The 72,089-nt window shown below is 35.2% G+C and overlaps 1 protein-coding gene across 1 annotated transcript; it reads left to right on the forward strand.

Annotated features, from left to right (window-relative positions):
* The first annotated feature begins 10,813 nt into the window (after positions 1–10,813).
* Positions 10,814–59,886, forward strand: LOC112058622 (extracellular serine/threonine protein kinase four-jointed). Its single transcript, XM_024099538.2, has 2 exons — positions 10,814–11,078; positions 57,352–59,886. The coding sequence occupies exons 1-2, from the start codon at positions 11,069–11,071 to the stop codon at positions 59,127–59,129; spliced, it is 1,788 nt and encodes a 595-aa protein (XP_023955306.2). The 5' UTR covers positions 10,814–11,068; the 3' UTR covers positions 59,130–59,886.
* Positions 59,887–72,089: the final 12,203 nt, after the last annotated feature.

Below are 72,089 nucleotides of genomic sequence, written 5' to 3' on the forward strand. Positions count from 1 at the left end.
TCACAAATATTAACATTTTTATGCTGCTTGGACAAGAAATTAAGAAGAAAAAACATACATACAGCCGAACGTAGAACCTCCTCCTTTTTGGAAGCTTTTTTTTTTTTTCCCTACAAGTTAGCCCTTGACTACAATCACACCTGATAGTAAGTGATGATGCAATCTAAGATAGCAGCGGGGTAACTTGTTAGGAGGAGGATGAAAATCCACACCCCTATCGGTTTCTACACGACATCGTACCGGAACGCTAAATCGCTTTGCGATACGTCTTTGTCGGTAGGGTGGTAACTAGCCGCGGCCGAAGCCTCCCTCCAGCCAAAAATTAATTAATATAGAAAATTACTTAATAAAGTAGTGCTTTTCCAGGTGTCTCTCTAAACAGCCTAACACCTTAAACGATTGCTAACTTGACTCTACTATAAGTGAACATACAATTTTACTACTATTGCTGCAATATCGGCCAGCAATAGTAAGTGTTTTACAGTTAGAGGAAATTTCTATTTACGGTTTATGAGATAATTTTGAATAAACCTCCTAACACTTTGTTATGGTGAAAGTCCATCCCTCCATAACTTCTTATTGTCTTGAAATGACTATATTAGGGTATAGAATACATACCAATAAGGTAAATCGTTTTTGTATTTTCCAAGGACTCATATTTGTGTAGCCTGCCATAAATGAGTTGTAATATTTAAGCTATTTGTTGGAACTTTAGGACAAGGTTTAGTTGTAAACAATGGACAAGAGATAAACAAAACAAAGAATTTAGAGTAATTGTTATGCAATTTTATTTGTGCTATAAAAATGCCGTTTATTTTTACGATACATAACTGTTGTTACTTCGGTATTCAAATGGTTTTGCGATTTTTGATTATTATCTGTGGCGCTAACATACGACCAACGAGATAGTCTCGTGACGAGAAATAAACAAAATTCAACCAATGGCGGCGCAACCGGAAAAATCGCTAGCTATCTCTTTCATTGCATTAATACGGAAGAGATGGGATTGGCTCCGACGCTTTTAGTCGAAATTCTGTCTATATTTCTCTTCACTGGTCGCACCTCAGGCTTTATTTAATTGCTTTTATAAAAAAACTGTCACATTATTGCAGGTCAGTTGGAATTAAAACCCTTTTATTAACAATAGGTGATTGTGGTGTGGTGGTGGTATTCAATATTTTCTTAAATAAATTGTTCATCAAGACAGGATCGTTTAGCAAAAAATAAAGAATCCAAAAAATACCGAGCCAAACATATTAATATAATGAATCAAGTAATAGTATTGAAATATGTAAAAATATTATTATAAAGTGGCAATGCTTACAATTTATATTTACAACCATAGCAACCATAGTCTTATTTTTATGAGAACTTACTCTAAAACAATGAATAGACAACAAGATAACAGTTGTTTATTGTAAGCGCCCCTTGACTGACTCACTCTACAAATATTTACGGCAGATAAGGGACACAATAATTTAAAAAAAAAGGTGCTTACTGTACAGTTTCAAGAAAGGACTTTTAAAATGTCTCCATTTTTATCTTGCAATTTAGGTATACAAAAGAATAACACTCGTTGAAGAGTACCGCCAGTAGGTATTCGCTAAACTTGGTCGTTTTAAAAATAAAAGCTACGTATAAACCATTAAATATGTTTGATATATAATTGTTTATTTAAATTATTTATTTGTGTCACATAATGTAGTTGTAAGAGCCGCGATAGCCTAGTGGACATGACCTCTGCCTCCCATTTCGGAGGGTGTGGGTTCGAATCCGGTCCGGGGCATGCACCTCCAACTTTTCAGTTGTGTGCATTTTAAGAAATTAAATATCACGTGTCTCAATCGGTGAAGGAAAACAGTGTGAGGAAACCTGCATACCAGAGAATTTCTTAATTCTCTGCGTGTGTGAAGTCTGCCAATCCGCATTGGGCCAGCGTGGTGGACTATTGGTCTAACCCCTCTCATTCTCAGAGGAGACTCGAGCTCAGCAGTGAGCCCTATATGGGTTGATGATCGGCTGATAATGATGATGATACGCAGTTAAGCATCACTAGCGCCACGGTAGGGATCCGTCTCAACACCGAGACATCGTTGGTTCGATCCCCGCCCGTTGCACTATTTGTCGTCCGTGGTTACGAGTGTATTCGAATGGTTCTCGGAAGAATCGAACCTAAGTTTGATCACAAATCCCGCGGGAACTATAGATTTTCCGCGATAAAGAGTAGCCTATTATGTTACTGAATAACCTCCTCTATCTTCCTCAGAAAGCCTCATTAAAATCGATCCAGCCGGTTCAAAAATTAGTCTGGAAAAAAAGACAGACAACATTTTTAAAAAAGTTTGTATGTGTTTTTAGTATCGTGTAAATAACTATAAGCACTTGAGAAAACACAGTTTTTCTCAAATCAACAGACATACACTCCAATTTTATTTAAATGTATTGATGTGTCCCCTGAGTAGCGGGAAATCTGTAAATGCAAACCTATGACGCCGCTTTTCAAAATTTATAAGCCGCTCCCGTTAAAATACTGAGAAATCTTTCTAAAAAGTCGGTATAGAAAAAACTCTAATACTACCCTAAAAGATCGAATCACACCCCTAAGCTGGGTTACTAAATAGATAACCACCTATTATGACAAACGAACAGACAAAAAATTGTGTTGGTGGACACAAAGGTTGCACAGAGGTTAGATTAAACGAGCGAAAGCGATGAGCGGAGCGAACGTATATGAAATGATAATATCACATACTAATAACGTTATTATAGAAATATTGTATATTATTATTAATATAATATTATAAATTAATATTAGTTAGTAACTGCTGAAATAATTATGGGTGTAAAAACCGTAATTGTTAGTAACTACCAAAATACTGGACTTATTGTTCCAGTAGTTATCTTATATGCCTTAGTATCATGCGGTCCTTGATCGGTCTGTATAGTGCATATTCAGCTTCTTTTCATCCAAGAAATTATTGGCAGAAATTCTCAGCCCGGAGTTGGGAAGTCAGTGACGTTATAACCCTGTACTTATAAGACGCATGTGATGCACGTCATGCACGCAAACCATTTCATTATCATTAATATACATGATAGTGATCGTTACGTTACGTTATGTTACGTTACGATCGTGATCAATTTAAGCCGATCGACCTTCATTGGCGCGGGGTGGTGTGTATAAGTAATAAATCTCCTTTTCTGTGGGGCCCACAACAGTGCTAGAGGCCCTCTCCATGTTTTTTTACCAATGCTTGTAAATGATTTTAGTTTTGATTCACATTAAAGCAGTCACGTGACCCGCTACTTCGCGTGATGAGGCCTCGCCCGATCTGTTAGACAGACACACAATAAATCAGCGCGATAGCGAGCACAGATCCGCCGGACAAAGCGCAGGCCCCAGCGGTCGGCTTTGCGGGTTAAGGGGAGGGCTCCTTGAATATTTTCAAAATAACAAAATTAAATAAATGTTGAAATATGTGCCAGCGATGATAGTCAGTTATTGAAATTAACCATTTTCGATCATTTGAAATTAATAATCTATACTAATTTTATAAAGCTTAAGAAAGAAAGAAGAAAGAAAGTAAAATAGTAAAATATATTATAAATAAAGAATAAGCATCCGTTGGGTACAAAAGAAGATGGGCACCAAATGAGGACGAATGAAAAGAGACTAACAGTAGGAATAAGGCGAGGGTGAATGGAAAAAGGGTAAAAAGAGAAAGTAAACATTTTTGGAAATAATCCATGGCTTTGGCATTCTAAATAAAGGCCATGTTAAGAGTAGCCATTTTGAAGCAACAAATCTTGTAATTAAACCGATTGTATATGATTTATGACTGATAATAATATTTTTTTAATACATAGTTAACAGAATAAGCTATTGGATTGATGGATTTTAAATGGACATTCATTATCATCTAAAGAGCAATACTTAGCGGGAAAAGTATTAAAGTACTGTCATACGCTTGTTAACTGCAGGCATAGGTGTTATGACTTACGAGTATATGCCTTTATATATTCTCTTCTCTCTCTATCTTTAGATATTCACTTCTACCGATTTTCAGATCGAGTCACTGCTGTAATTCGCAATGAAATGAAATGAAATGCAATGCTGCTTGGCGGAAAATATAACAATAATACTTCTCGAAATGTATGCAAAGAGAAAAAAATTACTAAGAAGACACATAATTTTTATTGTGTGAAGTCTTCCCCTTAATCAACAATGTTAAGACATTCCCCGTCCGGAATGCGTCGTTCGACTAGTTAATGATGAGTGTGTGTTTGTTTTTTTGTTCGCCCTAAACTCCCAGATAGATATAATTGTTCACTTACACGCCGCGCCGCCGGGCTGGGTAAACACTCATTTTGTTATATTAATAAACGCTCCTGATTCCGTTCAGAAGTTCTTCTTTTTTAATATTATGAAATATCCACGTGGTGGTAAATGAAAAATCAACGCACATAAACCTTATTTGCACAAAATTGCATCGAAAACCATAGCTTTATAAAAATAGTAAACTAGACGATACCCGCAAATTCGCCCGCATGGAAAAGAGAAATATCCGACGAAGCATTATCTAGTCTAAGCGAGTCGCAGGGATTTGCTAGATGCAGGTGGCTCAGTATCGTGATGTTTGGAAGTCGCTACAAAAGGCCTATGTCCTGCAGTGGACGTCCATCGGCTGATATGATGATGATGATGATTGTCTATTTATATCTAAAACGGATTAGGCAGTGTTTTTGATGAAAGCTCTTCTTTTCTTCCAAGAAATTCTCAGCCCGGAGTTGAGAAGTTTGTGTGTTGTGTGGTGTTAGACCCCCGTGCCTCGAAAAGCACGTCCATCCTTGTTATTATCATTAGCATATTATAGTGATCGATACAGAGTTAAGTTATTAAGTTATTATCATATAGGGCGAGGCGGCTTGATTTTTCCAACGCTTCTAACAATTATTGACGGCCTCCGTAGCGCAGTGGTATGCGCGGTGGATTTAATGACGGAGGTCCTGGGTTCGATGCCCGGCTGGGCCGATTGTGGTTTTCTTAATTGGTCCAGGTCTAGCGGGTGGAAGGCTTCGGCCTTGGCTAGTTACCACCCTACCGACAAAGACGTACCGCCAAGTGATTTAGCGTTCCGGTACGATGTCGTGTACAAACCGAAAGGAGCGCGGATTTTCTTCCTCCTTCTAACAAGTTAGCCCGCTTCCATCTTAGATTACATCATCACTTACCATCAGGTGAGATTGTAGTCAAGGGCTAACTTGTAAAGAATAAAAAAAATAAATAAAAAAGAAATTATTAAGTTCATGTTTCAATTAACTTTACACAAGAAATTGACAAATTACATACATGAATCTATTGTTGAAAATTCGTTTGGTAGTTTTGCAGTTTATTGCAGAAAGACGGACAGACGTGGTGGATGACTTTGTTTTATAATATATCCAATATTGTCCAATTTCAGATGATAATGATGATGACAGTTGAGCTAAGTTTCTGCAGTGAAGCGATATTCATTTAGACTACGTAGGTATCTCAATGGGTATTTACGTACATTCTGAGTTTAGGATTTATAACAAGCGAATTGAAGTACAGTCGTGTCGTCCACTGCCATCCAACAATAACACTCAGCGACGGTACAGGCGCGCGCACAACTCTGAACTGTTGTAACAAATTGGTTAATACGTAGTTATTAACTAAAACAAATTGTTACAAGGTCGTCATACGTATTTGTTTTGCTCTATAATTTATTTATTGATCCTTTTTTAAAATTATTAATACAAAATATAATACAAAACACTACTGAAAATTTATAAAAAACGTCAACCCTCCCGTTGCAGGACATTTGAGTGCCCAAGCAACCGATGGTCAGGGCTCCAGAGTGAGGAACCTCCTCACAATACGCGCCGTCTCAAGAATCACTGCCTTCTGTATTTGACCCTTGATCCAACAGTTTAGCGAAAGCTTCTTAAGGTGTTGGTCGAAGCTTTTCGCTATAAGACCATTGACTGCAACAACTATCGGAACAATAATAGTTGATTCAACATTCCACACTATGGTAATTGTTTTTCTTTCTCTTTGTTAACGACTTTCAAAAAGGAGGAGGTTCTACGTTCGGCTGTATGTATGTTTTTTTTTTGTATGTTTTTTTTTTTTTTTTTTTTTATGTATGTCCAGCGATAATTCCGTCAATTATGGACCGATTTTGAAAATTCTTTTTTTGTTTTGAAGGGTTTACTTCCAAGGTGGTCCCATTTTTTTTATGTCAGGATCTGATGATGGCATCCTGGAGAAATTGAGGGAAACTTTCGAAAGTTGTAGAGACGGCTAGTGCGTTTGTTAGTGTTTCCATAAGGTATTTTAAACCACTACAACTTTATGAAGGTTTGGAGTTGGTCTGATGATGGAGCCGGAACACAGACGATGGAACTCGTCAACGATTTACAGCAGTCACCTTTTGTTTGGGCTTGATAAATTTGTATTGATGAGAACTTTCCACCTAGATGGATTGTGACTGTATTAAGGGTCTGGTGATGAAGACGAGGGACAGTGAAGAGAACTCCTCGACGGTTCACAGTAGCTACCTTGTGTTTGGACTTGATAAATTTGTGTTTATGAGAACTTTCCAACTAGATGGATTGTGACTGCATTAAGGGTCTGGTGATGAAGACGAGGGACAGTGAAGAGAACTCCTTGACGGTTCACAGTAGCTACCTTGTGTTTGGACTTTATAAATTTGTGTTTATGAGAACTTTCCACCTAGATGGATTGTGACTGTATTAATGGTCTTATGATGAAGACGAGGGACAGTGAAGAGAACTCCTCGACGGCTCACAGTAGCTACCTTGTGTTTGGACTTGATAATTTTGTATTGATAATAACTTTCCACTTAGATAGGTTGTGACTGTACACACGCAGTAGGTATGCTTACACTAAAAATAAAAAAATAAAAATTTTAATAAAAAAAATTTAACCGACTTCCAAGTCAAAAAATAACTTTAACTAAAAAGCAAAAAATAACATCCTACCTATGTGCTACCTTCTGATCAGTTTGAAGGCGGTGCCAAGCCAGTGTCGTGTTTTAATTAAAGCTGTTTCTGAAAGAACCACAGAAATTTTGTAGTTAAAACGTGTTTAATTAAAACATCACTGGCTTGGCACCGCCTTCAAACTGATCAGAAGGTAGCACATAGGTAGGATGTTATTTTTTGCTTTTTAGTTAAAGTTATTTTTTGACTTGGAAGTCGCTTAAATTTTTTTTATTAAAATTTTTATTTCTTCTATTCTTTGTTATTTTTCTCTTTTATCCAATCTTACATACACTAATGCATTATAAATAGCAATGATTTAGTGTATATTATGCTATTTATAATAATATTAACTATTTTTTATTAGTTTCATAAAAGTTATTAAATTAGGTGGTACGAATTTTCTATTCTAAAATATTTCTATTCTATTGTAAAACACAAAAACACTTTTGAATTGAATATCTTTTATGTAGTCGTAGAGCTTCGCCAGATTTTAAAGTATTAGTATGTTTTAAATAAAGTAGTTTGATAACGGTTAAATTAATTCACCAATTATATGTGGAAGGTTGTTATTACACCAAGGCATGAATTATCGTGTATATATATATATATATATGTTTTATTATTTTTATAGATTTTTGTAATAGGAAATCGACTTAACTCTCGTAAAGTCGGTAGATGAAAAGATAAAACTCCATCCGGGACTCTAAAGTATAAGCCTGTTTATTGCAAATTGCAAACCAAACTCAACTCGTCGGGCATATTCTTACAAATGAGTTTAACTGTTAATGTATTTGTGAACTATGAAATTAATTGAAGTGAAGTAAAAATAAATGTATAGGAGAAAGATGTGCTAAAATACATGTAAATTCGTTAGCCAAAATTGATCTGGCTCAGTGGGGTCATCAACCAGGAGCGCGGAGGGGGATTTTTTTATATTTTTTTTCGATTTCACCCAAAACTGAGGCGTAATCACCCCGGACGACGGGTTGCCAAATTAACATTGTTGTTATGATGGATTTTACACCTGGCAAGTAGGGGTGCGTCCATACTGTCGAACGCATTCTGTAGACACAAATTCACTATTTAATAAGATAAGACATTGGAACCCTATGACTAGAAAATCATGTAAAAATGTCTTTGTTGTCTTCTATATAACTATTAAAATATACTTCTATTAGAGATTAGAACGAAACGTATTTTTAAATAATACATAAACTAATTATACGACGCGCACAACGACCGCGTGAAATTCTTTCCCTTGAATCTAATGATTAAATCAGCATAAAAGTCCGTAGCATAGTTTATAACTTAGAAACATAGACACAACAGATAAGAAGATAAATCAGAACATTACATAGATAAACGCAAATTGCCTTGTTTTACTAATTGCAAAAGAAAAAAAAATTCAAATCCCAATTGAAAATCTTTCTCTGTATCTGTGACAAGAATACCTTTATTCTGTTTAAAATCTGACAATTATTTTCCAGACCTTTAATTAGATTTAGATAAAGTCTCTAATATTGGATTTGTAATGACTAAGATTACTTGAATCAGATTTGTGGTTGCTTTTTTATACTGAAATCTATCGTGTAAGTGACTGATCAAAGAGGTCTACCTGATGGTAAGTAGAATGCTATCGCCTATAGCAGAAGTATACTTCGTAGGACATGCTAGATACGAGTAGTAAAATAAGCTGCGCATAGCTGATGCATTAATGTTAAGTATTATGTGAAGTCGATTGAAAAATCTCTCGCATGTGAACGAGCCTTACGTCATCAATCACTATCGCGAATTCCCGATTCATTGGTATAATTAGATTTGGAAAATAAATAAAAAAAAACCAGCGTATTGTATGAGGTATTGGCTTTTCGGATATTAAGGGTTTTATTTGGAAGGTATTTTAATGAAAGTCTTCGTACTGTACCGTTCTTGATTGGATTTTATAATAAATCGATGGTGGTATAAAAGGCGATGTAATTAGCAATTATTATGCATTTGTGTATTGTGGGAAATGTGCGTTTTATTTTGCATTACGTCACTTTGAAAGGAATCGAATCAATCAAAATTTATGTATAATTTGTAAGGTCAAAAAAAGTTCAACTAATTATGAGACCAAAAAGCTCAGTGAAGCTTAAGCAATGAGCAAGCACCTACATCAAATGTCATGTCATATGACATTTTTTAAAAATAATTCGCGTAAATTACTTAGCTTACTTACCTAAACGGTATAAATAAAAAATTGCTTTGATTAAGAGCAACAAAAACTTGAAATTGTAACATCAAAGCTATATGCTAAAGACAAAAATATAAATTTAACCTCTTTTAAAATATAGGGAAGAGACAATTTTAAAAGTAAAATTATTTGTATTCTGTATTAAAATGCACATCAATGGTCCACCACAGACATCAAAGACGTTTTTGTCTCCATTTAAATGTAGACAATATTTTATTTATTTATTTATTTATTTTATATTTAATATTGTACCGTAAAGCAATAATTATAAAAAATAGTTTGATGATATTATTTTGACGACAGTTGCAACTATTTAAAGCCTATTCACTATTTTGGTCTTTATAATCAACCTATTAAAATAACCATCAAATCAATTGAGAAATGTCATCTATGTACTGTATGATATCCACCAGTTGCACCGGATGAAATTTGTTACATAGAATCTCAATTTCTTAATGCCACTAGCATACGTCAAAGATAGTGAATTAGTCTGCTGAGGTAGTATTGAAATAAATAACAGCTAAAATTTTCACGTAAAAACAACAGCAAAAGAAAGAACATCATATTAAAAATAAATATTAAACTGTAACAGTTTCAATTTTTAAATACTTTTCTACTCGCCTATCCCGCATAGAATAACACTTAAGAAGCGAACGTAAAATTTATTTCTTAAACAAATATGCCGTGAAAAAATACAGACGAGTACAGTGGGCCACACAAGATTTCAAATAAGATCAATCCAATATAGATTTTTTAACAGTGCACCCATCGCATATAGATACGGTATCCGCGTAATCTTTATTACTGTAATACATATGACGCAATAATCTTGGTAGCTGTTTAAATGTTTATCTGACACATCAAAACTTATTGTGAACAAATAAACATGAAAAAGTTCCCACGCCATTACACTTTAGATTATTCTCCCTCATAAAGCGGGTATGTACTACTATCTACAGGTTGGAGTATAGACATAATATGTTAATAGAATATAGGACTTACGAAGGAATAGTCAGAATATATTATTTTAAATCTATTCTAAATTCCAATGGACATTGAATCCAAGACCAAGAATAAAACCAAATAAAATATAGGTTAATATTATAGTACACATCAAACAATAACACTTAGGTAATCGAAGAAAAAGGTAACTGTTTTACATATTTTGGAAATCATAAACCAAACAGCCATAAATGTTGTATCAATAATCCAGAACCAATACTATTAATGAAACCGAAGTATGAGAATTAGACACGAATTCAAAACCGCCATTAAAACCGTATCAGTATCAATTTATTAGATCCAAAGCAAATACTATAATTTTATAACTAACTGCCCTATCAATGAATCACTGTTCAGGGGCATAACTCACGCTTACTATAAAGATCTATAGATCCTATAGATCCAACGCTCGATCGTTCAAAGAAATCATCGGAAAAAAGTCAAACGAGACAGTACCATAATGCATGCCATTATAGCCATCCTGCTCGTTTGTAGGAAAACACGAAGGATCGAGAGGGACAACAGCACCTCTTATTCAGTCGTGCATGTTTTTACCTAACTCAGTCTTGCACTGAACGTCGTCAAAGGCGGGCGCGTTTTTGTGCTTTTTCAGGTTTCTTGCATACTTTTCTTTACTACAAAAAAGATCCTCAAAAAATCTATGTGATTTCATGAATAATTTGACTAATATTTTCTTGTGAGTTTTCTTGAAAACGACTTTAAATATTCGAAGACTTCGAGGAATTTTGTGTTTAGTGATACAATATTGAAGTGTTTTCGTGTTCTGGGATTTGGTGGCGATCTATGGGATACGGTTGGTATTTCATTTTATAGTCTATTTTATGTTCCTTTTCTAATATTTTATTGTGCCATTAAAATATAATTAGTTTACCGCTATAGTTCTATCATAGTATTGCCCTGTTGGTGCTATACAAAAACTCATGTATGTTCAAAATATACTGAAACTATTAAAAAATCCACTCATTTACAAAAACTACAATGCTCTACACTATAAGACATAAAAATGTTTATACGTCGAAAATACGCTACACACGGTAAAAGCTCTTCATATTTAGAACTACAATAGCTTTCATAACGACGTTAGAATAACATAACTGAATAACATACATGGGTACCTACACAAAATATGTTAATAAAAGTGTCTGTCTACTTTTTGAAATTCTCAAATTTAGAAGGTATCCGAAAAATTGTCATTATACAAGAAATCTCTTTGTTTCTGTGATTCCATTTTTGAAATGTGGCCAGAGCTTCCTGCCAGCGATGGCACTAAATCTGGCCAATTACGATCTTCCTTGCATGCCTAGCTTGCGTCCTAGGCATTGGAGAGTAGCTGCGTTTGTTATCATAAATAACACCTGCTATCAAAAGCAAATAAATCTTCTTTCTGTTAGATATTACAGTATTTAACTTTTTCAAACATAACTCTAGCCTTTTCAGTTATACATATAGAATTAAGTAATTTTCATTATATTTTCATGTGTTTTTCATTAATATATAGAGTGATTCATGAGGAAGATTCTATTATTTGTTAAGGTTTTCTGTAAATTGACTAAAATATGATAATTCTAGAAGTGTCGGAATTTTTTAAAGTTACGCAGGCGATGTCGCACGCATCTACTAGTTTATAGATAAGACGATAAGGAACTTTATTATTAGTCGATGTAACCATATTGAACAAAATAACGATGTTTGGATATTACAAATAGACCTTTGCTTGAAATGGGATGTAATTTACCTAGTAAAAGATTTGATGACTTTCTTATAGCTACTCGTATTAATACCGATTGCCCATGATACCATAACTACTCAATTGAACATCTGTAGTTCTACTCTAGGTAAAGAACTTAAAATAAAGAGGTCTTGGGATTAATTGGGATTTTATCTTACCTTACACGATAAATTGAAGAAAAATTGGGGTAATATTAGTAAATTAAACCGTTTCCTTAACTAGTAATTCAATGAAGGTATTGTAACAACAAAATTAACCTTGTTAGCTTCATTATGATATTAAATATCAACCCACTTAAAAGGCATAGTCCGCTTGGTATAGAATACTTCCTGCCTTTTATTTAACCCATGACTAATTCTTTCCACAAATTATGCGCCTTTTCTAGTAAATAACTATCGTCTGCCGGACCCTACCAATGGTCTTGAAACTCTTTATAATATTTTTCGGTCTTAAATATATCAGGTTAGGAATACCCCCAGGCAAAGTGAAAAGTTTCCAAATAGCTAGAATAAGTTTAAAAGTTAAAAAGGCAGTGCTATTGAATCTAACACATTTATTATTCATTTTGTCTTTCAGTAAACTTTACAGTTTACAAGTCCCATCCAATATGGTTGCTGTCAGGTACAGCGATTCATCGAAGGCAGCCAATACATTTCCCTAAATGAATTCTGTATTCATACCGTACCTTAGGTAATGCATTGACATAATGTTTTGAACGGCTCAATGTCTCATACGCCATTTATACTCGTAATATATGTACATTAAATGTACTATTTACAGGTAACTGGCATAAATAAAGATTTCAACGAATTAAGAACCTTCTCCTTTTTTAAAGTTAAAAAAGGACTGCTCCTAGCACATGTAAATGTTAATAATAAATATATAAATTTAACTTTTAATTTTGAAACGCAAGAATCGTAAACTAAAAAGACGGGAGGAGCGAAAAGACAATGTCTAAAAGCAGCAGGAAAGATGACCTCCTTTTTTCACAATGGGCGAGGATATAAGGTTAGGACCTTTAAGATTTCAGCTAACCTTCCTTTGAGTATGTTCCCCTCCTAAAGCACAGAAGTTGTTTCTTAAAGAGTACTTGGGGCGACTAATGTGGGACTATAATAAATTGGAAAGACTATGTTAAGAGTATGAAAATAGTCCATCGGGTCTCGATCCATACAATAATCGGGTCCATACATGAATCCTCGATGTTGAATCTGATCCCTTTACCATAGATATACAATGGAGTGGAGGCTTAGAAAGAAGAAAAAATTAGGCATAGACGAGAATTAAAATCTTTCTTTCTTGTGGCACAGTATTCAAATAACTTCAGTTGCCAACACACCGGATCGAATTGGAATCGGTCACTGTACAAGTGAATAAATACACGAGTTAAAAATAAAAGGTTTAGCGAATGCTCAAAAGCTTTGCGTCTTCGCGATAGCGTTTATCATACGGGTACGTCTCGGCTCTCGGCGCTCTGATTGTGGCGGTACTAAATTAGTTAGCTCCCTTGATGTTTTGGATGCGCTATACTTTAGTATTGCATCACCAAATATTTGTGATTATACGCACACCAATATAAAGGCGAATGTTTGTTACTCCGTCACATTGCAACTATTGAACTGATTTGTTTGAAATTTGGAATAGTGATCCCGGATAATCCCTCGCTTCCCTAGGTTTCATGAAGACATTAATAATAATTGATAACTAACTTTACGCTTTTACATATACATTTCACACACATGGCTTATGTTATGATTTGGATGATTACGATTTTGTTTACTGGAAATTCGAATTTTCGTGCATAAAATTACAAAGTATTTTCTGAATTAAATAGTCTATTTATGTTGCTGATTGCTTACTGTAGGCCTGTAAAAAAACATTAAATTGATATAATCATAAAGATAGAGTAACGCGAATATACGTGTACAAACTTTTGTGATTTAACTGATCAGTATTTTTTGCTAGATTACACAAAACCAACCAAACATTTACATTTATAATCTACAAAAGGATCAGGGCCTGTAGCCATGTAGCCCGTCGATTATCTTTCTACAAATGCTAACGCAGCGAAAACGAAACGAATATATGGGAATGATATATCCGATCGATAACAGACAGGTCACGTGACCTGTCGATAACGAAATATGTTTTTTCCATCCATTTTTTAATTGGTCTTGTAAATAACAAATGCGATTATTTTCACTTTTTACTTGAGCCGGTTGAATTTTTTTAAAAGTAAATTTGACTAGACAAGTAATTATAATAAATATCTGATACTATTGGTTAGTCTATTATGTTGATTTACAGAGCTAAAAGCGACTCACGTGTCAAATGTTAACTACATACAAGCGAAATGAACAAGTTAATCAACCTTCCTATCGACAAAAACCGGGTAAAACAACTCGTCTTACCTTGTAAAGTTCTAAATGAATGTCCGAGATATCTCCGCAAACGGCTTTATCAATTTCGATGAAGTTTTCCCGTAGTTTATTATTACAGATAACGCTTCGATTGTATCTTGTGTAATAAAATGGACAAATCACTATGAGTTTTCTACTGAAAATAGTAATACAATATTAGTTATGTTCTACGTTTTCGAATATAATAAAGATCATATGTTTATTGCGTAAGATAGTTTATCTTACTAAATGTCTTGTTTATTTCATTTGTCATTATTGTATTACTTCTGTATTTCTAATTTCTTTTTTCAAATGTCAACCAACTATGCAATATAATTTTCAAAAACCAGTTTTCAGATGATGTAATACAATTCAATTTCAGTGCAGCTCATTGGTATTAGGACAATGATTCATACTGATCAGGCTTGGCAACTTTTTAGTTAACAGAGTTAAACAACTTTCTTTTAAAAGAAAGCTTTTATTGCAAACATTATTTACTAGAATGATAATGTGATTAAGTTTGAATAATCTTGCTAATTATGTATGAATTTAATCAAATGCTGTGTTATCTGCTTCCCATGCCTTTTTAGTGTTGGACCTCTTAACCGAGGCTATTGGGGCTCTATCTATAGGTTGACAGGTATAGATCAGCGCTTTCCATTTCCTGTGAAGCTTTGCTGTGCACAATTTTCCACTTTTTAAGAGATACACTTGCTTTTTTCGGCAACTTTGAAATACCTAATATTTTGCGTGAAACACTTCATAATTATCAACCCATATTCGGCTTACTACAGAGCACGAGTCTCTTTTCAGAATGTGAAGGGTTAGGCTAATAGTCCACCACGCTGGCCCAATGCGGATTGGCAGACTTCACACACGTAGAGAATTAAGAAAATTTTCTCGTGACGTTTTTCCTTCACCGTTTGAGACAAGTGATATTAAATTTCCTAAAATGCACATAACTGAAAAGTTGGAGGTGCATGCCCTGCACCGGATTCGAACCTACCCTTTGGAGTCGGAGGCAGAGGTCATGTCCACTGGGCTATCACAGCTCTTGAAACACTTACTTAAGAAAAATTATAATCGAGGTTTCCAATTTTAATTAGCTATATAATTTATTATATAATAATTTATTAGTTTTTTTTCGTTATTGTTGATAAACCAATATTAATTTGTTTATAAAAAGTTATAAAGTGTATTTAAATATAAAAGTTTCATAAATCAATGAAGAATTAGATAAATAAATACCTATGTCGTACATAACTCACGACAGTAAGTCGCTACATCCTGCTCAAATTAGAACAATTGGCAACCCATAACCTATGTTGATCTTTAGAAAGCTTTATCAAATAACGATTATCTAAAGCATCGGTTTTGCAACAACGAGGTCACAGTCGATTGGTATTTTTTGCTTTTAACCATACTGAAAGCTATTGAGTAAAATAATACAGTTATTAGTATTTTTAACATGTACTAGTTTTTTAATTTAGCTGGTTAATACGAAATTTATATTCAAATTCGTTTCAAAAGGCTTATTTTGAAACATTTATTTGTTGGTAGAGATTTTTCAGTTGTGTGAATTTTAAGAAATTAAATGTTACGTGTCTCAAACGGTGAACGAAAAACATCTTAAGGAATACCAGATAATTTTCTCAATTCTCTGCTTGTGTGAAGTCTGCAAATCCGCATAGGGCCTGGTTGGTTGGTTGGTTGGTGGGCTATTGGCCTAACCCTATTCTGAGAGGAGACTAAAGCTCAGCAGTGAGCCGAATCATCTAATTTAATGCCGATTCGGAAAGTACCTACTGGAAGACTATTTAAGAAGTGATTGCTGCAATTTAAAATCTTACAATGAATACATGTACATAAGATTTGTATGTAGCAAATAGTTATTGATCGTCTTCAGTCAGAAACTAACAGAAATATAATTCAGTTAAGTAATACGAATTTTACTACTACTTGTTAGGACTCTTTTTATTTACGTCTGTCTGTTCTGTTCTCTGTTTAATCTTTGAAATTTAAAATTCGAATGAAAAACGACCTTTCAGACGTTGGCAAAACAATTTATTACGATTTAATTTGTATTTTGAAAATTTTGGTGGTGGTGAGAGACCAATTATTAATTACAATATGTACATACATACTTAAAAATGTGTAATGTGATAAACTTACACTAATTAAAAACGGAAAATTAAATTAAAAATAACTTTAAGAATATTAGAACCCGATTACGATAGGGTTCAAATGTATAAATCATGAAGTCTTACATAAAACACACACTAGTTCATATAGTATTGCTCTGAAATGATTTATGACATATTTACATAAGATAAAAGATAGATTACACATTATCTACTTGTACAATATACTCGTATTGAGATAATGTCATCTCGTACAGAATTTACATACACGTCAACTTTGACATATGTCGAAGCCGTCACACGAATACCGAAGCTGCATGACATATTCTTTAAGGCCATTATTTATCAGTGCGAAAAATGCCCGCCATTGTTTTGACAAATGGCCGTATATTTCAGTTGGTACGCCACATAAATTGACATTGTTTAACTTCGAAATTAATGATACGCATTTGTTTGAGCATAATTAGAGATACTCGTATTTAAAGGCAAAAAGTATCTACTTATTGGTAGATAAATACTTCATAGACGTTTTATTAATTTTAATAATTATATTTTTAAAATGTAACAACGTACCTATTTATAACAGATAATATAGCTTTGTTTTAAAATTCAATTCAATAAGTAGGTACCAAAAATAATTTAACTACCTTAGTCTGGGCACCATTACTCGAATATTACGTCCTCGAACGTGCTTCCCACGGGGCAGTCGCGGGGGTGATATTATACTGAAAAAAGCTGTATTTATTATGAATTTGTTAGATTTCACTATTCGCTTAAAATACTTCGGTACTTTATTTTTTATTCCCTGCGCACGCAATTTTATCTGCGTACAGTCCGCTCCCGTTGAAATATCGGAATACTAGCAGACGCCCCATGGTTTTACTGACGTTGTTAACGTCACCGTCGAAATGCAGAGTTAAAAAATAGCCTATGGTACTCAGTAAATGTAGCTTGTTAACGGTAAAATATATTTTAAAATCGGTTTAGTAGTTTTCGAGTTAAATGTCAACAAAGAAACAATTACAAATGTCATTTTTAGCCATTAGTATAAATAAGTCTATATGCTAACAGAGATATTTGTGACTATTTTCATCCAATTTAGCCTTTTGGAGTTTTTTTAAGACTTTCAAGGAGCTCTTTAAAAATAGACATCAACGCGCGTGAAGCTCTTCTAATAACAGAACTATGTGAATTTGGAAAACGTGTTAGTTTAAATCAATATTTTTTAGTTTATCGTTTAAACAATATGGTTTATTTATAATCGTTCTAGTAATCCACATTTACAAAAACTGCCTCGTTGGCCCTTTGGTTAGCCTAAATGGCTCCAGAGTTTCAGTTATGAGTCGAACTATGAAATTTCTCTCTTCCAAGTTTTCAGTAAGACCTCTCAGTCCGCAGAGCGGTAATTGTTTTTGGGAACGGCGATGTTACAAACCCGTGCCTTGATGAGCGCATAATTATTATCACTTACTGTAATCATCTATTAATCAAACATAAATAAGTCTGTCAATTGGATCAGCGTGGTGGGTCTAAGCTCCATATACCTAAGGGAGTTCTAGCCATTTAGTTGGCTGTTAAAAAGAGGCTGGTAACGAATCCACATTTTGTATAATATACCAACAAGCGGTTTACTTAGGAGGTTGCGTTTTGACCTCTACAACCGGTCCAGGATGAGCCAGTAGCTCACAGATTAGATGTATCTAAGTACCTAGGCATCACGATTATCATCAGATGCGACTGATAATAACCGGAGCCGACGAATTTATGTTCGGATGTGTCCCCAGTTATATAATGTCGCTTGGCGTTAAACGAACGTATCACTTATCAATACAATAGTCTTAAATAGTTTGTATGGTACTTTGTATATATGGTATGCTAATTGAATTACGTAGTATTTGCATAAAAAGTATTTCACTTAGTTTACTAACAAATAACACAAGATTTTGCGGAAGTTATTATGATTCCTTCATCATCATCTATTTAAACGGCTGGAGCTTAAAGATGAGACCCACTCCTCTGCTCTAATGCAAATAGCCTGACAAATTATAATAATTAGTAGGAGTAACTAAAATGATTAACAAATACTACCTACCTACTATAAGGAATAGCCTTGTTACTTTTTTACATTCTTTAACGAAATTGAACAGAACTTACCTCTTTGATTCACTAAGTCACAATTTGGATGCGAAGAAATCTAGTTTTATATTTTATTCATCCGCATTACGAGTTTTTTGTATAAAAATATTTATTCCGAGTCATAAACGCGTCACATTTAGACCAATAAATAAGGCTTGAAAGATGTCGTAAAACATCCAAATTTCTGTCGTCCGCCATTTTTACGAACTAAATAAACACTTTGTTGGCGTATTGCATTTTTATCGGTGTAACTTTTATTGGTATTGTAAAATATTTATTTTTATTATAGAATTATTGAAGCACTCACATTCGCCCACGGATACGTTCTTGGGATGTATAATATTTTTTTTGTTTATTCACGAGTTAGTGTGTTTGAAAGAATATTTTTTTTAAATTGTCTGGTGGCTGAGGAAATTAAATTATTCCTTTAATCTGGAAAAAAAACTTCTCATAGAATATTTTTTTTTCGTGGAAATATTTGCAGGTATGACAAATCATGTAGGTTTTATACCGGTAATGCTTTCCTACAAATAGTAGGCTGCTATGGCTCAAACCGGTAGAGAATGTTATGCAAGAATTTGCTGCAGTACAAATTAGTCGCGCTTGTTAGCTTACCTTGACCCAAGTGTAGTGCTCGATGGGTGGCAAGGATTTGAGGTCCAGAGTCATCCTTAATCTTGTCTCCAAGGGCGTTATAAGTTTACCTTCATAATCTAGGATAATATCACTAATCTGATAATAATCCTTATCTAAGCCAACTTGAAACTGTGTGGTGGTCTATTTTTGTCGTTTGAACTTTCTCGTCTCTGAAAAGTGTAAATTAATCTATACTGATATTATAAAGCCCTAGAGTTTGTTTGTTTGTTTAATTGAACCCGCACAGGAACTACTGGTCCGATTTGAAAAATTCTTTCAGTGTTAGATAGACCATTTATCGAGGAAGGTTATAAGCTATATATTATCCTCATATTCTTACGGGAACGCGAACCACGCGGGTGATACCGCGCGACGTCAGCTAGTATTTATAATATAAATGCACAAGTAACTCTGTCTATTTGTTTTTTCGTTTGAACTACTATAATAATTTTCTACTAGGTAGCAAAAATAATACTTAAAAAGAGTATTTATGCGATTAAAGTCCGGTCTACAAAATATAGTTTCGTGTGAATTGAAAGGCGCTCGAATAAAAAATATTTCAGAACTTTCAAGCGAACTTGACGCAGTGGTAGGTAGTGGTATGTATGTATGGCCGTTAAAACTGCTCCGAGGTTTAACCTCGTGGGAATAGCTATAAGCAAAAAATGTCGTTCTGTCCGGTTGTAACAATGGGGACGTGACGTTTGACCGTCCTAAAATGTTTCGGGTCACGATTGTACGGTTGAAAGGCTCACTCGGATATATTGGGGGTCCTGTTTTATTCGAGTGAAAACCGTTTGTAAGAGTGAGTTATTTATGTTTTATGACTCTACATTTGTAATGTATTGTTTATGGTTTCTTTATTATCATGGAACATAGATATTATACTAGTATAAACATATAGCATACTTCCTTTATATTTGATAGTCAAACCCCACGGTTTCACTCGCGTAGTTCTCGTTGTGTTTGAAAATGGGGATAAATAATAGCCTATGATACTCATAAATAACGTGGCTTTCCAGTGGTAAAAGAATTTTAGTAGATCCAGAGATCACCCCCTACAACACCACAAACTTTTTATTAATACATATAGATATATAATAACAATTTTGGTAGTTAAGTAGGGCTCTTTAGACAATGTTTGTTCGGGAAAGAACTACCACTATTGAGCCAAGCAGCATTCCGGTTTCGGTTTGTAGCTATTATAACTATAGTGTATGATCATCGGTATAATTCATACCCATAGGAAATTAAAGCTAAACAGTTTATAGTTGTGATATCGGTAACTTCGAAGGATATATTTAGGTTCAAAAAATAAGGTATATTTTTTTGAAGTTATGTTAGTATGTGAAGATATAGCTGTCTATTGGTAAAATATTTTCGTAATTGGTTCAATAGCTTCAGAGATATAACCTTATAAACTCACAAACTTTTCCTCTTAGTTAAATAATATAATCATTTTGTTCAAGTTCGTGATTGACTTTGACATTTTCAATTTCCTCCGCCCTTTGACACGGTTACTGACAAGTAGATTTGAAAAAGTAGGATTCCACGTTTTGATTGAAAAAACTGTAAAGTGAGTTGAGTTGGTCAGTTTGGGGAAAAAAATCTCGATTCTTATTTTTCCTCGAGAGACCGATAATGTTTTGTTCTGTTATATACGATAGTTTTCTACCAGACATCAGTTGGACTATTCGCTAACTCAGCTGCTTAGGAAAATGAATGCCACTGAGTTTGTTATGCTACGAAATAATTTTTGTATCACATAATAAAATAGCAATGTATAACATATATTAAAGGCTCGCTTGACGTCGTGCTCCGAAAGACACATTAGTCAGAGAATAACCTGGCAGGTTAGGTTAAGCACTCATACGAGTATGCTGGCCTATTCACTATTTTGGTCTTTATCAACCTCTCAAAATAAACATCAAATCAATTGAGAAATGATATCTACTATATGATTACCAGTAGGCACCGGATGACGTTTATTACATAGAATCTTAATTTCGTATAGGTATGTCAACCAGCATACGTCAAAGATAGTGAAGTGCAGCTCGATTCAGAAATTATTATTATTGACTAATTAATTTTAATGACGCCCGCGACGCAGTGTCAATGATTTCTGCATCCACGGCTGTGGGTTCGATTTCCACAACTGGAAAATATTCGTGTAATGGGTGTTTCCAGTATCTGAGTGTGTTTTTCATAATATAAGTAATGAGTATTTAGCGCCGTTTTAGCCCAGTAGATATGACCTTTGCGTCTGATTCCGGAGGGTGTGGGTTCGAATCCGGCTCGGGACATGAACCTCCAACTTCTCAGTTCTGTGCATTTTAAGAAATTAAATATCACGTGTCTCAAACGGTGAAGGAAAACATTGTGAGGAAAACTGCATACCAGAGAATTTTCCTAATAAATATAAATAAATATACTTAAACAATACACATCACTATCTTGCCCCAAAGTAGGCATACTGAGTAGCTTGTGATATGGGTACTAAGACAGTAGATATTATAGTATTAATATACAATTATATACTACATACAACATACATACTTATATACTACATACTTATATAATGTATAAATACACACAGGCACTGGAAAACACCCATTGCTCATCACGCAAATATTTTCAAATTGTGGAAATCGAACCCACGGCCGTGGATGCAGAAAGCGGGGTCACTACCCAATGCGCCACGCGGCCGTCGTTGGCCCAACCTCTTTCATTCTGAGAGAAGACTCTAGCTCAGCAGTTAGCCGAATATGGGTTTATACAACTATAAGTAATAAAAATTTATATGTAATAAAAATGTATATGAATCAACTATCTTAGTATCATAACCGTGACAACCCTGAGCTTTAATCTGTATCAACTTTAAACACTAATAATTTGAAGCTCTTATGAAGTTATCAACTTATAATAAAATATTCAATCCATCTTATTTGCAAAAAGGAAACGTTCAAATGAAATTTGAGATAAAACTCAACAAATTAGCCAATACCTACGTGACAAATTTAACGGTGCCAATACCCGAACGACTGGTTTTCTTACAATAATTTCGAGGTCGGTATTAAAAATGATGACCATTTGTATGGAATTTTATAATAAAGACTTTAAGATATTGGAAACCTCGGTGGTGCGGTACAAATAACTCACTTCTTTCACAAAAAGGCTTAAATTTTGAATATAGTCTAAAATCTTAAAAAAAAATCAACCGACTCCTCTACTTTATCATGAATAAATGAATTATTATTATTTCTGTACTTTCTCATGAATAAATGAATTGTTATTATTATTATTATAAGGACAAAGGTATTTCGTATTTAACTAAAAAGTGAAAAATAACATCGCATATTATTTGTAACCTTCAACTGTAGTATTTAGGTATTGTCGTAAATCTACATAGATTAAATTTTAATCTCAACGTATTCTCAAAATGCTTAAAATTTTAGTATATATTTTTTTAATCACAATCCTAAAATCATGTGCAAATTTTAAATGTAAGTTTTGTACTTGATTGTATAATCATGTCAGTATTTTTTCGGATGATATTAACGGCTGTTAGGACTATAACAATAAAGATAGGCGGACACTTAAATAAACATTAAGAGAATTTCAAGCGAATTTACACTGACATTAAAATTTTTAGCTTTATTTCAATTCTCAATCTTGATCATGTCAGGACGAAATTTATTTTTATTATCAGATGTTCTTAAATGTAAATATGCGACGCGAACATGTGCTTTGTGAAAAAACTGGGAATTTTGGTTTACCTTATTACGGAAAGACTAATTTTACTAGAATTACCAAGTATAGGTAAATATATATAATTTGTTGGATATCATACTGTTAGCCCACAACTGGGCTGGGCAGAGAAAGAGCTCTCTCTCTCTCTTCTCTTCTTTCCTCTCCTTCCAAGTTACTCTTTTGCGAGATCCATACTCAAATATAGGTATTATCTTAAAAATTAAATTTATTTCGATAAGATTTACTATTCATTGATGATTACAATTTATAAAATATAATCATATGTTTTAAAGTACATATAAACTTTTTTTATAAAATTGAAAAAAAATCAAATAATATCACGTTGATTCAAAAAGACCACACGTTCTCACTCAATAAAGAAATTTTGACTTTGAATTTGTCTACTAGTCATCATCATTTCATATGCCAGGACAAGGCTTCTTATTATATCCGAGACTAGTGGGTACGTGGTAGAAACCGCGGGTTTATCCCACGTATCCTATGGGGATACGGGGTTCAAATATAGCCTATGACACTCACAAATAACATGGCTTTCTATTAGTAAAATAATTTTAAAAATCGGTTCAGTAGATCCAGTGATTAGTGTGTCCCCTACCACCTAACAAACTTTACCTCTTTATAATATAAGCATAGTATCCGTGATAGCCCAGTGGATATGACCTCTGCTTCCGATTCCGGAGGGTGTTGGTTCGAATCCGATCCGGTGCACGTACCTCCAACTTTTCAGTTGTGTGCATTTTAAAAAATTAAATATCACGTGTCTCAAACGGTGAAGGAATACACCGTACAGAAACCTGTGTGTAGTCTGCTAATCCGCATTGGGCCAGCGTGGTGGACTATTGGCCTAACCCCTCTCATTCTGAGAGGTGACTCGAGCTCAGCAGTGAGCCGAATATAGGTTCATAACGACGAATATAAGTAAAGATGAGATTTTGAAATTTAATATACTCGCCTTGCTGTTCTAAAGCGGGTTGGTGGGTCATATTTAAAAATGTCTCAAATATTAATTCTATTTTGACAGGATGAAGTACAAAGAGAAACTGAATTCTTGTAAGCTGGTGGCCGAGGCAATAAAAGTTCGAAACCCATGTTAAAATGTCGTGATTAAAATATAGCGCTGCGAGCTTGTAAATTACTTAGCTTTTTTATATTTTTATTTATTATATTATAGAACCATAACTCCGTAAGGTGACCGTGGTCTGTGAGACGTAATCCGCGTGGCTTTTATGATAGCTTTTATTCACGGTTATAGAATAATTTTATAGATAGTTGTAGAATTAATATATATCGAGACTATTTTGAGATCAATATCAATATGTACACATTGTTATACACTTAGTTAAAATTATTTTATACTGGCGGACGTCCGCGTGGAATTCAGTTTTACACAAATCCCGCGGGAACCATGAATTTTTCCGAGATGAAAAGTATGCCTTGTGCTAATCCTGAGTAAAATCTAGCCCATAATCTAAGCCCAGTGGATATGACCTCTGCCTCCAATTCTGGAGGGCGTAGGTTCGAATCCGGTCCGGGGCATGCACCTCCAACTTTTCAGTTGTGTGCATTTTAAGAAATTAAATATCACGTGTCTCAAACGGTGAAGGAAAACATCGTGAGGAAAGCTGCACGCCAGAGAATTTCTTAATTCTCTGCGTGTCTGAAGTCTGCCAATCCGCATTGGGCCAGCGTGGCGGACTATTGGCCTAACCCCTCTCGTTCTGAGAGGAGACTCGAGCTCAGCAGTGAGCTGTATATTGGTTTGTTAACGACGACTTACTCAATAAGATCGCAGTTAATCGTTAACTTGCCGTTAAAATGTTACAAAAAAAACTACTATGATATTGAAGGGACCTCCTCATTAATATTCGTGTTCACATTAAAATTCGTTTTCGACGCAAACACCGGACATCCTTGGGAATTAAAAATTTACGATTAGATTTTTAGCCTTAAGTAGTTTATATTTATGATTTTTTATAAATTTACTAAGAAACAAGTAATAAAATAACTGTATTAAATTTGTAGTTGTTGAAAACATCGATATACCATATTATCTATTACTAGTAGACGCCTCCGCGGTTTCACCCGCATGATTCCCGTTCCCCTAAGAATACAGGGATAAAATATAGCCTATAGCCTTTCTCAATAAAGGGGCTATCTGACACTGAAAGAATTTTTCAATTCCGACCAGTAGTTCCTGAGATTAGCGCGTTCAATCAAACAAACAAACTCTTCAGCTTTATAATATTAAGTCTAGATTATTCACCATTATGTAGAAATATATTATTTCTTTATTTTTTTTAATAATTTTATGTATGTTTAACATTTTTTTAATTGAGGAAGATTACAATAAGAAACTTACATTAACTTAGCCTAATAACTATACAAATCATGCCCACGTGGAATGGTAGCAAGAATACTGGCTGCATTTCCGCGCTGGACAGCCAGGCTGATCTTTTGCGCAAAGAATGAGCCAGCTCTTCTGTCACCAGAGGCCACTAGCCACGGTGAAATGATTCGTAGAAATTTTTTGGCACTGGGGCCCATGGCCCAAGTTAACTCTCAGTCAGAGAAGCATACTTGTACCACTTACCGGTTTCAACTTTTTCTGCTGCGGCTCCCGGTCAACATATATTATATCTGACAGTCATAGCAATACTACCTACGTGTGTACTACGCGGGCGAAACTGCGAGATGTTAAATATTGAATAGAATCAGGCGTTACTTTGCGGAAGTTCAATATGAATATATAATAATTTATTCATTTTGCTATTATCCACGAAAAGCCGACGAACCCATGCGACAGCGTCACTCAGGTCCAAATAAATAAATTATCGTATCTATACGAGATGTTAGCTAGTAACTAAAGAAAAACCTCTATTCAAAGTAAAAACTTAATGTATCAGGATTTCTAATTAATTAAACTTGTAGTTCAACGGAAGGTTGTAAATGGGAATAATAGCTTTAGCCGTAATGTCTTTTCTAGGTTCTCCCGGTAAGTTCCCGGTAAGACCCGACGTTCTGTTCAACAAGCAGCAAAAATGCGAGTAATTTGCACAGTGTAGTGTTTTTAATTAATTTTATAGATAAACTAGCGGACGCCCGCGACTTCGACCACCTTTAGACCTCCTTAATTCAGCCCTGTCGCAAAATTTGTTTTTAGCGGACGTCTATAAACTACCTCCCTGCCAAATTTCATCTGTGTTCGTAAAGCGGTTTTTGAGATTTCGTGATGAATGACATTTTGCATTTATATATTAAGTCCTTCAAAAACACCGAAAACGGTTACCGATAAAACTTCAAGAGTATATAGCAAAGAGTTGCCACTTTTCCACTTCTATAAGTACCGGAGCATCCTCAGGAAATGTCAACTCTACCAAATATTTTGTTTTATATTAATATATAAATAAATAAATAAAATCTTTATTGACCAAAAATAGATACAAAATCCCATAACATTGCCTGTGGTCTCCACACTAGATTGATCTGTATCGTGGAGACCAGGTAGGATTTTCTAATGCTTTCCGTAGGACTAGGACTAATTACAAAAAATACAATAAATAGGACTACATTACAAAAAGAAATACATTACAAAAAGGAAAGTAAAGTAAAACAGTAAGCAGAAACGTTAGATAGGTGTACACAAATATTTTAATAAAAAAATAATTGTGTACACCTATCTATCGTTTCTGCTTACTGTTTTACTTTACTTTCCTTTTTGTATCCTAATGTTCTCTTAAGTCTAAGGTTGCCTGACATCGCTTCTAAGCGATAAGGCCGCCTTTTGTATTCTACTTCACTTATATTTTAACTGTGATGTGTAAGTAAAGTTAGAGTATTAAATAAATAAATGTTAATTGTGAAGTGATGCATATAAATGTTGACAGGAAACTAAAAAGTAACAAATAATTCAACCAATTTCCAAAATATTCCAAAACATTTACCTTGAAATTTATTTACTGTATAATTGTATATACTACATAAGGCTGTGTTAGGTTTTAATATGAGCTTTTTTAAATACATTTATTTTAAAATAAACTGACTAACAACAACTGAAAGTTAACATTGTTAATCGATGTTTTATTTTTAAATTCAACAGATCTAAGAAAGTGTGAGAAACAGGAAGTATTGTATCTTCGACCAATCATGGATACAGAAATTTTTTGTGAAGTTTAGTTCACATTACAACTAACATTGAAAAACTTAGCTATTTGCTCAGTTTTTCTTATAAACACAGAAACTATGCAGTGATAATGCCAATACCCTTATAAGTATATGATATGTTAACAAAGAAATGGGGTGTATTATATAACAACTTTTTGTATAGCCAACGATTACAAAGTTACGTAAACATCAAAAAAAGCGAGGATGTTCAACCACAAATACGCAGGCGACGGTCCTGCGACAAGTAATAAAATGCCTCTTTTTACCATAACAGTCTTCCTTTGAAACCCAATAGTGATGGCTTGGTTAGGGTATCCATACTTTTAAAAGCAAGCTTCTAGTAAAACCTTAGTATAATTTTAAATGATGATGGGTTACGATTCGTAGGACTCACATAGACCGAGCCGTGATAGCGCAGTGGATATGACCTCTGCACACTCTTTACATTTGTAAGAATTGGTATGTGTACTACCAAAAAATTCTGAAAATAACATTATTCAAGATTTTTCAAAATTCTTCCCCTGAATGGTTAAAAAGGGGTTGAAGTTTTTCGTTTATCGTTCATGTTTTGAGTTTTAGTTTTGAAAAATGATTAGTGGACTAGACATAACACATGCGAAAATATACCTAGAAGGGGGTTGAAAGTTTACTAGTTTAAGTTTTTAAGTTAGTTGTAAGTGTCGATTTCCACGGGGACGAAGTTGTGGGCGTCCGCGAGTCTTTACATAAATGTTTTAATGACGAAATAACTTGCTCGTAAGGATCAGTATTCTCTACCTAAAGATACATTTTAATTTTACAATAAATTGCCACAAACTACCTAATTGTGTCTTTGCCAATCAAGGAATTATATATCCCTAAATTATTTAAAGACAATGTAGAATCCTAAATTTTCCCAAGATGAGAAACTGCCACACATTACCTAACTATGTCTTTGTCAATCAAGGAAACATATATCCCTAAATTATTGAAAGACAATATTGTGCACCATCCTAAATTTTCCCAAGATGAGAACCAAACCCAGGAATTCGCAGTTACAATGCTTACACAATACAAATAAAACATGAATTCATAGCGTGGCTTGGCAACCAGCAAGAAAAGGCGAGAATGTTCCAACAGGATATACCCGGATACATCAAACCGTGCGGTGTCACTAATTAAGGCTCCAGTCTAGATGGACTACACATCCTATGACCGTAAAGGGAACCCCGATAAGCCATTTTATTACGTGTAAGCTATTTTAGAATGTATTTCTAATCTTTGCATCATTAAATCTATTTAAGTTTTACCGCAATTACAGGTATATTAACCGCCTTCAAAAAGCACATAGGTATGTAGTGTTCTGTAATTTATTACTCAGACAAAACGATATATTATTTTACTTGTTTTTGGTTCTAAGTTTGTCCGTTAATGTTCTAACTTTTATCTAATAAAAACGCTATGCTACGCTGAGATAAATGCAATTTTCTTATGATAAAAATATTTTTAACTTACAGTTGTTAACAAGTCTCTCTCTGTCTCTAGTCGGTCCCTCATGACTGAGGATCATGACCACCTTGTGAAGTCATCTTTTGGTATACAAGCTGTGAAAGAATTGATACATTTGTAAGTTTGGCAGTCCACGGTATATTTAACATTCGCCTCCAACACCACATCTCGAACGCATCAATTATTTGTCTTTCTCTGGCGTGAATAGTCCACGTTTCACCATAAAGGAAAATCGGAAAAATGAATGCCAGGACCAGGCGTGTTTTGGTTCTGTTTGTGACGCTTCGGTTCTTCCAGATATTTGTTAACTTCGTCATTGTTTGTAAGCACATGAAAATATTTACTTACTTATGTGTATTTTTTTTACGCCGTAACTACAGAACCAATTTGTTCGAAATTGGAAACAGAGATAGATTACACATATTTTAAATACCGAAAAAGTCGCGGTTCCTGGTATGTGAAGAACGACATTTTACACGAGGATATAACTGTTAGGTTAGGAATTGCGGTATTCTTTTTAGGTTACAGTAAATTCACACTTTAGTCGGTAATTTGCCATCACCTACGATTGCTAATAATTGCAAACTTGTCTAATAATAAAAAAAGTGTTAAACAAATATTTAAGTATAGCTTTTGGATTATCTCAGTATTAACAAGGGCCTATTAATTATTCTAACGGACAGGCTACTAGTTTTTACTCGGCACGGCAGCCATGTGATCGCCGTAACTGGTTCTGTTCTGCTCTTTTGAACAGCTTTTGTTCTTACTCGGTATACTCCACCGATATACAACTTTGTAATAGATTCTTGATAAGCGCTTTACACGAAATAGAGGCACAATTCGATTTGTGTCTCTATTTGAAATTAGAACGTTCCAATCGTCCCTTGTTTTAGGGTGTGTTAAAATATCGCCGTGAGCCTACAAAAACTGTGCCAATAACTACCAATGTTGTTTGGTCAATGCTTAAGCCAAGTTTTTGTTGCAAATATCTTTAAATCATAGCCGTCAGCATCTTTTTATAAACCTAGTAATTTAATATAATTTTAACTCTAGCAAGTGGCTGTATGTTGTAGTTTAGAATAACGATCTATGTACTATATATAATACACACTGTTTATTTGTGACGATTCTTGTATCTATATAAAAGGGCTATATCTTGTATCTATAATAAAAAAAAGCTTTTATATATAGATACAAGAATTGTTTATTTAAAGTTATAAGATAATAATTACAGTAAATTGTGATTATCTAGATTAATGGTCTAAGCACAGAATGCACATGAGATTAAATAGTGCGACTTTGAACTATGATTTTCGTTACTGACTCTGTATCTTGTCAACTTATTATATCAATGGTGTACCCATATTATAGGCACGGTCGCAGACTTTGATTGCGTAATGGCAACTATGTAGGGCGTAAATCTATACTTCTATACATATACCTATGGGCATAAAACTCGCTGATATTATAGCTTTTTTATATTTTTTTATTTTTCTCATATTCTTTACAAGTTAGCCCTTGACTACAATATCACCTGATGATGATGATGGTGATGATGGAATCGGGCTAACATGTTAGCTTTCTATTGGTGAAAGAATTTAAAAATTCGTTTAGTGGTTTAAGTATGACAGCGACAGGGAGGGATGCGGTGGCCCCTTGCGGATTGGCAGACTTCCCACGTAAAGAATTAAGCAAATTCTTAGGCACGCAGGTTTCCTCATGATGATTTTCCTTTACTGTTTGAGATAAGTGATTAAATTTTTAAAACGTACAGGACTGTTGTGTAAAAAAGTTGCATTAGGCTTTTTTTTAATCTCTAGGGGAGGGGGACAGCTGATTCGCAACATGGCAACGTGCTATAGCTTGGCAAGTTCGTTGGTTACACTCGCATGATATGCGGGCTGCTAAGGACTACGGGTGTGAAATCGTGCGCGCGGGGTAGAGGGAAGGACTGCGCGGGTATGAAGTCGTGCGCACGGAGCATCGCTACTCCCGGCCCGCGCGGACCATTGGGAGTGTCACGAACGAATTTGCCAAGCTATAATCATCGTCTGATGTGATGATTATCAGTAGCAGCTGTTGTAACTAGAACAGTGCAGTTTGTCTCGTCGTCTCGGATACCAAAAGAATGTCGCTAGGTACTCTCGTTTTCCCAATCCGCTACTGTGCACCTAAAAACGGCAACAATTAAAAACAATCGGGGCCGATGAATTCTTATACCGCAAAATGTATAATTGTGGCCGACCGCCTTCCCAGAACAAATACCAACTGGATACAAAGAGATTCTTCGTCATTAGCTTTTGGTTGCTGTTTTTGTAGCGAAATATCGATGGGCCTGAATTGACTCCCTTGAATAGGTACGTGAACTTGGTTACATAGCTCGTACGTGCTTGCTACGTCATTCGCGCGTTCACGTGCTCCAGATCTTTGTTACAACTCAAAATGACGATTTGTATTTAATGTGTATAAAAACGAAGACGGGTTTATTACACCATTCGTAAATCTATCGATAAAAGGAGATGGTCCAAAATAATAAATTTCGAAATAATATTTATTATATCCCAACAAATGCAACATAAGGTAATAATGGCGGATAAATGACGTTTTCAATGCAGTAATCGATTTGACGTTTGCTGTCAATTGCTCTATGGGCGCCATCTTGATAAAACTCAAAATCTTGGGTTATAATTTTAATTATTTCTTTTTATTTAGTTAGATTTATTCACTTTAATAAATTTTAATACAATCCTTGTATTTTATAAATTTTAATGATACGGGACCATCTCCTTTAACACAAAGATAAACTACACTGAGAAAAAAATCCTGGTGCACCATACTTACAATACGTGGCAAATCAGACACTATTACGCTTATATATCCGGCACTATGTTGTATACAAGCTCCTTATGTAACATGGTATCTAAACGGCACAGTAAGCTGCATCATTATTAAGTATACGGCATCTATTGTACGTATGCTGCACCTGTAGTAAATAGTAATGTGCAAGCTCCTTACGTAAGTGACTCATTTAAGTAGCTTATTTTTCTCAGTGTATATTCTGGAATAGCGTATGGGCTACTTTTATACAAATCGTCTCTTTTCTTCAATAATGTGATATCTCGAAATTCAGTATCTTAAAAGAGGATTTTTTTTTAATTTTTAAACTTAAAAAATAGTCCTCCTTTTGTTTATTTACTTCAAGATTACTTGAAAAACACATTAAATAGTTGGGACACGAAAATTTTTTGAAAGTTAAAAAAAATGCCTGCTGTAAAACAGTGTTTTTCAATATATACCACGTTATTGAAGCAAAATGAAATTCTAATGAACTGTACGTTACAACTTCAAAACGGCTAAAATGATTTGGATGACACTTTACACAAAGATAGATAATAATCTGGAATAGTATAAAGGCTACTTTTATCCAAATACTCTAACAGTAACTGTACGTTGTCACTCGAAAATGCCTAAACTGATTTGGATTAAATTTTGCACAATATTCTAGAGTAGCATATACTGAGCTTATACTTACCTAGTTTACTACTACTACAAGGATCTGAACGGGTGAAACCGCGAGGCACAATATATTTATTAGTGATATTAAAAAGTGCACTAACTTCTTTATTATCAGCAAAAAATATAACGTATTAGGCACATTAAATCAATGATTACACTTGATTTAAACAAAATGCTGATCGATGATGTTTTATAAATATAAGTGTTTGTAATTCATCACGCCCACTGGGATTAGACGCCTTCGTGTATCCTGTGGAGGTTAATTGTGGGAAAATCATGCATACACTTTCATGATCATGTCTTGTATGACATTTTCCTTAGAATTGCGATTTTCAATTGCATAGTGTCACGAATTTGTTTTAATTAATATCAGTTAGATACATAAATCATGTATTTTGGATTGTAATTAATTAAGTAAAAAGCCTGAATATGTCTACTTTTAAGGGCAGAAGTCAATATACAATATGTTTTGACTTATACTACATGCACAATGCTGGAAAAGCGATCCTGCACCGGAAATCGCAGTGTTGGTCGACCCTCCACTAGGACTAAGGACATCAAGCGGGTTGCTCGACACAATTTTTTATGAAAGTCCATAAGAAGCTCATGTCCAGCAGTGGACGCAGTGTTTATCGGCTGTTAATGGTGATGATGATGATGATGATGATGACGATGATGATATCGACATACCTAACATACAACTTTTTTAGTTCATCTTTTAAAAACAGACAAAATATAATATGTGTGAGTAGTTTTCTTTTCCTCTCCAACTAAGTTATAGGGTTTTTGTTTTTTTTTTTGGATATTGGAAACGGGGTGGTGAAGATTTTCACCCTTTTGTCGCTTAGGGTCCTAGTTGGAGGTACTAGATATTTATAGGATAATTGACTATTCCAATCACACACAGCAGGTTGAAATTATATATGTATGCTGCGATGACAAAATCGCAGGCTAGTTCATTATGTTTCTCAAAATAATATCGTGAGAAATCTTGTTAAATTACCCTATTATATTTTATTTAACAACTTACTTCGAAAAGGTCGTTATTTTTTACAAGGCAATAAGGAAAGCGCATTGGTCTTTTACATTTGAACCCGCGTCATCCCATTAAAAGTACAGCATGGTCTATTCACTCCACAATCACGACATGGCATAACAGAGTTACTTTTAACACGGCGGGGCCACGCTATAATGGTCAATCATATTGTAGATTTATAGATCTAACTTAGTTTGACCCTTGTACATTTCCTATAAAGAGCTCAAGTTTGAATGGGTATTTTATAAGTAGATATACAATACCAGTTTCTATTGACCTCTGTCGCTTATACTTTAGCGAGATCAAGGTAAAATGGTTAATACTTCTTATTTACGGAACACCGGTCTTTACTGAGCTTCGTTGACTTTATCGTGGTTGTGTCATAATATAATGGTCAATGTTTGTTAAGTAGGTGGGCCCATTTTAGAAAGAGCCAGTCACAGAGCCTGAATGCCTTTACTAGGGTGGGCTCAAATTGTAATGGCTGTAGAACATTAAGTAGGCTTAGCCAATTTATGATGAGCTGTGCGTAGGCTCGTGTTTAAAAGTGCTTATAAGCATCATTACATGTAGCGATTTGTCGTTTGGGATGTCAAGTTGAAGATCTTTATTTCCTGTAATTAACATTTGACTGTATAAAGAGAAACGAAGGGTATATTTGATATATAAACTAATATAAAATGACTATGAAGGTACTTTGGCTTCTGTTCGCTTTACTTATCTGCATTTGCATGTTTCACTTGCATTATGGTTTCCTAAAACCACACGATGCTTTTCATGATTGTTTGATTCCATTTAACTTTGTAATAGTACCTCAGCGGAATTTTAGGGCTAGCGCGCGTCCTAAGTCAGATGCCGAAGAAGAGTTAGGCAGGATTCTAATTTCTCGGCGTCTCCTGTGAGACTTGGACCTCTGCTAAGAGGGCGCTGTTTGAGAAAGGTGCTTTGACCGTACCAGTCCTGACGCTCTCGTAACCGTGGACGCAAAATACATTATAGTAGCTACAGCTCGTCTGGATTAACTTGACACCTAGCTTGAATGATGTTTGTATTGGTGTCAATTTCATGTGCACGAGTTATACGAACCGTGGATCCAGTTATACAACATCCCAGGTCCGGATGACGTTGAAAATCAAGGAAGTTATAGTCGTCGTCAGAGGTGGATAGGATGTTTTTCAGGCGTCATTTGAGATCATAGTTAACAAGAGCTTGTGTTTGGAGCTGGCATATTACGAGCGGAAGGCCAAAGAATGTATGATAGGCTGAGGAATAATAGTAGCGAAGAGATTGACATATTTTGCTGACACTAATAAAGTGGGATAAGGTCAAGTCAAGAAGTCAGTACCAGCATGTTTAGAGTCGTAATAGCCCAGTGGATATGACCTCTGCCTGCGATTCCGGAGGGTGTGGGTTCCAATCTGGTACGGGGCATGCACCTTCAACTTTTCAGTTGTGTGCATTTTAAGAAATTAAATATCACGTGTCTCAAACGGTGAAGGAAAACATCGTAAGGAAACCTGCATACCAGAGAATTTCTTAATTCTCTGCGTGTGTGAAGTCTGCCAATCCGCATTGGGCCAGCGTGGTGGGCTATTGGCCTAACCCCTCTCATTCTGAGAGGAGACTCGAGCTCAGCAGTGAGCCGTATATGGGTTGATGTTTGAAAGTTAAACACACACACGCAGTAGACACACACAAACCCGCAAGTGTGTGTGTGTGTGTGAGTCATCTGTATTTCTCCCGCAGTCATAATATTATCAGAGATATCGCATTATGTAAATGACCGTCCGGACATTGTAAGAGGCAATATTAATAAAGTACGGCCGTATCGAAAAACACCTATTTCGTATAAAATAATCACTTTAATCAGGTTTACTAGTTCCACCGTGTAAAGATGTTATTTTTATATTTAACGGATTACAACTGTCTCTTTGATGCCGAACTAACATTTCCAGCTTAGCATTACTTTTAAATAGTTGGTATAGAATCTGGCAAGCTCATTGATAACACTCACATGATATGCGGGCGATAGGGGAAAACTGCGCGGGTGTGATATCGTGCCTTCGGGGAAGTGACGTGCATCAGTCGTGGGATTTTCATTCATCGCTACACGCCCCCCGGCCCGAGCGGAACATCGGGAGTGTTACGAAAGAAGTGGCCAAAGATACCTATTATCGCAATTACAAACTTTAGTGTGTCTGAAGGTTATGGTTGCTGGTGGAACATGCACATCAGGCATAACACTTAACCACAGATCCTTGAGGTTGACTAACACGGAACAGTGTAAATGCTTTGGTTTACCACTTTTACATCAAAACAACTCAATTATTAGTATATAAAAAAAGTATTTTATAACATGAAGTTAGTATATTTTTATAGTAAGAAGTAAGTAAATTTTATTTTTGCAAAACATACCTTAAAATATCTAGTAACTTACACGAGTAGACTTGCCAAAACATTACCGAGAAACCAAATTAATAATTCCGTTACCGTTTTCGAAAATTTACCAAAAATATACGATCGTTCGATAAGTTACAACTTTTAATGTTAAGAAACATACGCACATTAGCGGGCCCTTTAAAAAAAGAAAAAGGTCCCAGGTATATGTATGACCATGAATGATATGGCCTGACGCTCGGCTGTAGCGTCGGCATAAACGTAACAAACGATTACATTTTTATTTTTATAGCAGTTTTGTATAGTGTTATAATTACGGGCAATATTATTATTGCTTAAGCATTATCTTTATGTCTTCATAACATGAATGCTCGATTAATTTCTGGCTTGCATACACTAGTTATTATACTAAGTGGGTGTGCTCTTTCTTCCTAATAAACAGTGTAGGTATAAAATCCTCACCATCATCAAATTATGTAGTCCAATTATATCCCAAGATTTTTTTTGATAAAGAACAAGATCCTAAAAACACGAAAAAGAGTCTTGGCTTTTTATGGTTTACTAGCGGACGATACTTCGTAAGCGTGAAATTCTTGTACACCCACGGGAACCATGAATGTTTCAACCATAAATAGTACCCCATATGTTGCTCAATAATCATCTCTATCATACAGTGAAGGTCCTATTGAAATCGGTCCAGCGGTTTCAAAGATTAACACGGACAAACGAAAGACACGAAAAGTAAAAAGCTTGTTTGTGTTTCGGTATCATTTCAATAACTATAGGCACTTAAGAAAACACTTTATTATTTTGAAATCACAGACAGACACTTATATTTTATTTATATGTACTGATAGGCTACCCCTTGTTTACAATCACACGTGATTATAAGCGACAATGAAGCCTATGATGAAACGCGCTTGTGTTGAAGGTATATATCCACTCTTGACTAGAAGATACCCTCGTTGTAGGTGCAAACGAAAACTAAAGCTGTCATAGCATTCAATATCTTTGCGATGCGAATCGGGATCGAGGAACCAAAAAGTTTGTACTTGGACGCGTAAGGAATGTTCCAAAATTGTCATGTATAGTCCGATGTAAATTAACACGAATTCCACATATGTAAATAAGTAATTTTATTATTGTTTTTTGTCAACGGTACGCACTATCTCAGTCGAAAATTTTTGGAATACCGGCGGGCGGGCGATCATATCACACTAAACGCGGGTTCGATTCCCGACAACCGGTCTAGACGACTCTATTCAATATACTTATACAAATGAATATTTATTTTTACAACAAATACAAAAAGGTAAAGATATTTCATAACCTTTTTGTTTAGGCGACATTTAAAGTTAGCAGATAGTGAGACAATATGAACTTAAATGCTAATTGATTCGGGTTTTGAGTCCATTAGAAAAGATAATGCACACGATAAGAGCTGACGAAAACAATATTTATTGCGAAGAAAAGAAAAATCTGTGAGACCAAGAAAGTCGTCTTTCCTCTTACACACATAGTGGCGAGCATAAAGTTTTTGAGTAGGGAAGGCAAATACAAAATGTATAAAATCTGAAATCCCTTCTTTAAACAGGTTCTTGATGAGACAGGACATTTTTGCATTTATAAAGTACACGCCACGTTTCACCTGCTTCAAAGAAGCCCACCATCCTACAATAAAGCAGCGTGGCGATCTCAGGTCAAGATTTCTTCTCTCATTAGGAGAGGGCCATAGCTTAATAGTGGCCCATGTTTTAAATTATTAGAAGAAAACAATTTTGATGTAGTTTCTCTAATAGGTATATTGAAAAAGTGAAAAGTGACTGAAATTGACGTAAGTCGATTTGTTACGTGCTATTTAAAGCTCAGAGTCACACAGCGGGCGATGGAACGAGCCTGAATGTTGTATCTCTGCGTGATCGAATCAGAAATCAGGAGATCCGCAGAAGAACCAAAGTCACCGACATAGCTCAACGAGTTGCGAAGCTGAAGTGGCAATGGGCGGGGCACATAGTTCGAAGAGCCGATGGACGTTGGGGTCCCACAGTGCTGGAATGGCGACCCCGCACTAGAAAGCGCAGTGTTGGTCGACCCCCCACCAGGTGGACTGACGACATCAAGCGAGTCGCTGGATGAAGGTGGCTCAGTATCGTGAGGTTTGGAAGTCCCTACAAAACACCCATGTCCTGCAGTGGACGTCTATCGGCTGATTTGATGATGATGATGATGATGATGATGATGATGATGATGATGATGATGTGTAAAGCTACATATTTAGATAAAATTAACATAATTATGTAAAAAAATATTCTTAAACTAAGCGTTTAAACTTATTCATCAAATTCGTCAGTAGTTCTATTATAACATTTCTCGCGTAATATTTACGGTCGTAGATAACTTTCCAGACGTGTGTATTATGTATGTGAATTTTAGCTCAGGTAACAAAACTATATTGTCAAAGATATGTTAAACTTAACCGTACAAAATGGCTCTGTTCAAAACAAGCTTACACCTTCTGGTATAACAATCTCTATGTATTCGGAAATAGAGTTCAAATTCGTTTAACAGGATTGAAAAGTTATTTGCTGTAAGAATGACATCTTGAGAGCTCTTGCCATAACGTTGAGGCCGGCAACATTAAGTTAGGTTAACTCCGGGTTAACTATTGTACGTATTATGTTAAGCAATGGTTGAGACTTTAATTATGATATAAGGATTTATATATTTAATAGTCAATGAGTATTTAGATGATTATGAGGCGTGATATATCAGTGGATATGACCTCTGCCTCCGATACCGGAGAGTGTGGGTTCGAATCCGGGGCATGGACCTCCAACTTTTAAGTTGTGTGCATTTTAAGAAATTAAATATCACGTGTGATCGATCGCGCTAACGGTGAAGGAAAACATCGTGAGGAAACCTGCATACCAGAGAATTTTCTTAATTCTCTGCGTATGTGAAGTCTGCCAATCCGCTCTGGGCCAGCGTGGTGGACTATTGGCCTAACCCCTCTCATTCTGAAAGGAGACTCGAGCACAGAAGTGAGCCGAATATGGGTTGATAACGAATTACGAACGAAGATAGAAAGAAATATTTACGTTTCAGGGAGTGCAGTCTGAACTGAGACAGTGTCGATTACTAACTCTATGTTTACCCGTGCATAAGACGAAATTTTATAAACATTCTTCGTTGTGCAAGCCGTTAAGTTATGGACTGCTCTCCCTTTAAACATACGGCAATCAAAGACACTGGACATTTTTAAAAATGCCGTAAAGACTCATTATCTGGTGCAGTAAAGACGATCTGTATATATTATTTCTCTTCAATATAATGTATTTATTAGTATATTTTGATATGTATTTTATTCATTATTGTAGGTATTTGTGTAATATTGTTTATGTATTAGGATGTAAATTATTTGTATGTATGTGTATTACTAATACTATGGTTATTTTTGTTTTACGCCACCTGCTGATGTCCTTAAGTTTTCCTAAACCGAAGGTTGCCTGGAAGAAATCACTACTTAGCGATAAGGCCGCCTTTTGTATGCTGATCGCTTCCTAATTTGTTTTTTATTTCACTTGTTTTTGTTTTTGTGGTGTGCAAATAAAGTATATTTATCTTATCTTATCTTAAATATGTTACTGTAGGAGCAAGAGAGAGAAGTTTTACTTCAGCTGTGGGGTTTCTAAAGCACACTTGAATCTACTAAGTCGATTTAAAAAATTCTTTTACCAATCTATTTGCGAGTGTCATAGGCTAAGTTTTATCCCCGTATTACAACGGGAGCGGCAACTACGCAGCTAAAACCGCGGGGCGTCTGCTGGTTTTTTATATTTATACTAGCGGACCCGGTCAAGCTTCGTTTTGAAATAAGTGCACTTATTCTCTATCCCTACTCTACCCTTCTATACCTCTACCCCTACCCTACCCTACCCCTATCCTAACCTACCGCTAACCTACCCCTACCCTACCCCTACCCTACCCCTACCGCTTGCTTGACTCTTAAACGTTTGTATGGGAAATAGAAAAGGGCAGTTTTTAGGGTTTTCCCGGAAATTATTTGATTTTTTCTCACCTTTTAAACCTTCCCTATACCTCCACAAACATTTCAAGACCAAGATAAGATAAATCCGTTAAGCCGTTCTCGAGTTTTAGCGAGACTAACGAACAGCAATTCATTTTTTATATATATAGATGAGTTACGAGTAATAATGAAATTGACGTGAACATTTTCGTTACGATGTCACCGCGGAAACGTGATACGGCTCGCAAACGATCGCGTTACGTCCATTGTCGACTTCAGTCGCTAACGTTCCAAGTCAACACTACACGAATGCGTTTAGCTTTTACTTACAGAACTGCCTTTTGTTATTTTGGTTCTACGGTCTTAGACGTAGTTTAATGTGAATGATGTTCCATGAAAATAGAGCTAAATCGCCTCGCTTGATGCCTCGCCTCAATATCTTGTCTTTTTGTCTCTCGAGGTTATGGTATACTAGACGACCTAGTCAAGCTTCGTTTTGACGTATTCAACTTGATAACTTCACCTTATTGGCACAGTACAGTTTCGCAAGTAACCAATAAGCTATACATAAGTTAACAGACAAACAATATCTTTTGCCGCTTATAATATGAATTGTACTGTTTAGGTTTAGGTTTTAAAGCCAAAAGCTGAATTTTTAAAATTCATTATTTTATTTTTCATTCTTAATATTGTTCATTTTATTATTGCTATTGTTTTTAACAGGCATTTTATTGTATTCAAGTAATTTATACTGCCTTATTTTAGGGTCACCCTTAAATAATAATTAAATGAGAGACTGAAATCACGTTTAGAAAAAATCGGAGGGCATTCCCAAAATTATAGTGCAAATATTGGAATAACTGTTTGATATTTGCAATTTTAAATTTAGCGGTATGTTTTCACACATGCGTTTTTTTTATCAAACATAAGGATGTAGTCAAAATCTAGTTTGCAAACGCCGTAGACAGAGAAGGAAATAGATAAATAGACGGCATCCATTGCATTCAGCCGTTTTATCAAGTACAATGACAGTCCAAACAAGTTCGACAATTTTAGTAATAGATTTTTATGCTTCTATTCAAATAATATAATAATTAAATAATGTGGGCACCAATAAGAGCCTCAACTTGTCGCAAATTATATGTAACCAGTTAGATTAAAATTTATATAAGTGAAAATGGTTCATTGTGATGTCAAAAATATCTTTTGACTTAGAAGAGCACACCAATCATTTGTCTATTTATTTCTGTGTCTACAGCCCGTAAACAATTTTTTAGATATGAATCGTTACAACGTTTTCTTGTGCAGCTTATGTGAAGCTTATGTGTATGATGTTCTGTAATGGTATCGATATTTTAATCAAAGTCATAGCTACTTAATGATTATGCATACCGATAGTGATACAACCCAGCCCCCTAATTAGTATGTTTTCAAAACCCCTCGTATCTCAAAATATGCTCATAAAATCTTACCTGTTTGGTGCTCAGAATATTTCCTCAGGTCTCGTAAATATTGCTTTACCAAAATCGGTGTACAAAATATGTTATTATACTAAAAAAAAAATAATCTACACACTTTGCAATTTATTTAAATTATTGCTTATTGGAGCACCTTGGGGTCATAATAATGTTTTTGGGATCTTAAAGCTGATCGCGCATTAGGGTCCGCATTATACGAGTATGTGCGGTACAGATAACTCCAGAAATTATTCCCAGATTATTAATACTCATAGGTTCGCGTTAATATTATTTACGTGTAAGTCTATGAAAGTGTGGTCAATTGTTTATGGATTCATAATTATTTATTAGCGTTATTCTAGCATTAATAAAGATTTATGTATACAGAACATATAAAGAAAAGGTGCGAATTTTGTATGTGTATTATTTATTATACACCTCTTCTATATAGAGGGAGGGCTCGCCCGTTAAAATAGGCTGTTAAAGATAATTATGATGATAATAATTATACCAATTTAAAGGGTTCACTGAAATTACTGTATAGCCAATGTTCTTACATTGGATATAATCAATGCGTATTTTTAATCAATATTCTTGAAAAATGCGGTTCTCAGATGCTTTGTAATGTGCGACCAACTTTATGTGATTCGTTCATGAATGAAATTTCCTCAATGTTTCCGGCTTTGGATCGTAAATAGGGCTTACGTGTATTTGCAGTTTGTTATTTGATTATTATCATTGTAAATGTAAAGAGTTGACCTCACACTTTTTCGCACTTCAACATGTTCTTAGCACTTTGTCCTGCCATAAAAATACGAAAAGTTTTACTTGTTCAAGATATTTTTGCAAGTCTCATCTTTTATTTGTAAAATTCTTTTGTGTATTTGTCAGACTGCTCACGACTCAAACTAAATTAAGCAGCTTAAAAAAAAACATTATAACGGGAAATTAAAAAATTTCTTTTGTTTTTGTTGAGAATTATATAAACTTGATTTTTGTGGAAAATCTTTACAACGACTCTCAGGTAGCTTTTGATAATTTTGTGTATTGAATTATTATTAAACCGGTTTCTGAAAAAAAAATTAATCCTTTAAGTTTTCTTTTGAGGGGTAGGTTTCAATTCGTATTTGTTTTAAGATTACGATGATTTATGTGCCGCCGTAGTTTCATGACTTCTTTCTATTCTAAACAAAATAGACGGACAGAAATTAAGTGGGTGATATTAAGATATTACCTATGAGTAGATCGTCTGTTTGTTTGTCGAGGCTAATCTCTGGAGCGGCTTTCACTGGGTAATAGAGTCGGTTGTCGAAGAACATGTAGGCTTCTTTTTATCCTAGAAAAATCCATAGTCACGCGAACGTAGTAAGGGGCGTCCGCTAGTATAATACACGCATAAGCGAAAACAGAATAAATCAATATTCCAATATTGAGCACAATAACTCGCACGAATCGGTCTCGTTTCGCACGCCATATTTACACCGCACGTCCGCCCGCCCACACGCGCAAATATGTCACAATTCACGACTACCCGCAATATAAGGCTGTAATATATATATATATATTTAATATATCTATACTAATATTATAAAGCTGAAGAGTTTGTTCGTTTGTTTGTATGATTGAACGCGCTAATCTCAGGAACTACTGGTCCGATTTTAAAAATTCTTTCAATGTTAGATAGTCCATTTATCGAGGAAGGCGATCGACTATATATTATGCCCGTACTCTTACGGGGACGAAAACCACGCGGGTTTAACCGCGCGGCGTCAGCTAGTCTGGCAATACGCAGCGCATAGTAGAAATCTCAGAAGAGATGCCCATAAAGAGTCGTTCCGCTCGTCTCTTCTACTTCTGTCTTCAGGCCCCATTCAAGCCCTTCAAGCTTTTGCGTTCGCCGTGTGCCGCTGAGGATCCATCAAGCCTGGACTTACACAATCAGAAGAAAAAAACGGATAGTAGGTACATAATTAAAGCCAAAATCAGAATTAATTTATAAATTAGAGTTACTCGTACTTTACAAGCACTTTTCAGACGTCAACTAAAGTGATTAGATAATGGTGGTAATTAATCGAAATCATCATCATTAACAATCCATATTCGACTCACTGTGGAGAACGAGTCTTCTCTTGAGAATGCGAGGAATCAGGTTGATAGTAATAGTCCTACGCTGGCCCAATACAGATTGCCAGACACAAGTAGAGCAGGAGAATTCTCAGGTTTCCTCACGAAGATTTCGACCGGACCGGATTCGACCCCTCCACAACCCTCCAAATCAAAGGCAGAAATCATATCCAATGTGCTATCACGACTTACAGTTGGAGTAGGTACATATGGCAACGAGCAAACTGAATCAGACATTAGAACAAGAGTGTGTAATAACCAGACTAACCTCATTCTATAATAAATGTTATAATCGATCTCATTGCTAATAAGGTTTGCATGGTTTTCATAGTAAATTACCAGAACCGAAATGAGGTCGAATACATCACTAGTAAAAATCTCTTTTGCATCTCCAGCTTCAAAAAAAAATATATTTTTTATCTTTAACAAGTTCTTATCTTTGTAAGAATGTGTGGCCCGATCGATCACTGCGTATACATTTTCGTAAGCTTTATTACCATAGCATAAGGTATAGTTTTCGCTGGTCAAAAAATCATCAGTAACACAAACTCATTTAATTCTACAGTTGCATTTGCTGTATTACGTTTGTGGTAAAGGTGATATTCGCTTGATTAAATGCGTCGAATACTGGTTTTGAAGCGATTTGTTTTCGAGTGCTGCACGTCAAAAGTTGAGTTTTTATTTCTCTTTTTCGTGTAAAATACGTTTAAAGTTATTATTTTTTATGTATTTTAAACGGAGTATTATTGGCAAGGCTTATTATTACTTGAACGATGAAATATCGGTTATACTTGTCACATGTCGTACCTAAAATGCGCTCTCATTGTAGAAGATATATTGTTAATTAATTTACAAAGATAAGTAGAAGAGCTTTTTGTGATAAAGCTCTTGTGGAGGTCCTACGGCTATAGGTACTTATTGCTGCCGGTAGCTTCTGGAAGCAGGAGTTTATAGTACCATTGACTTCCAATAAAATGTAAGCCCTTCCTGCTAACAAATTTGAAATTGAAGATATTTGAGAATTTCATTACCATCCGATGGACGTCCGCTGCTGGACAAAGGTTCTAAGGACTACCAAACACCAAACACTATTTTTTCCTGATATTTATAGATTCGAGCCCCTTGCTTCCAGTGACTTTCTGCTTGCCATAGAGTGATGTTGGTCCATTTAGTGAGGACAACACAGTGCTTCCCGGTATGGGGTCGTCAACATTTTGAAACCCTTAAAGTCCATCGTCTCTTTAAGCTGTGTTTCACCCTTTGCCACTTCACCTTTGCTATTCGTTGAACTATGTTGGCTCATTGAACTATGTTGATTTAGTTTTTCCGTAGAAGATCTTTCTCAAGCTATCGGCAGATTCCACAAGCATAGCTTATTCTATCTCCCGCGTGACTTAGCCTTATTACCCGATTTCTCATGTCACCTGGACGTGGTTTCCATCCGGTCACTGTGGCATCATGACTGATACACTCAGACCAACATACCCTTACCAAACGGCCCTCTAAGCTGAGGCACGAGTCTCACAAGACACACCCTATAAGGTCTGCCTTCAGGCATCAGGCGAAGCTTCTGCGCTCCAAAACCCCCGGTGATGCCGATGAGGTCTCATTGAAGAACCTACAGCAATTAATCAGAAAATAAAGCATTCTTATGAAGTCCATAGTTAGCGATGGTCGTTCAGAGTATTCCTTTTTGTATTCTGCACAAAAACTCCAGGAACCAATACAAACATTACAAAGCTATTCAAGTGCTGCAGTTTTACGACTTGGCCCGCGTGTCGCAGCCCATACGATTAATGGGGCACACAGCAAAACGTCTAGTTGCTTTTAATTGCCATTTATGATTTTATTGCGATGGAATGCGGTAACGATTTCATTGAATAACTAGGATTCCAAATTAGTTTATGAGATAATTGGACCTGTGAATGATTTTTAGTGGTTTACTGTTTTAATTGTACTATGGTTAGGATTAGTACTGTTTTGCTAGGTCCCATTATATTAAATTTTGAACGGAAGCTTCAATAGATATCCTGGCTGACAATAATTTTTAAAATAAGCATTTTTGGGAATCGTAAGGAAGAACAAGAAGAGTCGAATCAGGACATTCGGCAATTGAAATCTCTAATGACTTTATCATCATCATCATCATCATCATCATCATATCAGCCGATGGACGTCCATTGCATGACATAGGCCTTTTGTAGGGACTTCCAAACATCACGATATTGAGCCACCTGCATCCAGCGAATCCCTGCGACTCGCTTGATGTCGTCAGTCCACCTGGTGGGGGGTCGGCCAACACTGCGCTTACTAGTGAGGGGTCGCCATTCCAAATGGCGATCTAATGACTTAATTTTAAATTATTAATTTAAGACCATTTCAATAATGTTAAACAAATTAGTACAATTCAACATTATTTAAGTATATGTTGTTTTATATTTGAATTTGAATATGACAGGGAAACGATCGGAAAGAATTAGAGTATATGTAGTTTATGTATCCCTAAAGTTTTTTTTTATAACGAAAACTGTAAATACGACGGTTTCGAATACAAAACAAATCATATCAATAATCCAATATTGAAGGTGAAATTGACTCGTTTCATACGCCGTGTCCACTTCCCGTCCACCCACTCGCGAATATAATGCGACTGGCAGATGGCCCTGACTCCTTCTGCGTGCTTTATTTATTTTCTGTACTGTAGTAATTGTAGGTACAAACGAACAAGCAGGTCACTTTATGGTATATGGTTACCACAGCCAATGGACTTCTACAACATCGGAGGAAGCGTAATTGCATTAGCGACTCAAATAATATTTTATTACGGCTGTGGTGTGACTTAACTAATGCCTCCGATTCCGGAGGGTGTGGGTTCGAATCCGGGCCGGGGCATGCACCTCCAACTTTGCAGTTGTGTGCATTTTAAGAAATTAAATATCACGTGTCTCAAACGGTGAAGGAAAAATATCGTGAGGAAACCTGCATACCAGAGAATTATCTTAATTCTCTGCGTGTATGAAGTCTGCCAATCCGCATTGGGCCAGCGTGGTGGACTATTGGCCTAACCCCTCTCATTTTGAGAGGAGACTCGAGCTCAGCAGTGAGCCGTATATGGGTTGATAACGATACGAATGTCTTAAGAAGCCGGTCTATTCGTTTTATAATAGCTATCCTAATTTTTTAATAAAATTAGTTCAGTCGTTTTGCTAATATTACACAATCAGGATTATTTTTGTAAAGTTTCAACAAAAAACAAATTGCATTTATAATACTTGTAAGATTTTCTGACATAAGTAGGTACTTCTATTGCTTTTCAAAGAGTTCTAAGCGAGTTTCTTTCAAGTTCTTTCATGTGATAAGCACAAACAGTTAATTCAGTTTTATTGCGGGACTAATCCGAATCAGTTGCTTGCTGAAAGTGAGTTAAATATGGAAAATTTGCGAATAGCCGAAATTTGTACATAGTTAGTAACCAAATAGTTTTTTTTTTATGAACAATGTTATTCATAAACAATATGTAATTACAGACACATAAGGCATACCTACTCCTCAGGATGGACACAAGGCGGCACTTTGTTTGATGTGTTCCAAGCATGCTCTGCGAAGTATTGCTCTGTTCATAGGATACTATTTCTCACATGATCGGCATGATCGGTTGATCCTTAAGGAACATCGCTTGTCGGTATTTCTTTGACGATAGGGTAGTAGGTAACTATCCGCGGCTGAAGCTTACTACCTGACGAAAAACCTGAAATCCTAAATTGACCAACTGGCCTATTCACTATTTTGGTATTTATTATCAACCTATTATAATAAACAACAAATCGATTGAATGTCATCTACCTGCAGTACGATATCCACCAGTAAGCACCGGATGACATTGTTTACAGAGTCAAAGATAGTGAATTAGCCTGCAGAGCTAGGAATAGATCTTTGGGCTATATTACAAACTAACGCACGTGTCAGAGAGGTAGTCATATTTAGTCAACGTGCATTTGTAAGTAGTTATCTAAATAAAGTTAAGTAAAGTAAATATCACGTGTCTCAAACGGTGAAGGAAAACATCGTGAGGAAACCTGCATACCACAGAATTTTCTTAATTATCTGCATGTTTAAGGTCTGCCAATCCGCATTGGGCCAGCGTGGTGGACTATTGACCTAACCCCTCTCATTCTGAGAAGAGACTCGAGCTCAGCAGTGAGCTGAATATGGGTTGATAATGAAGTACTCATTATTAACCTATTTTAAGAGCTCACTAAAAGGCCAGGATTCTCTTTTTACAAGGATTTGGAGCTTAGACCCACCACTCCAATCAGGGTTGGCGGGATTGGGCTGATGATGTTTCTCTAACGAGTAACAATCACTGTCAGATGTTAACGATAATGACCGACACTAACGGTATAACTTGCTCGCCGCCAATAAATATCAAAAATTAAGGTATTTTTCTTCAGTAGATATCGAAAACAAACTGACAAACATATAGTCTAACATAGCGGATCCTTTCAAAGAATGGAAACATGAGATGCGATCGATCGCTCAGCAGACGATAAGGCCCTGATCGCGTAAAGCTAACGGACTCTGGTGTTTAGGCTGAGGCCACACCGAATGAGGGCAGCTATACTTTCTGCTAGCAAAATTGCCATTTTATTTTACCTTCACCTTAACTTTTAATACATCAATGCAGAGCCAGCGTCTATCCTTGATAAAGAGGATTTGAACCGCATACTTCGCTACTCCAATGTGGGTTAACAACCTTAAGCGAAAAGCTAGTGTTAGGAAAATCAAAATCATAATTCATATATATAGGCTACTTAGTACAGTACAGTTAACACTGAAGGTCTGTAGCCCGCGTTTGTTTACAAGAACTTCCATTCCATCCAACAAGGAAGAAACGTCCAGTTTGACGGTTTCTAAAGAGTTAACCAGTGACAATAGTCTATCCGACGGGAATGGGAATGCTATCTAAAGACTTTTCGCCGAGACTGGCTGGTCTTTTATTGTTAGAAAGATAGATTGATTAATTAACTCTTTATATTGTTGTATTATTTGCAAATTAGACAGACAACACTTATATGTACCATAAATAAATTACAGATACAGTTGTAAAATAATAATTAATCCAAATTTTCACTTGTAAATTCTTTAACGCCCATAACTTTTTAACACTCAATAAAAAGTACATAAATTTCATTATTTAATTTATATTTTTAGGAATGGATATAAATCTTGACAAGCTGAAATAAATTTACTAGCGTTTATATTTAATACATAAAAAAACGTTTATTCGAAATTTAAAACCAGACCCGTGGTAGGTATAAAATGTAGCCTATGTTTCTCGGTGAAGATATGGTTAAAATTTGTTGAGAAGCTTTTCAGTTAAATCGTAACAAACTAACTAATACACGTAAAATCAAATCTTGCCTCTTGTAACATTACTTTAGGTTACTCTAGTCATATGTTTATGTATAAATATACCAATTCAATAAATTGTAAGCTATATTAACTAAGTATATTCTAGCGCGGTAGTGTAAAACGTACTTTACAGTCTAAATATGTATTAGAACATTTCATGCTTGTTTGTAAATTGTAAAGTATCCGACTGATTGAAGTGCAAATATTGTATCTGTATAATACTTGTAACTTGCGAAGACTATTTTGTTTTTAATGACTGTTTATAGAGATGTTTTTATCATATTTACGTAAAAAAGAAGAATGGTATACGTATATGTTTCATGTGTATATTTGTGTCATCATCATCATCATCATCAGCCAATAGACGACATGGACTTCCAAGCACAACGCTCTCGAGCAGCCAGCATCCAGCGGCTCCCTGCAACCCGCTTGATATCCTCGCTCCATCTAGTGGGGGTCGACCGACCGGCTGATTAGCTAATCCAAAGATATTGTCCATAATATCACTAGGCAACGGCCGTGACTTCGTCAACGTGGAAGTTAGTCGCTCGGCGTGGTATCTCGCTATCAGTGGCTATCACCTATCGTAAATGCGGGTGTGTCGTACCTATTTGATCGTTATTTTGTTCCGGAACTATTTCTAAACTATTATAGGTACATTGCAGATTATTCATTGAGAGATCGTTTTAGATTTTACACTTGGTCTGTATACGGAGTCGTTCAAAATACCATGAGGCTGTACTTTTTCACACCATTAAAATAACTCTACCCTAAGCAGACCCCCGCAAAGACCGGCAAATACTCGGGATGCTTCACCGTATCAACTTAGAATATCTTTTGTACACTAAACTGCTTTTATTGTCGTTTTGGATATAATTTGACGAGCAGCTTTCTTGTTAATAAGATTTTTACACAAACAGTTCTCAGAATTTACGTGTGTGAAATTACAATTAGATGTTTGTGACAAAGCTTGACCCGAGAGCTTGCTGTGTGTTTAATTGTTTTAATCTCATCTGTTTCTAAATAGACTTAGTTTTACAAGTACTTTTGAAACGTTAACTCTCATACCACTTTTAGAAGGTAGAATATACTAAAACAAGACATCACAGAGAATCAGTCACTGTATGTAATTTTCAACAATAAACAAATATTGAATAGGCTTTAGTTATGTAAGTCCATAATGATGGTAATTATTATGATTAGTAATGGTTCTTGTTTATTGTTATCCACGAAAAAAACAAACAAACTACATTAATTAATAATCACAATAATTGCTAATAGTAATAAGTTAAAATACCTACCTACGAATAAAAAAAAATTACAACAAGCTTTACAACACAAAAGAAAACATTCAAACTTATAATATACTTATATAAAACTTTAAACAGTTACCTCGCAGCTAGGTCAAGTGTTTTACCGACTTTCCCCCCGAGCCATTCTGTGTTAGGCCTGTCTCAGTCCCAAACTAACTCGTCATCGTGCATAATCACGTGAAAGTCCGTCTGTCCAAACAGTATTGATACGAGGAACAAACACAATAAAGCGTACCCAGCCAATTGTGTAAAGAGATTGATTGGGCAGAGATAGTGAGAACTAATCTGACTTAGACACTTCGTTCGCACGATTTGTTTACGCGAGCTTAGACAAAAATCCTGTTATAATGACGAAATTTGGTGTATGAAACACTAACAGACGTTTCGCGGTTTCGCTTGTTTAGTTCTCGTTTAAATAATACGGAAATAAAAGCCCAAGACACTCACAAACAACGTGGTCTTCTATTGGTAAGAGAATTTTCAAAGTCCGCTAATTTCCAAAGCACATATCCTGATCCAGAGATTACCCCCTACAAACCAAAAGTGCACGATAATAATAATTAAGTATTCATCATCAACAAACCATATTCGGCTCACTGTTGAGCACGAGTCTCCTCTCAGGATGAGAAGGGTTAGGCCTTAGTTCACCACGCTGGTCTATCCGGTCTGGGGCATGCACCTCCAACTTTTCAATTGTGTGCATTTTAAAAAAATACAATTAAAATGACGTAAATACCATGACTTGGTGGATTTTTTTTATTTTACTTATCGGTATATAGGTATTCTTATTGAGGAGAATTGTCCGATACATATGATTTCAAAAAACAAAACCTTATCAAATAATGTGCCTCTTTGCGCCTGTCAACCAGAGACAACTATTACTATCAAGCTATTATTGACACTACACTTTTTCAAATAAAGTCTAAAACTAATTAACATTTTTGCTCTTGTCGGCTCTCAGCTCGTGGCATATTATAGTACGTAGTATGTAGTCAAGCGACATAATATTTTTTTTTTTCAGTGAAATTATGTTCACTAAAATCAAAAATTAGGAAAAAAATTAAAAAAAAATATATACAAAATTTATGCAATAGGTACCGCTATAAGGCTGCTCGTTTTTTTCATAAAAAATAAGTTATATCAGTTCTGGCACCCGTTCAGTAATCGAAACTAGAAGCGCCGTACAAATTATAATATCACTGTATCAAATGTTAAACGGCGTAACTAAAATAAAAAAAATGTATAAACAAACCGTGCCGTAACATAGAATGTGTTTTACAAAATTCCTACAAGCGGTCAAGAAAAAAAAAACAACAAAAAATCCAAGCGTTGGCCGGTTTCGACACAAAAAGTCTTGTTAGGTAACTAAGATGGATTTGTATGGAGCTGTTATGTTTGTGATATTGATGATTTATCTCTGTTAGTTGTGGCATTATAGTCCGTACTTAATGTTTCTTCTTGAAAAATTTATCATTAACTAATTATTGTCCATTAAATAATAAATTACAACACGACCATATTAAAACACAATCGATCTCAAGAAATTCATGTTCGATTACTGCAGAACTATTGAGGATTTAAAATATATTAGCAATATTGATTTAACTCACGTAAACAATATAAGGTCGGATATAATGTCGGAGTATGCCCGACTAGTTTCTAAATTCAATTTAAATTCTAAAACTTAGACTATCACAAATTGCATTCATAAAATATCTAATATCTATAGTTTGATAAATATATAATTACAAGTGAAATAAATTTTAGCATAAGCTAAAAATGTAGGACAATGATTTAATTAGTCGTCTCTTTTATAAATCAGAAATATAAGCAGTTTATTATCATGCAATTATAAGACTGTATTGGACCATATTTAAATTTAAATTGTTAAATTATATTTCTTTATTGAATTTCGAATTGATACTATGAATAATAATTGTATTCCACAGAATAAATTTTTAAGTAGAACATATTAAAAATATGCTATTAATTCCAAAAATATCTGAGATCTAAATGAGATGTTATGGTGGTAATATCAGCTCGCGGGCCATAACCGCACGCGTCCCTACTTATTGGTCGGTTCCATAAAAACAATTACGGACACACGGCCTCTATAATTGAATTATTATTAGAAAATTACTGGTTAACTTAATAATTGGGGGGTGTTAGCCGCACTGTGTAATTTTCGACACTAATATGTTTATTTGTTTATGAAAACGTTACACCTCTTTACTGTTATTGTTTCTGCGAGCTTTTTTATACTTTTAAAAGCTCAACTTGTTTTTAATCAACGCTTTGTCTTCTTTTATCGTTTTACTAAAGACAGAAAGGAGAAGTATTTGTTTTCTACAATAAATACTAGTTACGTAAACTAGATTTGAATACCAAATAAATAGATTCTTAAACTTGAACGATTTGTATTGCATTAGTAAATATTTAATCTCTAGAGAGAGATAGATGCTGTAATTTTTCAACAAATGGTACCACTAAATTGGACTTAAGGTAGGGATTTTTGTATTTTGTAGAGAAATCAATATAGGTAACTTAAAAACCGTAAAATTTCTAGCTAACATACATTTCGTTATTTTCTATCTAAATCTCGAACTATGTACACCCTGGGGGACACCCTGTATTTATACATTAGTCTTGCACGTGATATCCAATCCCGTCAGTGACAAACCTCAGGCTCAAGTCAGGCCTCATAGTGGAGATTTTAACCTTCCTCCAATATGTAAGTACTTGTTGCTGGCTTGTTATCAGTTGCGTGCACAAAGCTTATAACTAGGTTAGGCACTATTAGTACAAATTAGAAAATTTCTTCGATGAAAGGTTCATAATAAGTCAGGGTAAACGGTTTATTTTTGCATTTATAAAGTGCATATTGCTTCTTGTGCACTGTCATATAGTGTAATTGCCTAATCTCCATTGAGATTGGCCTCCACGTTTCACAGTATCTATTTTATTTCAGAATCAGATGAGATACGACTTGAAATATTCCAAGTCCGGAAAGACTTATCCTAATAAAAAGCTCTTATCAGAACATCGGAGGCAATTATAATATTAACACAGACAGAAGTACGGACGTCAATCAAACGTAGGATTAGGTATTTATTTGACGTGGCCACTTCATTACTGGCTGTGTATTAATGTTGCCTTTACAGCAGACGATTTGTCGTGTCGTGATCGTGTCTGGCAGTTCAATCAAAATGACAAACTAATTATAACCTTTTTTTAATTTTTTTTTCTTATATCTTAAAACAAAAGTAAGTTGTACAAATAATCCCAAAATCTATAAAAACCAGTGTTTGTTTGAGCGCACTAATTTTTGAAACTACCATTTCCCTGCCTTGTTAGAACAACTGGCTGCTGGGAGACTTCGGCCGTGGCTAGTCACCACCCTGCCGGCAAAGACGTACCGCCAAGCGATCCGGTTCCGGTACGATGTCGTGTAGAAACTGTAAGGGGTGTGGATTTTCATCCTACTACAACTAGTTAGCCCGTTTCCATCTAAGATTGCATCATAATAACTTGTAAATAATAAAAAATCGATATATGTTATGGTCTCTCCCTGACTGTCAACAACACTTTTGCAATTTACTGCTCGAGACCGAAAAAAACTAATTACCATATCATATCGTTTAGGTATAGTCTGAGACAGTTACAAGTAACTTTCGTTTACCTGACCAAAAACACATATCGTAAAAAATAAATATTTATTAAGTGGATAATATATAAAATTGATTTATGTATTGGACTGCGCAAGTTGTCTATGGCTCCTAAATTACATTCACTCACACATACACAGGCGTGTCGGTTTCAAGTTACCGGAAAACAAATCACTTATGATACATCTGTTTTTAACTTTTTATGTTAAAAAATACAGTTATAGTGAATGCAGTAAGTTTATATCTGTGTAGTTAAATTGTAAAGAGATATAGTTTGATTGAAACAGGTGTGCTTTGAACCCTCGTAACTTTAAGTTTTCAACTTTATTTATTGTCATAGGTAACTTGCCTAAGTGTAAATTAAGCCTACTGGATTTAAATTAATATTGAGTTTAATTTTGACTTTGAACAGCCTCGTTGAATCTGATGCCTTAAAATATTCAGCTTTTGTTCGAATATCAGCCTATTGTTTCAAGCACACGACTGGGCCAGGCCTACCTTCATATTCATTATTTTTTAAGGTTTAGGCTAATAATACACCACGCTGGCCTAAAGCGGATTGGCAAATTTCACTTACGTAGAGAATTAAGAAAATTCTCAGGTAGGTATGCAGTTTTGCTCACGATGTTTTTCTTTCACCGTTAGAGACGCGTGATATTTAATTTCTTAAATAGCAATAATAAAAGTTGGAGGTGCATGTCCTGACGAACCTATGCCCCCCAAATCGAAGGCAGAGGTAATATCCAGAGAGCTATCCCACCTTTTTTTCTCTACCATGAAAATTCTGAAATTCTGGGTTAGCCCAGCCAACCCACATTAGAGCATGAAATTATCACCCTAAGATAAATTCTTCAAAGAAAGCTATTATTTGTTATTAATAATGACCGGTACTCTCCGAGGCACGTGGGTTTAAGACTACCAACTACCCAATTCTAGAGAATTTTAACTGAAATTTCCTTATAATAAAGAAAATCAAAAAAATCAAAATCAAAAATCATTTATTTCAAGTAGGCTCAGTTTACAAGCACTTTTGACACGTCAGTTCAGTATTTGTAAAGATTCTACCACCGGTTTGGAAGGCAGGTTCTGCTGAGAAGATACCGGCAAGAAACTCAACAGTTGCTCTTTTGAAAAAGTCATACAGTATTATAATTTACAATTGATAACAATTTACAATTTCTTATAGTTTTATTTCCTGTGTGAAGGTGGAAGCTGATCCAATGGCCTCCAAGCGCTTTTATCTTTAAGGAACTCATCAATGTTGTAGTAACCTCGACTAAGTAAATGTTTTTTAACACATTGCTTAAAGCTATGCATTGGCAGGTCCATCACAGTCTTGGGGATCTTGTTATAGAAGAGTGCACCCAAACCTACAAAAGATTTTTTTCTCTTTGGAGAAAAGTTCAGTTATACCCAGAACTCGAACCCGCAACCTCGTGAATTAATCTTTGTGAAATGACGTGACTCCAACCTTAACCATTGAGCTACTGAGGCTATTATATAGCAGTTGAAGCTATATCAGTAAACAATAAAGCTAGCTCCGATTTGACATCGCGTGACTTGGTACGGCGAAATAGATGTGCCCATAAAATATCACCGGTACGAATACATTTACTGCAAATTGAAAATTATAATTTAATCGATCGCTTCTCATACATACCAGCAGTGGGCTGGCATGTCCTGAATGCCCTGTGTCAAAATTAGTTGGGAGGCAAAATGATAGGTAAAGATTTCTAATTAAACAAAATAAAAAATATATATTGATTAGAAGAAATCCTCTTAGAAATTTAACTAGTGTAAAAAAACTAAATTAAAATAAATTATGACTAACAATTAAGAGAATAATGAAATGTAAATCTATACTAATATTATAAAGCTGAAGAGTTTGTTTGTTTGTTTGAACGCGCTAATCTCAGGAACTACTGGTCCGATTTGAAAAATTCTTTTAGTGTTAGATAGTCCATTTATATATTATCCCGGTATTCTCACGGGAACGGGAACCACGCGGGTGAAACCGCGCGGCAACAGCTAGTTTTAAAAAAATACCTACAGCACACATACGCAAGATGCCCTATACGCTGACGCTGTTACCCCTCTGGATGGCAAGACTTATCGTTTGGGCCAAATAAGCACCAGCTCTTGGGTCATCTGTGGCATAGATCCATTTGTCAGATCAATTATAAAAACTAATCCTAATCTCCACTCCACACTGTTCTATATTAATATCTACATAGCACCCGTACGAAGCCGGGGCGGGCCACTAGTTTTATCTACAACAAAGTACACAGTAACAGTGCTTAAGATGTATGTTTTCCAGTCCAATTAATTAAACAAAATAATTTACCGTAAATCGTAATCGCACCGACGGTCCAATGTGTTCATTCTCCAGTCCAATTAGTTTAACATAAAATTGAAACGAAATAATTTACCGTAGTACTTGGACTGACTTGGTTCGATCCACACCAATTAATTGAACATTATTTTTTTTTACAAACCAATTATTTAGCTAAAGTGAAAATTATATTGTACTAAATGATCCAGCAAAGGGTGTTTTGCATTCTTTATTTAGTGGTATGAAAAATAGATTTGATGGAATGTATTTTATACATTTTGAATTTGAGATTTTGGCCGATTCTCACATTGATAAGCACACAAATTTTCATAAAAATCCGTCCAGTCTTTTCGGAGGAGTTTGATAACAAAACAGGGACACACTACTAGACTAGCCAACTTTATAAATTTTGCTTATGTCACTCACAAATAACGTGGCTTTCTAGTGGTAAAAGAATTTTCAAAATCGATTCAGAAGATCCAGAGATTACCCCCTACAACACCACAAACTTTACTTATTTATATTATTAAAATAGCAACAAAATTTGCTTTTTAAATTAAATTAACGTGTGAGTTAATCGTTATGATTGTGTATCATTTGACGTAAGTTGATAATGACTGAGTCCGATACACAAACCTGTTTGCTTTTCGAGACAGAATGATAAGCATGTTCATCCATATCGCGACACATATCTGTTTGACGTGCGCGAGAATCGAACCCGCAAATTGTGGTACGCGATAGCCGTGAGATACATAATCATTAAGCAAAAAGAACTTGTAGTACTGAATGAGTATTCCAATATGTCAGAATACTCATTTACTACTCTTATACTCGCATATATGAAAATCTAATCTAATTTAGACACCCTCAATGAAAGAGTGAAAACGCACTTTCTAAACAAGCGAGATTCAAAAAATAAAGCCCTCCTCCAATAACTCCTATTTTTCATGTTTAATTTTCATCTGTCTTGCTACAAAAGGTAGTAAAACATCCGTCACAAAAATCCGTCTCTACACCAATATTTACTAGAAATGAAATACAGCTATTAGAAGTAAAAGCCTTGAGACGAATAGGACTACTTCAGCATTTATAGCGTTGTATCAATGTCTCAGTCTCTCATTCTAATGGATTCTCACAAGATCATAATAACACCTAAGGCGTGGAATAGCTCCTTTTATAATCACCATTTTAATGTGGCTATTATTTTTATCGACATGCTCTTAAACGTCCAAACGCCTTTAGGGTATTACGGCAGGTATATAATGTTTTGCGGGCTTGTTTACAACGTTATGCAGTTTATACTAACTTTTATTTCTCTTGTTGCAGATTGCAAGCAAGATGTCAAAAGGGGGAGAATAAGAGTTCCTGGTAACATGGCGACATTCACGCAAATTGAAGACAAAAATGAAATAATCAAACAATGTGGAAACGATAGACTGCCTACTCTAAATGATATCGAGCGAAACAGTGAAATAGTAAAACATAAGAAGATAAAAAAGTCACCAGTTGATATGAACTGCTATAAGCTCAAAAAACCGTACATCCTATACAATAACTTTAGATACAAAGACGAACTATCGAGAATTTCTACGAAAAGAGAGTATGGCTTTTATAGCTACTGTTTCATTAGTGTTTGTTTAAGTTTCATATTAGGATTACTTATCGGAGTTGCAATAGTCGGATCTCCCGATGCAAGGATGATTTCTCCTAGTTATAATCCTAGAAAATTTATGAGAATAAACACTACTCGAGATGGACTATCGAGAAGTTTAAATTCTCTGAAATTGACTGATAATTTTAAGGTAGATAAAAATTTCATATTCTCTGATAAGGAAAAGGACATAGACAGATTTGCAACTGTATCATTCACGGGTGCTATTGAACCTCATAAACACAAAATGGATGTGTACCCTAAAGGACTTACAGATGACATGAAAGAAATTTTAAAAGATAACAAAGCATGGCGCCACAAGCATACCATATTAAGTATTGTTAACACAACATTACACGAACCTAATGATGAAACTGTTTTATTTGATAACATTTACTGGGGTCCAGAAGTGGAAAACTCGATGCCTCAGGGTTATGGAGAGAATTCAGCTGAAATATGGGAAAGATTTGTAAACCAAAGCGAAATAATTAAAATGGAGACAGGCTGTGGGAGAATGCAGAATCGACTTGTAACTTTCAAAGATGGAATTCAAGCGTGTGTACGTTATAGACAGAATACGGATCAAATACAGGGAGAAATCTTTAGTTTTTATGTAGCAAGGCTGTTAAATTTAACAAATGTAGCTCCGTCAGTGGTCAAAGTAGTAGACCTAAAAGACAAATTATGGCAAAGTGTCACTAGTGACATAGCGTCGGCGCAATGGAACACAAACCGTGCCGTGGTGTTAACTCAATATATTCCGAGCTTAGAATCAGCAACTATACCTGAAATTTTTAAACCTTCCACTCGCCACCTGAACAAAATGGATGTATTTAAAATATGCTTCAAAGAAAACTCCACAAGTGACACTAGTAAGCAGATCTTAATAGATAAATTGAGACTGAAGAATGTAAAATCGAAGAAAGATGAAGTGGAAAATTTTGATTACATAGATGCGAAACTAAACAAGAAAACGATAGATTTGTTCGTAGAGCTAGCGCAATGGTCTGACCTCATAATATTTGACTATTTGACAGCAAATCTAGATAGAATTGTAAATAATTTATTTAATTATCAATGGAATATAAATATTATGGATGGTCCAGCACATAACTTGGCTAGAAAAATGGACAGTGGACTCTTGCTTTTTTTGGACAATGAATCTGGACTTTTGCACGGCTATCGACTGTTGAAAAAATATAACATGTATCATAGTTTGATGCTTGACAATTTGTGCGTGTTCAGAAAAAAGACAGTAGATGCTTTAAAGCATTTATATGAAACATCGATTGGTTCAAAACTCAGTGACATATTTCATAAGAAAAACAATGCTGTGATTAGAGACATTTTACCGCCTCTACCTGAGAAGAATGCGAAAATATTACACGACAGGATAGGAAAGGTGCTTAATCAAATCGAAAAGTGTGAAAAGACTTTTTTAAATACTAGGTAGGGTTTTCAATTATGCTCGCACATTTATATAATTTTAATAACTTTTTATGAATTTGAACTGCCCATGTGATTATTGATATTGTAATAAGACTTATACGATACCTCAAAATATAATCCTTGAATATATTAAACTCTTTTTTGAGTATTTGTGTGATCTTTGTGAAATTATCAATAAAGAATATTAATTATTCTGAAATAACCATTTTTCATACAAACTGCAATGTGCGAGCAAACTTCATGTAAATGTTTTTAGTATTTAAGCGTCTTTCGATACCAAATAACTTTATTTATTGTAAAAATAAATGTATAATGTGCCAGTAATAGCTTGTGGTGATATTTAAATATGTTAAGCACTTTGTATTATAAGAATTGTAAATAATATATATACTATGTAATATGTAGAACGTCTGTCGATTTATTATGTCTGTAGGTCCTGAGATGATAAAACTTAATACGATTTTTTGTTCGCTGTACTGCTAATTTCCATATTTAAATTTAAATGTATGGATAACTTAGTAGACAACCAATTTACCTTAGTTTATTTTTAAAAATTAAAGTGCATATTTGACTCTCTTTCGCCCGTCAGTAAGAATTGTATTTCTGATAACTTCTTGAATGTAACTTAATAAGATTCCTTACTGTTTGATAAAACTAACTTCGGTGTATACCATTGATGTACAAACATGTACATTAATGTATAATACAAACTGTTTCCAAAGTTCATTTCTATAAAATCAAAGGATACGTATACTTACAGACATACTTCGTCATGGTTAAAAAAAATTCGTCACAGGTTCCTACGACACGGTCACAGCGAGCTTTAACTTGAAAATATGTAAATAAATGTAAAAAGATATGTAATTACAATAAATAAAATGAATCTCATTGAAATGCCTTTTGTTATTCATATTTTTGGGGAACACTGCTCTTCATAAATAATTTATAATTAAGGGGAAGAACTTATTTGGTCAGACAAATATTGTCGTTTGCATACCGAACGAGTCTTGTTATCATTACAGCTGTGCTATCGTAATAACTGTGGTATGTATTATTTATTCTCAGCAATGCTTAGTTACTCAATGTTATTCGGTTTTTATTACAAGACACTCTGTTTTAAGTTAAGAGTACATCACCTCAACATGAAGCATAGGTGTTAACATCATTTGCCTGTAAATTGCATGTTACTTGCACTTCCATGTTACTTACGTAGTTTCGCAAAGCTCATTACTAAATAAACATTTAATGTAAAAAATGGAGACATTTTAAAATCAGATAACCTGATTGGTTAATTGATGGCTACATTAGTCAAATTACTAGTTTATTCGCAAATTCGTTTTCAAATCCTTTTTTTTTCATTCTCAGAAATTAACATGGTTGGCATATTTTTAAATCAAAGCCATCTATCTAATGAATGAAGAAAGGAGGAAAAGATAGGTGAGTTTTCTTTCCTCCTTCAAGGAGAACTCACCTATATCGGTAATAACTACATACATAAAATAATAATTCTAGGTGGGAGCTTCGCCTTAACAAAAACCAACAGTTTACTTAGTATGCTGTCCGCCCCTTGCTACCGACCTAATGTAGTCTTTACCGACACCACTTAACCTTTGTCTATTGATAACTATGGCTACAGTTCAAGCTTAATGAGATCTAAGTAGGTTACAGGTAAATCCCAACTAAACATTATAGTCCTCAATTCAATTGTTCTGCTGTGGCGCTATTCTGTAACGATGTGTTTATAATTGCCAGTATAGGTCTCGAATTCGTCTCTATTTCTCTTTGTAACACGACACTATAGATAGATAGATAGAAACGATTCAAGAATCATTTTGCCGACCTACAAACGCATCTTTAGCGCTATGATCTAAGGGCCCGATTGTCTCCCGTTGGACTTTCATCAAAGACATATTTTAAGCTTTTCGTTCAATTACATATTATAGTAAAAAGGGGAATATTACTACATATAAATCAGAGTGCCATAATGTGATGTTGTCGGTTGGTGTGTGTTAGTACAGTAACACAAAGGATATAACCATGACACGTGGTTTTCACCCTGAAAAAAGTTACAGTTTCTGAAATATGGGAAAATAAATTAACGGTCCGGTTTAAAATATCCGGTATAACTGATTGAAAAGATCTACATTATCGTGAGGGAAACCGCTCGTAAAAGTTAGTGTGAGTAAGTTTTTTTGTTAACAGTGCCAGGAAAAACTCTGGTCTCAGAATTGTTATTAAAACTTTCTTAGAAATTAGATATACTCGTAATATGAGTATGGCCTGACCCAGACTCGATATTCTAGGACTTATTTTCGACGGCATCCGTGGCGCAGTGGTATGCGCGGTGGACTTATAAGACGGAGGTCCTGGTTTCAATGGTTTCCCGGCTGAGGTTATCTTAATTGATCCAGGTATGGCTGGTGGGAAGTTTTGGCCGTGGCTAGTTACCACCCTACCGGCAAGGACGTTTTAGTAGTTTAACAAAAGCGATTTAGTTTAATTCCGATATGATGTCGCGTAGAAACCGAAATGGGTGTGGATTTTCATCCTCCTCCTAACCGTTAGTTACCCTCCTAAGTTAGCCCGCTCCCATCTTAGATTACATCATCACTTATCATCAGGTGAGATTGTAGTCAACTTGTAAAGAATAAAAAAAGAAGACCTCGTTCGGTTTACATTCATTCTTCATATAAACAGTGCATTATGACTTTCCAGATAATCTGGAGCTTTTATCTGATCTGAAGTCATTCATTCATGTTTGACCTCTCTGGCGCAGTTAGTAACGCTGTGGTAGTAGGCCAGAGAGTCCCTGGGTTCGACTCCCAGATCGGGTCAATTTTACTTTTTATTTTTTCTTAAATGGCTCAGATCTGATCTGGTTTTAACTGAAGCGCCAGCTTTAACATTTCCCATATACCGTGGTTTAGGCATAGTTGTGGCTAAGAGAATATACAGTTAAGATTTGAACTCATATCCGGCTCACTATTGAGCACGAGTTTCCTCTCTGAATGAGATGGGTTATGCCATAGTCCATTATGCTAGCCCAATGCGGATTAGCAGACTTCACACACGCAGATAAATAAGGAAATTCTCAGTTATACTGGTCTCAGATTTTAACTCAGCACTGCTAATTTATAAAGCAAGTTTTTAACTAATCTGCGCTGTTCATACCTCTACTATTATTGGAAACTTGATCTGAATCGTTTTTTCTTGGACAAGATAGCTCTTGACTGCGAGCTGATGTTAAGTGATACAGTCAATAGCTCAACGGTGAGAGCGGTCGGACTCATACACTCGGACACGCGAGGGGTGGTGGTTCGATCCCCGCCCCGTTGGTCTATTGTCGTACGTAATGAGAATATTGGTCATATTAAAAAAAAAGATATGGCAAATATTCTTTAAAAAAAATAAAAAAATATATGGAAACGGGCTAATTTGTAAGAGGTACAAGTATATGCCACCCGTACCTCCGATGGCTTTACGCGACATCGTACTGGAACGCTAAATCGCTTTGCCGTTAGTGTAACTTTTTTTTATGCAACAGCATTTTGGGCTGAGAATTTTCACTAAACTTTCTTAGAAATTTCTTAGAAATATATGAGTATGGCCTGACCCAGACTCGGTATTGTAGGACCTCGTTCGGTTTAGAATAATTCCATTATAAACGCGAAAGTTTGTATGGATGTTTGGATGTATGTTTGGATGTTTGTTACTCTTTAACGCCGCAACTACTGCACCGATTTTGCTGAAATTTGGAATGGAAATAGATTTTACTCTGGACTGCTACTTTTTATCCCGAAGAAATCCTGATGATTTTGATGGTATGAATGTTTGTTACACTTTCACGCCTCGGCTACTGAACCAAATCACCTGAAATTTAAAGTAGAGATAGATTATAGTCTGGATTAACACGTAGGCTACTTTTTATCCTGAAAAAATCCATGGTTCGAGAGGGATTTGTGAAAAACTAAATTCCACGCGGACGAAGTCGCGGGCGACCACTAGTTCTTCATATACACAGTGCACTATGGTTCTCCTGATAATCTGGAGCTTTTTCAGGAGAACCATACAGCATTAATACTGTCTAAGATGGAGCGCGCTTCCCTATAAGATGTCTATTCACTCTTGCTATGAAGGTGTTTATCTTATTTGTCAGGAAACACAAACACCGGAAGCGCAATACAAATTGTTGGTGCGCGAATTAGAATTGTGGATGCCAATCATTTCGTACAATTTGCCTGATACCTTGACAACGTAAGGATACCACTGTTCGAGGCGTCTTGCTGTTCTAGCCACGGCCTATGCCTACCACCACATCAGATCTGAGCCAATTTAGAAATTATAAAAACCCAAACCGATCCGAACTGAAAATCGAACCCGGTAGTCTGTTGAAGTACAGCACTACCAACTGCGCCAGAGAGGTAGTAATAACGTAAGTATGAGTTAATGCAATGATACCAAAGGGCTTCGAATATTAGGTAAAGTTAGAGTAATAATTAAAATAATATTATCTTAATGAACCATCATAATTATTAACCTATTTTAACGACTCGCTACAAGAGTTCCTTATAGGCGAGAGGATATGGAGCTTAGACCCACCACGCTGCTCCAATGCAGGTTAGCGGGCTTAAGGTGATAATGATAAATTCATTAACTTCCACTATCAGATGTTAATGGTAATGACTGCGACGGCTTGAACTGCTCTCCGGGGCACGGGTGTTACACCACCAACTCCTCAACTCCGTGCTGAGACTTTTAATTGGAAAGGAAATGGTCCAAAACTGTATGGAGCCCAGGCTAGTCATTGTACCCTGGCGGAAATAAAAGAAGATATTATTTTTAACTATATTTTTGATTATACAAATCTAATCTACTTTAATTCTTTCGAAATAATTATTCATTATCTCCCAAGAAATGCAACATTAATAAGGGTATTAATGGGGGATAGATGACGTTTTCAATACATTAATCGATTTGACGTTTGCTGTCAACTGTCATGTCATAGTTGCTCTATGGGCGCCAGTTGCTCTTTGTTATAACTCAAAAACTTGTGTTTTTATTTTATTTATTTCTTTTTATTTAGTTAGATTTATTCACTTAATAATAAAATCCTTGTATTTTTTAAATTTTAATGATACGGGGTAAAAGAGTGGACCTGAAATGGACCATCTCCTTTGCAAGAATGAAATATCAGTATCTCGTAGCCCCAGGATTCGAACCCAGGACCTCGTGATCCAAAACCACATGGGCTAACCGCTGGACCAACGAGGCAGTAGCCTGCTATCATCCATGCTGGTATTATAAATGCGAAAATAATATCAACTGTCTGTTACGCTTTTATGCTCAAGCCGCCCTGGATTAGCCCTTAGGTGATTTAAGCAACTGCAAGTTGATAAAGAGACTGAAACTGAAAAGTTGGAGGTACATGCCCCGGACTGGGTTAGAACCTATGCCCTCCGAATCGAAAGCAGAAATAGTCATATCCACTGGGCTACCACGTCACTTAGTAGTAGTAGGCTCAGATAATAATATAAATATATTCATAATAGGGATGATGACAGTTTTTTAATAAAATTTTGTATATAAATTAAGAGTACGGTAATTGTAAAGCAATTTTGTAAAAGTAACAAGGTATCTGCGATCATTACTTTTGGAGCTACAGGGATTTAAATGGTCAGATTTGCGGCGCTGCCGCGGATCCTTGAAAAACGCCCCATACAAAATGACACAAACCTATGACGTCGTAGGTAATGTAATGATCGTTAGGTAGGCGTTCAAACAAAATTACTAATATCTTTGTTATTGGTGCGTTCATGTTTATAGTTCATATTATAAAAAATGTACCATTTAATGTAAGGAAGCTAAAACTGTATGAATTTTCATTTAATTACGATAAAAGATTTTTAAAAGATTTTGAAATTTTATAATAATTTATTTTGCAAATATCCAAACAATCTTTGCTTTTTATGTATAAATTAGAATAGAATAGAAATCATTTATTTGTTAACACAACACATAACTACATAATAACTTAAATCTAATACATTTACATCGTAATAATAACTTAAAACTAATACATATATATATATAGAAAACATTTAGTATATATTAGTAAACATTGATCCTATTTACCCGAATGTATCAAAATCAATATATTCAAACCTAGTCATCATCCCCATTGACAAAGTAGTTACTTTGTCTATTGTAGATACATGTAAAGGTTTGTTATTAAAATCGTTGTTCAGATCATGCAGTGAGGCTTGAGCATGGCACACTTCCCTGCCCCTTTAGCCAAGTGGCACGTCGATTCTCTTTCTACGATCGCAAACGCTTCGAAAACTAGAAAAATGGATGGAAATGACAGATCTTGATCCTGTCGATAGCAAATGTAGAAAGAGAGTCGACGTGCCAATTCCAATGCGTTACAATAGGCTGGTTTATTTAATTACCCCAATGTGGTTAACGCAGGGTCAAATTTAGTTTATTGTGCATGCCGACTCTCTTTGAAACATATAATATGGATATAAGCTCCGAATACATATTTTCTAGTTTAAAATCAAATATATATAGTTTAAAAAAAAATATATAATAAATATATCTAGCTGTCTCCAAAAACACTTTTTCTAGATTCAAATACTCGTACATGTTTTGAGAATATTACCACCATCAGGTGAGACTGTAGTTAAGTTAGCCCTTGACTACAACCTCACCTGATGGTAAGTGATGATGCAGTCTAAGATGGTAGCGGGCTAACTTGTCAGGAGGAGGATGAACATCCACACCCCTTTCGGTTTCTACACGAAATCGTACTGGAACGCTAAATCGTTTGGCGGTACGTCTTTGTCGGTAGGGTGGTAACTAGCCGAGGCCAAAGCCTCCCACCAGCCAGACCTGAACCAATTAAGAAAACCTCAACCATCCCAGCTGGGGATCGAACCCAGGACCTCCGTCTTGTAAATCCACCGCGCATACCACTGCGCCACAGAGGTCATCATAAACTATGAGAACATGGAACCTGGAACAGTACAATATAAATTAATTTCATTCATGCAAAGTAACGTGAAGTAAACTGCAATAATTAGGTAACCAGAAAATATATTGCTGTTACCACTTACCATCAGATATCTACTGAAAACTATGTTCATGAATCACACGTGTAACACATGCTTACTTAGATTACATAGAAGCAAGAATAAAACGATTTTAAATTTTGTCTGTCACTCTCCCAGATTACACTACATTAGCACTTTTAAAACTATTAAACGCAATCTCAAGCAGTATCTTATAATACTAGGCCTGTAGGCTGTAGTCAATCGATCTGACGTAGGGAAACATTAATGAATATCTCCATCAAAACTTTCCTTTACAACTGGTTAAAAATTACTGCTTCAGTACTTACGAGTATAAGAAAAGGAATGTTTTCACTATCATAGAACTCTTCGACTTAATATTATTTAGAAGAAATTTCTCTAGCAATTACTAGCCAAACACCTCCTTTGTACACGTATGTAGGTACTGTTTTTTGTACTCAAGTATTCCAAATAAACAAATACTCAATCTTTACAAACCTCGAACTGTGACCGCATCCAACGAATGGAACAATTTGAGAACTTGATTGACATTGAAATAAGTAAACTTTATATTCTAAAAGCCAGTCAAATTTTTTATCGGCAAACATAAAATATTTCCAGAACACATACTATTAATTAGTTCAATGCACTTTTTCAAAAGGGGATGACGTGATGTTTTTTATTTGCTAAATTCGAAAAATTCTCATAATGCAAACAGGCCAATAAAGAGAAATTTCAATGGTGGTTCTATACAAAAGATAGTGTAAATTTAAATAAAATTAAACTTATCAAACATAAAATAGAGTTCAAATTCCAATGCGTACGTAATAGACTTTATTTTTAACAAGCTACCCTTTGAAAGCGAACACAGAGATGACTGGCACATATCGAGTTATAAAACCAAAAAATACAAGCCAATATTGCTTTTATTTCAATACTAATCAAATCTAAAATCGCTTGTATCGTTTTCAATTCAAGTTTGGCAATAAAGCAGAGCAATGTAGAACCAATTACAATATGCATAGAAGACAAAATCACTCGGAAAGTTACATTAAAACGAAAAAAGAAGAAATCTGTGTGACTGGTCTTAACTAACCGAAATCAACTATTGTCAAATATCGTATAGAAAAAAGTTCATTTGAGAAGCGTGAGGTAAACTCGATTGAGAATTTTACATCAAACGATGTTATCTAATTCACAGACGATATAAAGGAATACCATGATTTAGACGTATATAGGCATCTCGGTCACGTTTTATGTGCCGATGTGAATAAAGCGTTGTTTGTATAACTTACCAAAATTGTTTGGTGTACTCCCAATGTGTACCTACGAATAAATATTGCTGTCACTCTATTACAAAATAAAACACAGTACAGAATCCGTGTAATGTAAACATCGTTTTAGAACTCCTTCTTAAAGATGTGTGGTAAATATAGAGTGATAGCCCAGTGTATATAACCTCTGCCTCCGATTCCAAAGAGTGTGGGTTCCAATCCGGTCCAGAGCATGCACCTCCAACTTTTCAGTAATGTGCATTTTAAGAAATTAAATATCACGTGTCTCAAACGGTGAAGGAAAACATCGTGAGGAAACCTGCATACCAGAGAATTTTCTTAATTATCTGCATGTTTAAAGTCTGCCAATCCGCATTGGGCCAGCGTGGTGGACTATTGACCTAACCCCTCTCATTCTGAGAAGAGACTCGAGCTCAGCAGTGAGCTGAATATGGGTTGATAACGATGAAATATAGAGTAGGTACTCGTAACTCATGCAATGCAATGCATGATGATAATAATCTTTATTTAGAGATATTATTTGTCTATATAGTTAAAAGCCTCCGTGGCGCAGTGGTATACGGGATGGATTTACAAGACGGAGATCCTTGGTTCGATCTCCGATTGAGGTTTTCTTAATTAATCCAACTCTGGCTCGGGTGGGACGCATTGGCCGTGGCTAGTTACCACCCTACCGTTAAAGGCGTACAGCCAAGCGATTTAGCATTCCGGTACGATGTCGTGTAGAAACTGAAAAGGGTGAGAATTTTCATCCTCCTAACAAGTTAGCCCACTTCCATCTTAGTTTGCATTATCACTTAACATCAGGTGAGATTGTAGTCAAGGGCTAACTTGTAAAAAAAAAAAGTAAAACCGCTCAGCAACCTCGATTGAAGAACCTAAAATGAAAGCTAGATCTTATGGTAGATCTCCTGTATAGAAGGAAGTCTGGCCCTGTAGTAAGTCTTTAAACTAGGATGATAATGATGATCAATCAATATATACAAGATACAAATCGATAGATAATCGTATCTTTATCGTCAAGTAAAAGAGTGCCCTTCAATTTTAGATTTGAAATCCATTGAATTTCGAACGCAACCGAGATCTTCAAATAAAGAAACTAGTGTGAATGGACATCACTTCGGATTTAGCAGGTTACAGATTGGAATAAAAAAAAGACTACCTTTTTATCAATACGTATTCCATTTTCCTATCTATCTAAACACAAAGCTTGGAATTGGGTTGGTTGGTATCAATGCGTTGAACGCTGGTATGTGGAAAGACTGTGGTATCTAAGCGGTGTCATTACGGCATTGTTGTTTGGGTTTTTATAAGAATATTTACCATAACCTTTTAAAAAAGGTCAACATCTCCTAATCTCCTTTCCACAGTCGGAAAATTCTGTGTTGAGAGTGGCTGTAACATTACTTCAGCGGCAGGTGAACGACAACCTCTCGGTGTAGAGTCCTGCCCCTTTAGAAAGAAAGAAAGAAAGAGGTATATCTTAAAGTCTAAATTATTCTGTAGCTTAGCTGCCCACATAAACAGTGGGGCAATAAAAGAATAATGCCTAGTAGGCCTTTGTAGAATACTGCCCTGCAATATGTGGCATAACCTAGCCACATATTGCAGGGCATTATTCTACAAAGGCCTACTCAGCACTTTGCCACATACTTCCTATCCAAAAAAGAAGTATGCAGCACTGATTTTCAGTTAGAATTAGGTGCCGCCACGGACACAGTTCAACATCCTATGTAAACTATTATACAATAAGAAAATAAATTAAAACTAATTACATTGATTAAAAAAAATAAAACATAACGATGAAAAATAAAATCAATAATAATAAAAATAAAAATCACTCGCAATATAGTCACGTAAATATACTTATAAGAAGATCGCCGATATTTCCATCAATTGTGGATCAATTTTAAAAATATTGTTGTTTTTTTTACTTCTAGGGTCCCATTGTCATCTGTTGATGATGATGATGTTGTCACTTCAAATTTTATACGCTCAGTAGAGTATTTTTTTTAGCATTTTCTGCGAAGTATTGCTTTGTTATTTAAGCTTATTTATGTAACTTATATAGTAAGTAACTAAAAACTTATAACTACTTATTCTTTTCATTTAATTACATCAAAAATTACCAACTTATTATTGAGGACAAGAAAAACGCATTCATTGGTATGCCAAACTAGCGGACGCCTGCAACTTCGTCCGCGTGGAATTTACTTTTTCACAAATCCCGTGTTAATCCAGAGTAAAATCTATTTCCATTCGAAATTTCAGCCAAACACTTCAGTAGCCGCAGCGTAAAAGAGGAACAAACACAAACATACTTACACACTTTCACACTTACACACAAACTTTCGCCTTTATAATATTAGTGTGATAGTGTGATAGAATAGACAAATAGAAATGCTATGTAATGCTACAATTTGTATAAAATTAAAAAAATATCTCATTTCCAGTTCTCATAACCAATCCAGGGGCCAACTGTTAAATTTACAAAAACAGTTGTAAAAGGAACCCAATCTGTTCAAACAAGCCGTTACAAATTCGAAAGGATACGAATCACACATTTGAAATTCGTTTATTTTTTTTTTTCAAAATATCTACAAATTCGTTACAATGGTCGAAAAGGTGTCTGATCTGTTTGGGGGTTGTTCACATTTATTCGTATATTTTTATGGCTGTGGGTAATAATATACTAATGGGGAGGTCCCAAGGTGCTGAAATTGTGAACCCATACAAAGTGCACCCAAGCCCAAGGATACCAAGCATAATCATCATCTCATGCTTAATATCCTTATGTTTGATATAGTTACAGGGAGCTGATTTAGCAGGCGGCTCAAAATCGTGTTGTTTGGAAGTCCTTAAAAGCGGCTTATATTCAGAAGTTGGCGTTTATGTGCTGATAATGATGATGGTGATGTATGCGATAATAGAGCTTAGACCCACCACGCTAAACTATTATTTTTATTAAATAATAAACATCTGACTTTAATATATAGCACTTGCGACCGAGCCTAAACGTGCAAAAAATATTTTAATATTGAAGCCGTAAGTACAGATATTTTCTGCTTCTGTAGATGATAGCGATCAGCGTTCAAAAGGTCAGCGACAGATATCCGGAGCCTGGCACATTGACAGAGACATGACATAAAAGTTACGTAAGCGTCACAATCAAACTATGTATCTATTTAAAATTAAGACGATATAAAAACATCACCTCAGGTAAGTCATCTAGATGATGACTTCATCTGCTTATAGTCCGAGATTATAGTGGAGCTTAAACCCATCATACTGTAATACATACCAACGCAGGTTGGTAAACTTATTGCGATTATGATTCTGTAACGATCACTTTTAGATGTCAATGATAATGACTGATTTCACACTTTAGCCTTACTTTCTAACTACAGGCTGTGACTGAATATTTACTACTGGAGAAAGAATACTATAATATCTCAGATTCGACCCAGGACTTGAACTCGATACCTTCTATTGCTAATCACTGGGCTAACGAGACACAGAAAACCAGAGAACTAAACGCTATAAAATGTATGTAAGATTTCCTTAAGATAAGAAAGAAAAATATTCTATAATATGTGTCCAGCAATGGATGAAAATCAATTGTTTAAAAAACGTAAGCGGCTGATAAGTGTAGAAAGTCCCTCAAGTGCAAGCGATTTGGATCTGAGTTTTGATGAAATGAAATGCCACCTTAACTAACGTAAATCGATTTTATTCTTTTAATCGACGTGTCGGATACATCTTGTTAACTGGAATAAAATGACCCCCCTCCCACCGTGTTTGTAATGCAGAGAGAAAGATAGGTTCAATGTTAATTCTTTGGCTGTGGCTAGTTATCATCTTAACATACCATCAAGAGATTTACCCTTTTCTGAAGCGTATTTGTTGTTTTTTTTCATCATCGTCAAAGTTGGTATCTGATTTTAATTATGCCTACTGTTCCAAAAGACTGCACTTTTTTTCATTATTACTTATCATTCTCAGTAAATGTTGGTTCACTAATAATTCATCTTTCTGATTCCAGAACAGATAAGAAATGTCAATGCTTGCATAATAAATATCTATGTTTAATGCTAACAAATTCTATTAAAAATATATTTGTACATATAATAATTAATTAATTATTGTCTGTCTGTTGAACAATGTGGAATATTATAATAGTAAACTAGTCGACGCCCCACGGCTTCATCGGCGTAGTTCCCGTTCCCATGAGAATACGAGGATAAAATATAGCCTATGACACTCAAAAATAACGTGTTTTTCTAGTGGTGAAAGAATTGTCTACATCGGTTCAGTAGATCCAGAGATTACCCCTTACAACACCACAAACTTTACAATGTAAATATTAGTAAAAAGTACGACAATTAATATAAAAATTGTAATTTTTCAGCTCATTTACTCCATATCTTCGAATTTTTTTTTTTTTTTTATTCTTTACAAGTTAGCCCTTGACTACAATCTCACCTGATGGTAAGTGATGATGCAGTCTAAGATGGAAACGGGCTAACTTGTTAGGAGGAGGATGAAAATCCACACCCCTTTCGGTTTCTACACGGCATCGTACCGGAACGCTAAATCGCT

This window comes from Bicyclus anynana, chromosome 8 (genome assembly GCF_947172395.1).
Source record: "Bicyclus anynana chromosome 8, ilBicAnyn1.1, whole genome shotgun sequence".
NCBI lineage: Eukaryota > Metazoa > Arthropoda > Insecta > Lepidoptera > Nymphalidae > Bicyclus > Bicyclus anynana.